Source organism: Lottia gigantea (assembly GCF_000327385.1).
Source record: "Lottia gigantea unplaced genomic scaffold LOTGIsca_25, whole genome shotgun sequence".
NCBI classification, from domain to species: Eukaryota; Metazoa; Mollusca; class Gastropoda; family Lottiidae; genus Lottia; species Lottia gigantea.
In genome coordinates, this window is record NW_008708752.1 from 1,326,104 (window position 1) to 1,398,192 (window position 72,089).

The 72,089-nt window shown below is 31.6% G+C and overlaps 4 protein-coding genes across 4 annotated transcripts; 2 read left to right on the forward strand and 2 right to left on the reverse strand.

Annotated features, from left to right (window-relative positions):
- Positions 1–14,143: 14,143 nt before the first annotated feature.
- On the forward strand, positions 14,144–23,961 carry LOTGIDRAFT_215051 (hypothetical protein; the record flags this gene model as incomplete). Its single annotated transcript, XM_009055653.1, has 8 exons — positions 14,144–14,980; positions 17,758–17,934; positions 19,218–19,342; positions 19,723–19,958; positions 20,742–20,838; positions 21,671–21,860; positions 22,374–22,495; positions 22,943–23,961. The coding sequence occupies 8 exons, from the start codon at positions 14,144–14,146 to the stop codon at positions 23,079–23,081; spliced, it is 1,923 nt and encodes a 640-aa protein (XP_009053901.1). The 3' UTR covers positions 23,082–23,961.
- A 1,751-nt stretch (positions 23,962–25,712) lies between these two features.
- Positions 25,713–26,824, reverse strand: LOTGIDRAFT_178346 (hypothetical protein; the record flags this gene model as incomplete). The annotated part of the gene is made up of 3 exons (XM_009055654.1): positions 25,713–26,390; positions 26,429–26,570; positions 26,601–26,824. The coding sequence occupies 3 exons, from the start codon at positions 26,822–26,824 to the stop codon at positions 25,713–25,715; spliced, it is 1,044 nt and encodes a 347-aa protein (XP_009053902.1).
- Positions 26,825–26,994: 170 nt separating this feature from the next.
- Positions 26,995–38,425, forward strand: LOTGIDRAFT_232075 (hypothetical protein). Its single transcript, XM_009055655.1, has 18 exons — positions 26,995–27,433; positions 27,822–27,905; positions 28,194–28,403; positions 28,782–28,875; positions 29,316–29,532; positions 29,894–30,053; positions 30,183–30,254; positions 31,030–31,101; positions 33,476–33,621; positions 34,238–34,328; positions 34,630–34,754; positions 34,898–35,021; positions 35,514–35,553; positions 35,838–36,010; positions 36,318–36,533; positions 36,922–37,056; positions 37,418–37,546; positions 37,876–38,425. Exons 1-18 carry the CDS (start codon positions 27,395–27,397, stop codon positions 38,200–38,202), a joined length of 2,454 nt encoding a protein of 817 aa, XP_009053903.1. The 5' UTR covers positions 26,995–27,394; the 3' UTR covers positions 38,203–38,425.
- An 11,305-nt stretch (positions 38,426–49,730) lies between these two features.
- Positions 49,731–53,561, reverse strand: LOTGIDRAFT_117004 (hypothetical protein; the record flags this gene model as incomplete). Its single annotated transcript, XM_009055656.1, has 6 exons — positions 49,731–49,878; positions 50,239–50,399; positions 51,250–51,323; positions 51,708–51,830; positions 53,264–53,314; positions 53,525–53,561. Coding segments are annotated over 6 exons (594 nt in total), but the record flags the coding sequence as incomplete, so codon positions are not given.
- Between the last annotated feature and the right edge of the window lie 18,528 nt (positions 53,562–72,089).

Genomic DNA, 72,089 nt, shown 5'->3' on the forward strand with positions numbered 1-72,089 from the left:
ATACAGGGACAGCCGGACAGGTTCACTCTCTGTTTGACAAACGTACCTTAGCCTCAGTAAATAAAGTTAACTACCAACTGATCCTTAGTCTAACATCTTGGCATTAATCTTTCCTGCATTACCAATTTACTGGTCAATTGGAATGGAGAAGAATGATGACTTAGTCAAGGTCACCAGATTTCCATACACTGACCAAAATTAGAACCAACAACCACTATAGGTTTAACATTACCATAGTACCTTTCGGGATGGTAACCCCCTTTCAGTGATGCTGATTGGAAGGGCTGAAAAAGTGTCATGTCATTTGCATGAGTCAAAACATGAAACCTCTTGACAGTTGGAAATAGAATAAAGAAGATATGCAAATGCTGGTCATCTCAAGGTCACATGATAGAATGCCAGTCTTGTTAAAGTCATTACAGTCACAAACAACCCATAGTATTTGGCTCGATAGAAAAACCATGTTGTGAAATTTCATTCTGTATGAAATTTGATCTTCTGTTTCTTTTTCCACAACTTTGTGCCTTCTCTTTTTATGATCATTGTTAATTCCTGTTTTTGTTCCATCAATCAAATAAGCTCTAGCATACATTAAAGTATATGGTATTAAAGATGGGTTCCCTTATTTTCATAAATGAAAATGCTGATACTGATATGAATTGAAAGTAGACTTGGGAAAATATCAGTTTGTCTCACATGTCCATTATTAATTCATAATTAGCTAAATTAGAAGAGAATTACCAGCAGAATTCCAATGGATGACCGATCAAGAAAGGTCAAAAAGTGTTTTTTTGTTTATCCAGACTGTACATACATGGATATTTATGATTAGTTAAAACTCTTAATTATATGCAATAAGAACATAATGATATGATTAAGAATACATGATAATTCATTAGAAACACCAATTAATCAAATAGATTGCTTAATTTGACACTAAAGAAAATAAGGAAACCCATCTTTAACTGTAAGTTTCTGAATCTTTAAGACTGATAACCAAAAGATGGTATTTTGATAAGAACTAAGTACAGTTTATGTAATAGTATAGGTACAAAATATTGTAATGTGGCAAAATACCAAGAATCAAACCACTATTGGCGCTATCAAACATTGATATCTTGTTTACACTCTCTTCTAACATGGTGCCTGGAATAGTAACAACAAACAAGCTTCAGTTAGTAACCATTAGGAATACAAAGATTAGATGCAATTTCCTTGGCTGACACAATAATTCTTTCATTCTTTTGTTTCGTCTACATTATTACTTAATTGTCAGAATGAAGAAATTTAAATGATTTTTACTACTAGTTTTATGGCCAAGGAGTTGTTGTCAATAAGTTTGTGAGGTGATACTCTGATTCAGTTAGCTCAAAATTGAAAATCCAGTTTGCTTATACCCTTTTCATTCTCTAATTTAGTTAGCTCATTCTCTAATTCAGTTAGCTCATTTCTAATTCTGTTAGCTCATTCTAAATTCGTTAGCTCATTCTCAAATTCTGTTAGCTCATTCTCTTATTTAGTTAGATCATTCTCATTTTCTAATTCAGTTAACTCATTCTCAAATTTAGTTGGCTCATTCTCTAATTTAGTTGGCTCATTCTCAAGTTTAGTTAGCTTATTCCCCATTCTAGTGAGCTCATTCTCAAATCCATTTAGCTCATTCCCCAATCCAGTTAACTAATTCTCAAATTCAGTTGGCTAATTCTCAAATCCAGTCAGCTCATTCTCAAATTTAGTTAGCATATTCTCAATTCCAGTAAGCTCATTCTTCAATCCAGTTAGGTAGGTTTTTTTGTCATGACATGGATGATGTGAATCGATTAGAATTTATTTGAATCCACACTGAAATATGACATCAATGTATGACATCAAATATGAACACTATTTTAACAGTGAAATTATTTTATTATTGCAAGTAAATATTTAAATATAAATTCACGTACCATCAGGTTTTACATAGAAATTACTCAAAATAACGGTAATCCATTTGAAATTTGTTAACGTGTTGCAGTTGTTCAAAGTTTTTTGTCAGTCTTGCAATGATTTATTGCCATTGATTCCTGAAAATCATTATTAGAGAAAATAAATACTATTGACCTTAATAGTCAAGTATGTTGATTAAATTATTGATCAGAAGGAATTCCATAAATAGCCTACCTTTAAGTCATCTGGTATAACTCATTATATAATTCTAGAGAGTGTTTCTATTGCTAAATGTCAGGTGTGATGAAATTACAAAACAAATGAAATATCTTTACAAAATGTTTCTATTTCATGTACCTGTTTCACTTATTAAAATGTAAAACTTATGTTTCAAACAAAAACAGTTTTAGCTAGTCTAGAAAATGAAAATTGAATTAAACATTCTATTAAATGCACCTGTAAATGTAAGTTAAATTTGAAAACAGCACTGTTTGATGTGAGTGATTTAATGACTGAATGCATCTCATGTAATTGTATAGAACAGAACATTATCCTTTCAAAACAGATGTTTATCTTTCTGTGTAAAGGTATATACTAAATTTTCACTCTATTTATTTAGCTCTTCTGTTTGTACTTTTAATCATGTGTTTGATCATTTCATTCATTCAATTGAATAATTGAATTTTTATATATATCCTTGTTTCATTTTCAGATATAACTTAAGCATTTTCCTATTTTGTTGATTTTATAGTTTGCTCATTCATCCATTGATTGTGTTGTTCATTCACCCCTTGTTTGTTCTAAACTTTGATCATTTTATTCATAATCATTTGATTGTACACATATTCAATCCTTATTTGATTTATTCATTATTATTTTCCTGATTTTTTTATTGAATAATTTCCTGAATGTCTATTTATTTTCCTTATTGATTGTTTATTGACTTGATGGTACACAAAAAATTCCTTTTCTCTGCTTCTTTTCATTCATTCCTTGACTGTTTCATTCATTTTCTTCATTGATTACTAATTGAAACACCCCATTGTTAATTCATCTTTTTCCCCTGATTCTATTCATTCATCCCTTGATTGTTTCATTCATTCATTTCCCTTTAAGTATGTTCAACTTTTCAACCTCCTTTTATCTTGATGAAGATCAGATCAGATGGACACAAATGTAGTGTAGTATAGTTTATCAAGTTATCACTGAAATTTACCCTGTATTCAAAGCAGATCTGTTTGTAATCATACTGCCAGTTGGGATCTGGTTTACTGAACCAGACCAAGTTACAACCATAATTTTAAGAAATTGGCCAAAAACGTAATCTTTACAGCCAATAGTTTACAAAAAATGATAAAATTTTTAATCTTTGTCTTGATGTTGCACAATTATTTGTTATTTTTGGCGCTTTTTTGGACTTAAACTTGTGACAACTGTGACCACACTGAAATTCCTAGAGGCAACAATTTAGATTGGTATGATATCTAGGAATAGTTTCCTGAACTAAAATTAATGTCAAAAGTCAACTTCCAAAAAGTGCTTTTCAACCTCAGCAGTTAGCTGGAAAAAAAAACAGTGGTCTGCAGGGGTCAATGCTGACTTGTGGCTTACAGGTCAATTTAGACTGGTGTTGCTAATCTGATGGAATACAGTTCAACCTAAATTCATAAATAATGAATTATCTAGATTGTCATCCTTTTGAACCACTGTACATTTATTAAAATCATCAATGACCCCATTTCCTGACTTATTCTCACACACTTTGACCTTTAGCTACTAAATGTGCCATTAATTTAAAGTCAACAATTTTGACAGTTTTGTCACTGACTGAAATGAGTCTGTTTCACTAGGTCTTCCCATTTTCACGGTGTCAGTCATGACCACCACAATTTTGGGGTTTCATTAGTTGAAATTAGAATTTGGAGTTTGTTAGCAGACGGATTTGATGGTTAGACAGATGTAAATATTGTTTTTATTTCTTTGTTTATTGTGGAATGAAGTTTGTAGGGTGGTCTGCTGAAATCAATTTGTTTGTGGTCTGTGTCCACTCAATAAACATTCTGGTTTGAATTTAAATTTGTTTGCATGCTGAATAATAGCTTAGAAGATGGGATACATAGAGGTACATTATATTAAGTTGTAGAAAATGGTTAATTGAGTTATTACCTTCTACAATCAAAATACTGTAACCACGAAAATTGCATCAATTTTGTCAATCTAAACTTTCCGCATCCAAAAAATATCAAACTCACCCCAAACAAGTTAGGTTTTACATCTTAATTGTATGAAATGATTATCTTTTTGATTGAATAGGTAAGTTGATAGAGTTGAAGTGATTGGTAAAACTATAGTAAAAGTGGAACATTAACAAAGTAGAGATTGAAAAAGATTCATGAAATAATTCATTTTTTGTCTCATCTTGTGTTTTTGATCGAAAAAGAATTTTCCAAAAGATCTTTTCATTGATTACTGTACCATGTTGCTGTTTCATTAAAAAAAGAGATTTTATTAAAATTTGTAGAACACGACACTTTTAATTTATAACCAATATTTGTTTCTTCCACAGATAGGTATCCTCTTCATTAGCCCACATGCTGCAGAAAAGTAGGATGTAAAACTCTATTCATTTTATTTCAATTCCACAGATAGGTTAATAATACCCAATTGATATAGATTCTATTTAAGTAAATTGATTATGATTAGTATCAACTTGTATACCTACTAGACCTACTGAGTCATTATAAAGCAATCAAAGTAACAGGTTTTCTAACATTATTCTGTCTTGTATCCTCCTATTAGGCCAATCAATTATTCACTTTTATATTCTTATAGTTTTTTATCTCCTTTCCCTTGATCTATTCCTCAAAGTATTATTGTTGAATTGTCTGGAAACATTACCAGTTCAAGTTAACATACACATACCTAGTTTCATGCTATGTGTGTATATCTGACGGAATTGTAAACAATGTATTCTGTAAAAACCATTTACATTATTGGTGATGTGGATTTAAAGGGATAGAGGTGCCATTTTTACCAATCGTAGCCTACCATAGTCTCAGAAATGGGAATTTTTCAGCTAAGCCAATGGTCGAAATTTGAACATTCAAATCCATGTGTGTCCAAAATTATCTACAATTGAAATTTAATTAGTTGATTCGTCTTTTCTTGAGACACTGTTTAGAAGAAGAAAAAGAAATTCCTAGTTTGAGATACTTTTGAAAAAGGTGCATCTGTCCCTTTAAGCCCTTTATTTCAAAATTCCCCCCCAACCCCCCCCCCCCCCCTACTGAGAATAGATTAGAAAAAATGTGATAGTGTCCCCCTCCAATCCACAGGCCTGCAGCTGCCACTGGTCAAAATGATAATTATATCTTGTAAATGTTGGCTAGATAAGCACAGGCTTCTTTTTGTTATTAAGCCATTTCACATCAAGCTAATTTGTATTGGCCTAATGACCAGATTTAATGGTCAGATCAGAGAATTGGTGTGCTGGAGTCAAGGAGACTAATATCTGACTAATCAATATTATTAACTGACAGACTGACCATTGTCCAGGTACTTGATGTTACATTTACTATCATCAGTCTTAATTTCCACAAGTGCTTAGTTTATAGATTTCTCGGTTATTATGATTAATTCATTTTCTCTAGTGAGTTGGGAGTGATAGTACTTTGTTTCATTGAATTATAGAAGTAAGTAGTTCATTGTTACAGTAACAATTTTGTCTCTCCTATTGTATTTAAATGGCTCCATCATTTCTTTAGTGGTAATTCATTCTCATAGGGGGAGTTAATTTCTGAAGTGTTTGGAACCAACGCTTAAAAACACAAAAAAAGTGGAAAAGTTGAAATCATACCAAATATGCAGAACCATTACAACTGAAATTCAAAATAGCTTGCTTGAATTGTGCAAAATGAATATGTCTGTGTCATGCTAATGGCTTCCAATAACTTATCTTTGTTTTCCCCTTATATGTCAGTTGATTTTCCCTCTTATATTTTCGCTGAAATTCCCTTTATATCTCATTTTATGCCTGCAGTTGATTTTCCCCTTATATCTAAGTAGGACGTAAAACTCATTTCATTTCATTTTCCCCTTATATTTCAGTTATATTTCAGATTATTCCCCCTTATATCTTACATCATAGGTTCATAAATTTACTTCAGTTGATATTTCCTTTTTCATCCCAGTTGATTTTCCCCCTAAATCTAAATTTAAGTTGATTTCCTCTTTATATCTCTCCTATGATTTGCTTTTCCCCTTATATTTAATGTGTTTCTCTCCCATGATTTTTTTTATGACCAATCAACTTCTTCACATAGAAGTCTGCTGTACATAATGGGAATATTCGAACATTACAATTAAAGAAAGATAAAACAAACTATCTCAGTGATATATTATATATCGAGGCCAATATAAATGACACAGGATAATGGCTTATAAAAGAAATTGAATTTGAGGCAATGAAAATTATTGCTTATCTAAATCAATAAGTATTTCTATTTCTAACTTCCAGAAGATACTTTGAACTTTAAAACACCATCTAATCTGTAGCTTACTTTGGTTATTAAAATATTCTTGTCTAGAATTGAAATAAATGGAGTAAATGGAAACCTTTGATTTTATAGCCAAAGGCCAGGATTAATTTGGCTTGGAAATTACTAGTTAAAGTTAATGTTGGTTTTAGAGGTTTTCTTACCATAATTGCTCTGGCATTTCTTACAAACTTTCCTCAAGTCATGAAAAATTTGTGTCCTTGAAAAATCACCTTTTTCCTCAATTTTGTCATCAGCATGAGATGATTTCTTGTCATTTGAGTCCAGGTTTGTGTCCATGCTGTAGAATATTCTTGTTAAGTTCTGGCTCCTATTCAATGAGTCTGCTGACTCCATTCATATGCCTAAAGATAACCTCCATTTATGCTAGAGCTGTTCTGATGAATATTGTTTATTTGACACTTGCAGCAACATGAAATGAGTTAATGATTAGAATTTTATCTCTCTGAATATTACTTTTTTTGCAAACTCTCAAGCAAGAAAGCAATATTCAGAGAGATTAAATTCCTATTTGATAAATATTAAAAATCTGTTCAACCATTCTTTTTGCAAACAACAGGTTGATATTTTATCATATATTCGACTTCAGTTGTCATTAGCAGCTGCTATCTTCCTGAAATTGTGAGATTAGTTCATTGTTTTTGACATATTAATTTGTATAAGTTCACAAGCTAACAATATCAATGAGGTAGATATGAAAAGGATTCCATAAGAATGTGTTCCTTACGAATGGGAAATATCAATCTTTATTGGTAACAGTTGTCTTATAGGATTACTACATAAAATATAACGTCTCAAACTTGGTCAACAAGTGTATGGACTTACCAGGTGTCATAACTAAAGAATATATTCTTTATATAATTGAAATAATTATTGAAAAACGCTACTAAAAAAAAAAAAAAAATTTTTGATCACCGTAAGTGGTAGTATACCTTTAATTTTAATTAATGGTGTGGAAATGTGCCATTTTATGTTTCTCATCACTCAACTATAATATGTCTGATAGTTGAAGTGGCAAAAATTTCATTTTAAGATTAGAAGTTTGCTTTTTTCATGGTTTGGATATGATTTTATTTGAACTAACATAGTTGACAGATGATGGAATAGAATGAGAATTTTTACAAAATAATTACAGTATTAACCTTGTTAACATTTAACGTTTTTTTTTTTATCTTTGTTGAAAACTTTGTCTGGATGCTGGCATTGGGCATTGGGTTACTTATTTTTCTATTTCTTGCTGTTAAAGTATTTGTGCCTTGTAGTACATAGAGTCTCAGTTTATTGTCCCATCAGGTCCTTTTTCATCATCAGCTTCTACTGAGGGTTAGAATCTGAAGGCACTTTCTCAATATCTAAGTTTATGAGTAAGCATCTCTCAATGCAAATTGCCATTTTTAGATACTAGAATTGTTTTGCTTGTTGTAGTTAGTAAGGTACAAAACTTTTTATCGTTTTAACATTTTACCATAAGCACTTGATGTCACTTTGCAAACTTTAGAGAGTCAACATAGGTTATCAATTGAGTTATATTGCTGTACTGGTTTATTAATTTCAAGTGTCCCTGTATCACTTAGAAATTTGATATTCAAACCTCCAGAGACAGAACAATAAAAGCAGATTCTTATCACATACTGACCAATTAGATATTTAGACCACTGACCAGTTAGAAAGGTTGAAGCACCTGTTTTGACTGATATGAAAGAAACACTGGTATTTATCTGTTATTAATTTACAGACCATGGCTAGCCTTTGACAAACAACTAGTTAGACACATGGGCTGAATATAGTATGTTTTGTCAATATCCAGGCCAATAAGAGTCTTGAGAGAAAATCACTATAGATATTGCTTCATATATAATGTAGTTAAATTATCGACAGGTATTATATAGCTAGTTTCATGTGACAGGTAGTTTAGGTCTTGTGATTGTATTGGAAAACTGGTGGAAATAATACACTTACGTCAGAAGACTGTATAATTGAAGTCTTCTCTGTGGATTTTCAGGATGACAAAACATAAGAAAGGTATAGTCAAGTCATTTTTAAGAAATCATTTTTGAATCCATTTATTTTCTTTTTTTGAATTCCATATGAAATTGGAAGTGATTTGAATAGATTATTCTGTTGTCAGTCTTTATGATAGTGTTTGTAGTTTGCTATGGTTGTACTTTGTTGTATGTGTAATATATTTGAAAGAATGTTATTTGGATAGAGATATAAAATTGGTTTACAAATGAGAAGTGAGACTTGCCAAAACGTGCCAGATTTTCCTGCAATCAATTTTTTTATATGCTTTAGAATGGAAATTGTTTTTTTCATTGTTTGATGTTATTGTATAATATCTTGGTATTTTATACATTATTGAAGAAATGCAAGTCATAGTGGGGCATTCCATCTTGGATATCTTTCAAACCAGATTTTCTTTCCCCTTTCCATGCTTCCTTTTTTGGCTGAAACACAGTATATACCAGTGAATGTTGTCACCAGTCCCTATCTTGCCCCATTAATGCTTTTGGTTTCAAAAACATTAGGAAATTATCTTGCAGGCCTAATCCTGAGGCTTTAATTTCACCATCTGAAAATAAGTTGAAAGATAAAGATATTGATGTGTTATAAATTTGATTAGAACCATTGTGAAGTTCAGTTTATTTCTGGCTTTATCACTTCATTGATTAAAATCACCCTATGATCAAGTGCAGGATGGATTTAGATATGGTACAAACAGTGGATTATGGTTCAGATATTTTGGTGAAAGGGATTGAGAACCCATAACAGCCAGAAAAATGAGGGAATGGAAGATCTGTTATACCTGAGGAGGTCACTGGTCAAGAATTTTACTCTGTACTGAGCTGGTTTTAATTTAGGCACCCACTTTGACTGTCAAGTATGAACATACTCTTGCTGAGTTAAAGGGATTATGAAATGTTTTGCCAGATAGAAGCATATCACAAGGGAAAAAAAACTGACACATTTAAACATCAAAGATTATTAAAACAAGAAATTAAATAAGATGAAAAACCTATATTTGGTCAAAACTATTTTAAGCTCTTCTATTAATATTAGACTAACGGACTTTTGCAAAACTAACAACACAATTTGGTCAAATTACAGGAGCTACATAGGACACCTTGGAAACCTTTATAACTCAAATGTCTGAGTTTTGCAGTCAACTAAGATGTGTCATGCATGTATTAATTTGAGAAATTCTGTTTACTGTAACTATGTTATCAATGTCATACTGGAAGTCTTGCAGACTGTAGCTTTAATATTGTCATTATAAAATTATAGCTGAAGGCAGACTACTGATGTGATATGATGTGAAAAATGTGTAATGAAATTCCTGTTAGTTTTAATTCCAATAGAATCTGTTACTAAGAGCCAAAAGCTGTTTCTGATATAGATTGTTATGATCCGACACACTTTCACTTGTTATCAAGTTATTAGAACGTATAAGGCTGTCATCAGTTTTAGATCTTTATGGCTCTGGATTTTCTAGGTCATTTTTATTCTCTATGGATTTAATATTTCAATATAGAAATTAAATTTAAATCTATATTTATATGTTTCTGAAGCAAAATTGAAGAAAAATGGTTCCAAGGCCAAACATCAAGAATTGATAATTACAACCTAAATTCAACAGTAATAAAAATCCATACAAGCAAGACAATTCTATCAATTAAATATCTTGTTTAAAAAATATTAAAATCTGGAGTAAAGTTAGTATAGAAGTGGACTCCTCATAAGAGAACACCATCAGGTGTTTCGGAAAGAGTAAGCATGGTCTGTAAAAACCCTACCTCAAGTGGAGCTGGAGACCAAAATATTTTGAAGAGAAAATAGACCTAGTATCTGCCTAAAAAAACAAAAGACAAATATCTTGCTTGAAATTGTTCTGAGATTTGTCCAAATTAACACTTTGATTGTCTTAGCTTAGCTTAGCCTCCTTTTTCCATATTTTCTCGTACATGTTGTCTCACACTTAATGCAGAATTTGAAGACTCAACTTAAGATTAAATTAATACAGTAAAATTACCTGCTTGCCAAATAGATTATGCTTTTGATACTAATCTTAAGAGCTCTGAATAAAATATGAAGATGAAGACATATGATAAGTTAGGGTACTTGAAATTGGGAGGGTGACACTTTTTGTCAAAAATCTCCATTATCTTATGACATTTTCTATTTGCTTAGTTTGCAGATTTTTTTCTATAGCCTGATACATAAAATTGTCTGAAAATTTGTAGGTACCACATTGATTATTCTCCATCTTGAATGTCATAATTGTAGCTCAGCCTGCAATTATGTTTGTGAAGGACAGTGAGGGGTGGTGGGGGGGTGTCGAGAAGGGATGTGACAGAGAATATAGGAGAACTAAAAACTTATATAATTAGTACCTGAAAAACATGTAAACTGATTACACCCGTACATAAAATAGTACATAAAATAATGACGATCCTCTTTCTGTTTTTTAAGTGTGACACCAATTGCAATCCTGTGATTACAGCAGATATTGTGATAGTCACATCATGAAACACTAAGTTTTTAGCAGAAATCACAGACGTCTGATTGAAAATTGGAATGATGTAAATAGATGCTTACAGTGTCCCCCATACTACAAAGTATAGAAAACCTCTTTATAATCTCTTAAAATCTAGATTCTCCTCCTGAAGCTTATTGACTATTTCTTGTCCATTAAATCCCAACCTCTAGACAGTTAAATTACTATCTGTCATCAAATAGAAATATTTCATTGTCTTTGATATTTATTCTAAGAAAATAATTTTTCATTCAAGATTTTGACATTTAATATAATGGGTTCTATTGATTTCGAGAATGTTCAATGGGAGATTAAGGTGACATTTAAATGCGGAGGTAGACAAAACTTACACAACATTTAAGTTCTAAAAAGTGATACAGAAAGCTGTAATTGAGATCAAATTGCTGACAAAGCAAATTAATGAGACTTGGTTTATTTCATCTCTCACTACACTAAATGAATATTTTGTGTAATTCCTGTGCCCATCCTGAATAATCCAGTGATCATGGTATGTTAATACTATTTACTTGTAAGATCAGTAGATATAGAGTGAGAATAATGGTATTTAGTATTATATTAGTATAATCTATTTAAATACTTATATCTCCTATTACAAGCCCTCCCCCCCCCCCCCCACCCCCCCCTTGAAAAATTTAGATGACTTAAATGAATTGTTGAGTCGCTATAGTTGAGCACCTCTTCAAAAAATTTGGCCACCCTGAGACCCTGGGCTGCTAAGGGCCTGGCATGGACTAATACTATTGAAGCCAGGGTCTCATTAATTATAGGTCTCAATACAAATTGAAAGAACACTAGAATTATTTAGTACTAGTATATATTGAGTTTACTGAATAAAAGATTTGTACAAATATATTATTTACTAGGTAAATATTGATAATTAGAACCTATTGTCATTGTTTACTTCATTTTCATCTTGTTAGCCTTTGATGACCATTACTGATCAAAATAACTACTTTATGTCCAATTGACCATCATGACAGGTCAGTCCTTTGTAAAGGGATGTTAGTGATAGATAGATGACATTTGAAATTGAAAAGAAGGCTATTTGTTATGTGAAATGTCTAATTAGGCTTATTATATTGAAAATGAAATGATATGATATAGAGTGAGTTATACATCCTACTTTTGATTAGGCTATTAAAAATAAGCAACATTGCAGTGTGCAATGAGGGACATTCTCCCAGTATATTATGTGGTCAATTTCTGCTATTTCTATGAAATGTATAAGTAAATCGAAGCTTATTCTCACTTTTCTGATACCCGCTTTGGTATTTTGGGCTATGATACAAGAGTTGCAGATTGGGAACCATATCTACTGTAGTTTCAACAGATTGTATTAAGTTATAAATTATCTATCTAAGTTCCCTCCAGACACCAATAATCATGTTTCTCAGTGCTCTAATGAATTTAATATCAATGTAATCAAGGTCTAAACAATGAATGAAGTAAAGTGAATTGAGCTATATTTATGACTAGAGAGAGAAAATCGTCTCATTCAAGCTAAGATGACAGGAGATAGAAATCAATATCAATCAATAGGTCATGACCTTTTATCAGCAGGCGGATTGTCAGAAGATTGTAGCAGAATACAGTGGAATGCAAGGTTTTATTTGTAGATAAGACAAGCAGAAGTGAGTAGGTGGAGAATTGGGTTGACAGCAGAGTAAAATCAGGAATAATGGAATATTTCATTTGGCTGGAGGTTGCCTTACAACTATTATTGATATGAAGTGTGACAAAAATAAGAACATGTAGGTGTAAAAAAAAGACTTTGATTTAGAAGAGTAAATTTAGGATTTGGATTTTATGTGGGAAGAAGTTAACAACATTAATATGTTAAAAAGATCAGATTTTTAGATATATAAGTAAATGTTTTTTGATACGGGTAAAAGGGTATTTGTTTTGTCAAGACCAAATTCTATTTCTATATTAGTAATCAATAGACTGAACAGGCTCTATGATCAGATCAGAAACTAAGTCAACTAGATTATGTCATTGATACTTTTAGGCTTACTTGATTAATTAGTACAAGTACTGCAAGTGATGTAACATTAATGCTTTCTAGTCTCTAGTGTGTTGTACTTGTTTATGTGTTCAAGGTCCATTTGTAAATAATGAGTTTATTAGCTAGAGGAAATGGAGTAAAACAGAGGAAATAGACTACTTCTTTGTTTGTTGAATGCAATTAGTTTTTACTTGACTCTTGACATGTAAATGAAATAGAAAAAAAAGACTTGAAATTTCTGAGTTTGTTTCCTGTTGAAAAACTGGCGTCTAGAAATCGGAGTGGAAAATTTAATGTTTAACAAATGGTAGGGAGTGATGGTTGTCTATTCAAAACTCAATAAACTTATTGTCTTATTTTTACTTCTGATGGGATTTTAATTTGTTCATTTTTTTAATTCTTTCAGGGCAAACAAGGGTTCGGAAGACAACAAAAGAGAATGTTGTGTATAAAAAAGTGAATAAAGAAAATCCCGACATGGCAGAAGTTGAAGTGCAACAATGTAATGATGTGGATTGTCATGGCAACAATGATGAACTTCGTCGTATACCTTCAGAAGTGACCATCTCTGATGGGGAGAGCAAACACGATCCCTATAAAGCTCTCATGAGATCTCAGTCAGAGGCAGCCTTACCTTGGAACTTGGATGGTGATGCAACATTTGATATACCTACAAGTTTGCGTGATTTCGAAGATAACAGCAGTCATAATGTGTCTGAGTGTACCAAAGTGTATTTCGACTTATCGAAAGCAGAACCTTATGAGAAGGTTCAACATCTGGAGAGCTCCACTAGTATGAAACAAGTGTTTTCTGGTAGAACATTAGAACCTATCCCACAAGACGAGGAACTACAGACTGGGGATCTATCTCATATTTATGCTAGTCAACGTTCTATATCTAATGACAGTACAGGTGACAGTAACGGTGAAATTAATGATGTCTGTTTTAGTTACCGAGGTGTTACCACAACTTGTAGTAAGGAGATAAGTTCCACTGTCAAAGTCACAAAAACATCACAGGATGTGTCCAAAATCAAAGCAGGCGTGAAATCAAGTTTTCAGATTTATGCCCATTCTTTAAAACAAAAAATTAGACAGTTGCAGATGGGATCTGTCCCTGAACAGATTGTTGCTATACAAGAATTAAACACGCTTATTGAACAAGCTTGGTCTGTGCCTATTTACGGTCGAGAAGTAGCTTATGGTTTATGTGATATTTTACGCGATGATCATGCTTTAGATATTATTGTGAACTATTGTGCCTCTCCTAATAAGGAATTGCTTCAGGCGTCTGCAGTTCTTTTAGAACAAACATTAACAACTGGAAACCGAATCCAAGTAGCAGACACTGGATTAGAAACTGTTGTCAAAATGACAGTGGAGACAAAAAATGATAGTAACTTAGCTAAAACTACAACAGGAATCTTAGAAAATTTATTTAAAACTTCTGAAGACACTTGTTCGCGAGTGATAACTCTGGGTGGTTTGGATGTTATCGTTCATTGGTGTCGCTGTACAGATATTATGATTCTTAGACATTGTGCAATAGCTTTATCAAATCTTGCCCTTTATGGAGGACCCGACAACCAACAGGAAATGACAAAACATAAAGTACCTGAGTGGTTATTTCCCTTGGCTTTTAGTGATGACGACATTGTTAGGTACTATGCGTGTTTAGCATTAGCTGTTCTTGTTGCCAATAAAGAAATCGAAATGTCTGTTTTAAATTCTGGAACATTGGAATTAGTTCTTCCCTTCATAGAAACCCATCGTCCAGATGAATTCGCTCAAATGGATACTTTACATCGTCATGGGCGTTCAACAGGTTGGCTTAAACGTTTAGTGCCAGTTTTGTCCAGCAAACGTATTGAGGCTCAGACCATTGCTGCCTTCCATTTCGCCATGGAAGCTGGGATAAAAGCTGAACAAGAGAGAAGAGATGTAAGTTATTCTTATTTATGATTGTGTTTGGGAAAATCAAGTGAATATTGTCAGCTCATCAGATAATTTTTTACCTGTATCACTTTTCAGAATTACAAACTTAGTACAAATGGTTGTAATACAGAATTTACAACCTTCCAATCTTTATTAATTGTCATACCAAATAGATAAAGATCGTGTTGACTAATATCATGATGCTTTTAATGCTATTGGTTTCCAGTTTGACTGAACATTAATTAAACAAACATTTCATCAGATCATGAATAACAAGTAACCCGAAATATATGAAACATCTAGATCTGTATTCTAATTACCAGGACAACAACTTTCGCCAGAGGTTTTTATCTCGACTGAAAATGTCATCATATCCACCTACTGACTTCCATTATTCTTTATGTTTCTCTCTTAAGTTCAGACATATTGTGAAATACCGGTACTTGATTTAATTAAGGCTTAGCTTCCACATTTGTTACCCGAAGGATAATTTGTTATAACACTTTCTACTGTTTTGACATTTCACACTGTTATATTTTTCTGTCTGTTTCCTGGCGAGAAGGAAGAATAGTATAAACCCCAAAAAGTGTTTGATGCCTAGGGAGCAGTATTGTGCAAGAAAAGTCTGTATATAGTTGACTTGTATACAGACTGGATTTTGGTTCTTTGTACTGACACTACTCTCTTCTTCAATATTGTCTTACTCTAGGTATAAGATATTTTTTTTTATCAGACCAAATTTTTATGATAGCTATCTATCCCCATCAACTTTTCAAAATCTACAATCAAATCAACATCAATCAAAAATATAATATTTAGGCATGTAAGTAGACTCATGAACTGTTGGTGATATACTTTGTAGCTGTTTGACCACTTACCACTGGCTGTTGCCTGCCATCTGATTGTTTGAAGTCACCACATTTTCACACTAAAATCTCAAGAAAATTTGAAGTAGGCCTATTTTGATATGAGATCGCAATGTTTAGAAACAGTATATTTTTTTGAATGATGAACATGATTCAATTCTGAAATCTGCTTGGTTACTTAGAACAAATGGTGGTTAGTCTCTTTCGGCTTGATAGTCAGATGACCTTAAGTAAGTTACCATCACACGTAATCAATTTGACTCATGCTCTAAATGGGTATGGATAATCCTGGATAGTTTGTTTCTTTCTTTTGTTCATTGTGCATACTATCTTATTTTGGATACTTGAGAAATAATAAAATTGAAAGTTGGAAACTATAGTGGCCAATGTATATATATATACAACCATAGAATCAAACCTTTAATGATAATTCAGATTTTAGATTATATTTCAATACCTGTGAAATGACAAAATTGAAAGTTCTAAACCACAGTTATTGATAGCAGATGGCAATATTTTTGTTTGGTTTTGTCAGAAACTACAGTGGCCAATGTGCATAAAGTCAAACCTTTGATGATAATTCAGATTCAATTGAAACACTTTTGAAATAACAAAATGGAAAGTCAGAAACGACAGTTATTAGAGAGCAGACACAGTTATTAGAGAGCAGACGGCAATGTTTGATGTATAATTGTCATGTTTACCCGGTGGTAATTGATTAAAGACAAGGTCAGACTGGTAAAGGGTTAAAATGAACTTAATCAAGATGTCAAGTATGACAAGATAATTATTAAATCTCTTGACAATCAATGACATGTTGATGTGATCCTATAATCATGTTGGTAGGACCTATTGTTTTTATCTGTCCATGTCCGTCAAACTGACTTGTTAATTCTATATAGACTGGCCTGTTGTTTCTATCTGTCCACACTTCAAACTGACCTGTAGTTTCTATCTGGCCATGGTTCTAACTGACCTGTTGTTTCTATCTATCCATGCTTCAAACTAAAATGTTGTTTCTATCTGTCCATGCTTCAAACTGATCTGTTGTTTCTATCTGTCCATGCTTCAAACTGACCTGTTGTTTCTATCTGGCCATGGTTCTAACTGACCTGTTGTTTCTATCTATCCATGCTTCAAACTAAAATGTTGTTTCTATCTGTCCATGCTTCAAACTGATCTGTTGTTTCTACCGTCCATGCTTCAAACTGATCTGTTGTTTCTATCTGTCCATGCTTCAAACTGACCTGTTGTTTCTATCTGGCCATGGTTCTAACTGACCTGTTGTTTCTATCTATCCATGCTTCAAACTAAAATGTAGTTTCTATCTGGCCATGGTTCTAACTGACCTGTTGTTTCTATCTATCCATGCTTCAAACTAAAATGTTGTTTCTATCTGTCCATGCTTCAAACTGATCTGTTGTTTCTATCTGTCCATGCTTCAAACTGACCTGTTGTTTCTATCTGGCCATGGTTCTAACTGACCTGTTGTTTCTATCTATCCATGCTTCAAACTAAAATGTAGTTTCTATCTGTCCATGCTTCAAACTGACCTGTTGTTTCTATCTGTCCATGCTTCAGATTTACTTATCTGTTAGTTAAAATTTTTTGACAACAAAATTTGATTGAAAGAATCTTTTGTACATTAGCCTCATTTGTGGGCTTGTAGATTCATCAGGAATACTTCTTTTGTATCATTTTGGTTACCTTTTTAAAATATCTGTAGTTTGTGTAGGCTAGAGTGAAGACAGAGTGAAATTAGACCATGACCATAACCATTCCTTGTTCCAAGTAACCTTGCAAATCAGATCAAACTTTTACACTCGTGATCACCATTTTTTTCTAATGAACTATTTATTCTGATGTCCAAGTTGTTCTATTTCATGCCTTTTCTTATTATTCCTGTCTATATTTCAGATACTATATGATATTGGTGTAATAGATCCTTTAAAACTATTAGCAAGTTCCCCAAACAGCACTGCTTCCAGATTAGCTGCTAAAGCTCTTAAAATCCTTGGAGAAGAAGTTCCCAAGAAACTTTCTAAACAAGTTCCATTATGGTCTGTTGAAGATGTCTCCCATTGGGTAGCTCAGGTTTGTACAATTTTTACATTGGTGACAGTTACGAAATAATTATTCAAGATGGTCAGATCCCAACATAATATGGTTTTGAGGTTAGGCAATAGGATTGGATTTGTAAATTGTGTTTGCTGATCTAAATAATGGAATGGCTATATCCATCTTGTAATAATACCATTTTATAATTTTTTTGTTGGCAACTGTTTTTATATTTTTATCAAGTCAGTTACATTTTTAAACTGCTTCATAATAACACTTCCTGTTTAAACATGTGATGTTGAATTAATAAATTCAGAAAAAGTATTTCTATATTAAAGTTGCATAAGACCGTTTGATAAAAGACATCTCTGCTAGAATAAACCTAGCATGCTTTTGGGGGTTGGAAATAGGATTGAATTTGTAATTTGTGTTTGAAAATGATCTAAATTATATAATGGCTATATCCAACTGGTTATGGTTTTTTTGTTGGCAACTGCTTGCATACTTTTATCAATTACATTTAACAAAATACTCCTGATAGTTCTGGTTTTAATACAGAAAATGTTGAATTGATAAAATCAGAAATAGTATGTCCATACAATTAATGCTCTCACTATTCAATTTTGATACAGATAAAAAATTGTTATTACCTAATGGTGAACTAATTTAAACTAGTTACTATAGTTATAATATTGTATTATTTAATTGTTATGTATTATGGTACAGTGACATGTACCTACTAACAGTAATTAGATAATAACTATGTCTAGTGCAATCAATATACAAGTACTACATAGTACTTTAAAGGTACTCTACCCCTAAGAATGCCCAAAAATTGAAATTTTTAAACTTAGACAATAAATCCATAAAACAAAGTAATAATCCATAAATAATCCATAAAACTAAGTAATAATCCATAAAACTAAGTAATAATCCACTCTTTGAAGGCTTTTCAATAATTTCGTTGTTAAATAGATATATCGTGTTATTTGAGATTCTATTCTTTAGTAATGGCACCTGATAAGTCCAACTGATAAATATATGCTCTTATTGACCAAGTTTGAGACTTTATGTCCATTCTAAGAGGCAGTATTCCTTTAAAGATACTCCGGTAGATTTTAAATAAATTGGTTAATATATAGGTGCTGTGCATCATTGCATACATGTGCTAATTTAAGATATGTATATTCAGAAAAATCATCATATTAAAAATTTATGTTTCAAAACAATTTTGTTAAAATTAAAATGAAGTGTAAATGAATAAACATCATCATTTTAGAACCAAATTAGAAATTTACCATATTGTGATGTATTTGAAGGTTGGGTTTGGTGAATTTTGTGAAAGATTTGAATATTGCCGTGTTGATGGTGACCTATTATTACAAATAACAGATTTAGAGTTAGCTGATAGTTTAGATATGACGTGTAGAATATCACAAAAACGGTAAGGCAACACTTTTCAACATAACTAATTTCCCTTTAACGGGGAAGTATGCAACAGCCTCAAAATAACAAGATTGTTAAAAAGGAATGTCTGCATTTGGTACACAAATGTATTATCAATTTGTCAAAATTGTAAAATTAAGCTTGATCTTTTCATTAAAGACAAAATTGTTCTATAAAAGTTATTAGCTTTTTAAAAAACTAGTATGATCTTCGTTGTTAGGCAAATTTCTCGTACCCATGACCTATTTGCGAGACAGTAAAATTATCTTCCTGCCAAAAAATGTCCCATGGAAAACAGCCTTTATACTGAGATTCATATGATCAGTCCTGAATTAGAAGAAGTAATAACAATGACATGTTTTTGTTCTGTTCTTTCAGATTTTTACGGGAATTAAAAGAGTTGAAGATAACTGCTGACTATACGTCATGTGATCCAAGCAAACTTTCTGATTGGTTAGATGAAATTTCACCATTGTTTTTACAATATGCCTATAATATGTTAACTTGTGGTGTAGATAGACAATCTTTACCTTATTTAACTGAAGATCATTTGATGTCTGATTGCAGCATCGGTAATGGTGTACATAGAATGAGGTTATTAGACAGAATCAAAAGTAAGTGCATATTTGAGCCTATAATTTTTTTTAATGAAAATGGTGTCGGAATGTTGGGATAAATAATTATTAGAAAAATACATGTGTGTCAGTTATGGAGGATCAACTTGTACGGTACTGTGTACAATAGGGTAAAATAATCTTCACCATTTGATCAATAATGGATTCCCAATCATTTAAAGATGGGTTTCCTTATTTTTTTAGTGTCAAATTAAGCAAACTATTTGATTAATTGGTGTTTCTAATGAATTATCGTGTATTCTTAATCAATCATATCATTATGTTCTTATTGCATATAATTAAAAGTTTTAACAAATCATAAATGTCCATGTATTTACAGTCTGGATAAACAAAACAAAAAGACTTTTTGACCTTTTCTTGATCAGTCACTCATTGGAATTCTGCTGATAATTCTCTTCTAATTTAGCTAATTATGAATTAATTTTGGACTTGTGAGACAAACTGGTATTTTTCCAAGTCATTAGAACACCTCTACTTTCTATTTATATAATTTTTAGCTTTTTTATTTTCATAAATGAAAATAAGGGAACCCATCTTTAAATCTAAAAGGCGTATAATAGAATCTACAAACATTAGAAAATCAATCATATATTCAATTTGAAAAGTAATGCAGGTAGCTAATCATTATTAAGGCCAATCAGTAAATAAATTCAAGACTATACATTTTATATAACTTTAATGTTATCAGTATCTAAATTTAAAAAAAAAATTATTTCATGTTTTGTATTTTAGAATATAGAAATAAACCTGAAGATATTCGAGAAATAAATGGTGATTTAACTAATGGTTTGGAATGTATGATGAAAAATATAGATTGTTTTATTAGTTATAGACGATCTAATGGTTCACAATTAGCAAGGTAAGAGATAAAAATCTTCCATATTAATCAGCAGTTACAAAATATCAGAATAATCACATCTCTTAGATATCCAGATGGTAGATTTATTGGAAAATACTTAGGTCACTTCAATTAGATTTATAAGTTCAGAGTAAACATACAACAAAGTAAATGATAGGTTTTTTTGACAACACTCCGGTACAAAGCAGTATTTGAAAAAAAGGCATTTATTGTATTTCCATATATGTATGTGTTATAAAAACAGAAATATTTTCACTGTTAAAATAGTGCTCAATACTACAATTGTAGAGCAATATAGAAATAGAAATTTTTATTAATTAAATTTTTAAGAATTTGTCACATTGTAAAGCCATGATTCCACTAAACAAATACATAGTCATCTTGCCAAAATCTGGGCAAAATCTGGACAAAGTAGCAAAATTCACCTAATTTTCAAGCTGTTAATTATGCTGAAATTGCCTTCGCTTTGATTCACTAGTACTTCTCTTTCAATTTGATTGAAAGCACCTCTTTCATGATGGTTATCAGCATTATTTGTTATCATTTGTTTGGTTATGTAAAGTTGATGACTGGTGACCCAGAATAAGTCCTCAATTCTCACTGTTCCAGTCAACCCAGCTGTAAATGGGTATGGATAATCTTGGCAAGATCAATTCCACAAGGTTTGGCCAAGGACCATCTGGTCGACAAGATCTTCTTGAACCTAGTTGTTGTTCTCGTAAAGAAGGTTCTTTGATGTTAAGATATATTGAATGATAATTAACTAATTAATCTTAATTATGTTAATATTATTATGCATGTACTTAATGCCAATCCTATTTTATCTTTTCAGTTTATTAAAAGTTCATCTTCAACTGCGAGGATTTTCAGTATTTATTGATATAGAAAGACTTACTGCAGGAAAATTTGATGAAAACCTATTAAAGAGTATTAAATTGGCTAAACACTTCATCTTAGTTTTAACACCTAATGCATTAGATAGGTGTATAGGTGATAATGACCAGAAAGATTGGGTTCATAAGGTATGCTATTGTGTTACTGTTCTTGGGAAATGGTCGGTTCTTTATTGGGAAATGGTCTGTTCTTCATTGGGAAATGGTCTGTTCTTCATTGGGAAATGGTCTGTTCTTCATTGGGAAATGGTCTAATTCCAGTGAAGTCCTTTGCCTTGTAATTCCAATTTTCTTCATGTAAATTTTCACTCTTACAATAGATTTTGACCTTTAGAAAGTTTGGGGTCCTGATGTTTTAAAGTTACATAAAGAGTCAGCAACACATGCATGCTCTTAAACTTGAAGTAAATGTGTTCAAGGAAAATCTTGAAATATCCCATACTTTGTATGAGGTCCACAGAACTTACAAGCTAAAGGATTCTATACTATAGTATACTCAAATATCATCTCTGTTCAGCTTTGGTTGTGAGGCAGATTTTTAATGATTCTGTATTGAAGTTTTTGGTGCTCAGTATAAGACTAATGGATTCAGAAAATTTGTATATTTCAATGTAATTAAAAAACTGTAATTTATATTTGTAGGAAATAACAACAGCAATGGCTGGTGGTTGTAATATTATACCTCTAATGGATAATTTTGATTGGCCAGCAGCAGATAAACTTCCAACAGATATGAAAAGTATTGTTTATTTTAATGGCATTAGGTATGTTATTAATTATATTCAGTAGTATAACTTAAAGCATATGACGTAACCATTATGTGATTTCACAAGGTGACAGTCGCTTCATTTGTCACTTGGGTGTATATCACATAAGTAGGCTAATGTGGCGAGTAGGTCAGGTGCAAATAATGAAAAGGTTAAAAACTATTATGAGAAGACTCAGGCCCAGCACTAAATAATAATGAACAGATGGTATTTCAAACTAGAAACAGGAACATTGTGTACCTCATCAATTAATGGCAGTGCCATATCATTTTGAAAAACTCTACCATAATATCAAAATATTGTCATGGCAGCAAATGAAATGTCTTCAAATATGTTCAATTGTATTGTGATAATATTCTTTTTCCTTGTGTAACATGACTTTCAGGCAAATAAATTCTACTCTTCTCAACCCAAATGATTTATATCTATGTCTTTATTTTGTAGATGGATCCATGATTATCAAGATGCTTGTGTAGATAAATTAGAACAATTTTTACGTGGACAAATAAACGTTAAAACCCGAGGGAAACTTCAGAAAATGGGCAGTCAGGGTTCGTTTGATAAAGTAGAATCTGACACGTGATTGGTTTTAACTTCTATTAAAGTGTGCTCTATATATAGTGTGTGCTCCTGATAACACCCTCTGTTTTAACTGTTCTGTTAATGATAGAGGTTTCTGTTCTTGAACAGAGAGTGAAAAGGCAGAAAAGCTTTTCAAAATGAGTTGGATTTCTTGGATGATCGTGGATTCTGTACCAAATAGAAAGTTTGGAAAAACAGATTTATTGATGTATTTTCCATTAGGTATTACTTACTTCTTTTCTGTGTGGCCATAAATTTACCACAACAATTCCTAGGTGATGGGGTTGTCCTCATAGAATCTTCAGGAATTTTTGGTTTGAAATTGATGAAACACTTTGATCAAAATATCTTGTAGGGCATGAGAAGAAATGAACAGTTGTTGAGCTATAATTGTGTTATGTAATCAGGATACATTTTATGATGGAGAGACATGCATTTTAAGACTTGTTTTCAGGATACATGATCTGAATCAAGAGACATATTAGATCTGTTCAATCAGGATACATGATCTGAATCAAGAGACATATTAGATCTGTTCAATCAGGATATCTGATCTATAAAAATATCCATAAAATGAACTGAACAGGATGGGTGATCTATAGAAATATCCGTAAAATGAACTGATCAGGATGGGTGATCTATAGAAATATCCATAAAATGAACTGATCAGGATGTGTGATCTGTTCAATCAGGATATCTGATCAAGAGACATTTAGTATGATCTGATAACAAAAGATTTAGCCTTGTTAAATGGCAAAACAACTATTTTCATATATCGTTTTAATCACTTTGTTAGTTATTCTTTGTACCTAGCTGTCATTTTATTTATTTTGAATGTAATTTCTACATATTTGTTAATATTCATAACCAGTATAATAATGAAAACTACTTTGTGAAACAGTTGCCAATAGAATATAAAGATGGCAGAAAATGAATTGACTTAGTGTTATCTCTGTATGTAAACCCACCAATATATTTATGTTAATGCCTACTGTTTGATTACTCTGATTGATAACTGATCTATCTCTGATTATATTTCATGACAGTGAAAATATGCAAATTCCAATTCCATTTTAACCAGTCAAGTCAGATTTATCATCAAAAGTAATCAAACAGGGGTATATGTGTAGCATTTTTATTTTATTATCAGTATTATTTTATGTTCATGCACTATTTTTTTTCCTATATAAAATGTTGCTAATAGGACCTATAGCATAATAGAAAAACAAATTTAATCTCCCCATGAAAATTTACAACTTACTGTACCTACATTGAATGTTTTCATAGTCAATGATATGGTATTGTTGCACTTTCAGATAACTTTATTAACAAATTTTTTTATAGATTTAGATGAGCAAAGTTATTAGTAGACATTTGTGGCTGACTCAAAGTCCATAAGCTATTACCATAGATTTTGGGTTTTATTTTGCAGTTAAGATCGTTAGTACTATAATTATTTTAAGAAGTAATAATCATAATAGTTTGACTTACTTTTTTTTAGCAGTGTCACTACTATTTATTAATCTTATAACAAATTAAACCGCTTTTGTTTATGTTTCGAATTATAACTAAATATTTCTGATCCCATATTTTTTTTAATCTACCCTTCTATATATGTCTTCTATTTTTTCATGTTTTCAGACGATCCAATGAAAGAAGATGGTTGGCATTAATACTAAGAGACTATCCATAGAGATAATAAACTTCTAGTGGGTAGCTATAAGACTATTTTATTAGTAAAACAGTAGTTCTCAGTCTGCAGTATGTTTCCAGAATCAAAATCAATACCAACCTATGGATTGTAATGTTATATGATGTTTGTTGTTAATGTAGATTTATTTAGAAAATAAATATTACATTTTGTTTATTTGACTTGTTCAATATCCCAATAATTCATTAATATTAAATGTCCATGATATTGAAATGAAATGATTGAACCTAAGAATATGGTCTATTGTTGGTTAACAAAGACTTGCAATGCTAGGATGTCTGGAAATTTGGCAAGGGCAGTTGCATTAACCCAGTTTCATGCCAGACTTGAAGATAAGAACATGGCAGGATAGAAAGAAAGGCACCAAGATACGATATGTATAGACAGACAGGTAGGTATCTAAACATCCAACTTTTTTTTAGCTCAATTCAAAATATATAACTTTCATCACAGGGCTGTTGGGTTAACAAATACTATGATCACATATACCGGTACATGAAAATATTTGGGTTTTTGTTTTATCAAAATTAATTCTTGATGTTAAGATTAAATTGCAAAACAGTAACATTTTCATTCAGCTATAACATATAAGGGTGGAAAGAAATAAAGGGATTATTGTGATATCTTACTATGATATGAATTGTTTCAATAAATTTCACTGCTAGTAAATCCGGTACATCTAAATTTAAGGGAAAAGGCCAAAAACGCAAAATGGGGAAAATCAGTTTTCTGTATGATCAATTTTCTCCAATGACGTTTTCACAGGTGTCATATTTTGACAACTTTGCATGGATATTGCATGAAAGTCTTTAACAAAACAATCACTTTCCAATATTTTCAGGGGCACTCATACACATCATTGTTAAAACAGCTAAATGCCAGGATATATCACAGGGTTTCTACACTCTCACAGTTCCAGTATTAAATAGGCAGAAACTCCTGTGTATCAATGTCCAACACTATATCCATATCAGGTGTACACTTTGCTTTTCGCGGATAAAATTCCGGAAACATCTGATATTGAACATTTGACTTTTTGTCTTTTAACAGTTTCTGAACTTCTTCTTGTAATTTTGCAGACTTTTCTTCTAATTCCTCTTGTTCTTGTTTGTGAAATTCCATTTCCTTCAACATGACCATATTTTGAAGAGCCATATCTTTCAGACTAGGGTGCATCATTTTCACAGCTTTCTCTGTTACATTTCTAGTGACCTCATTAGTTACCTTCGTTTGATTTTTCTCATATTTCCCCAGCTCGGTGTTGACGATATGTTCCAATTCGGCACAATCTTCATCATTAGTCAATTTCAAATTCTCAATTTCTGTATTTAATCCTGCAATTTTCATAGCTTTTACAGGATATTCTTTATCCTTGTAACTTACTAACACTGAAAGTTCATTTTGTTTTTCTGTTAATTGTTCATTTAAGATTTTGCCTTCCTTTTCTAAAGCACTTAGATGGCTGTCCACTTTTAACTTAGCAATTTGCAGATCCTCCAGTGCTTCATCTAACTCTTTAGCAAAATTGGAATTTATGGTTGCCATGCCAACTCTGTATTTTTCATACCTTCTTAATACACTTTCACCCCATCGTGAACGCTAGATTCATCTTTGGCGATTAGTTCACACAAATTGACATTTTCATCTAAATATTTCTTGCTTCTCTTCTGATAATCTGAACAGCTTTTTTCCCTTGATTTGATTCGAACTTTCAATATGTCTATCCTTTGAGCCAATTCTTTTTCTTTATTTTCTTGTTCTGTTGCTTGTTTCTTTAATCTGGAGGAATTTCTATTGGGGCCAGGAGACTTGAGACGTTTAACTGTAAAACTAGTCGAGTCATCCTCAGTTGGTGGGGATGGTTTAGCACATTGCGACTTGTCATGAGCGTTTGATTTAGATGTTCTAGACCATTGATCATAATTGTTGAAATCAACATTAAATTGAGAACCAAGAGATTTCAGTAATTCGTCATTGTTAAACTGAGTCCTGTCAATTCGAGTAGCCGCTTTTCTTCCCCATCCAGCTGACATCTTTAAATCTTACATGTACTAATATATGAAAGCATAAATTAATCAACGATCATATGAATCAGCAAAAGAATTACAATCGGAGCAAAAATGTTAATAATTGTCAGCCATGACAGTTTACGTTACTATGGAAATCGTAGCCTTGATCGTCAAGCTAAATTCCCTATAATATAGTATATCGTACCTTTTACTAGGTGCAGGTTTGGTTCGGTTGATTGGTGGTAAAAAAAATCAAGTTGCTTTAAAAATCATGCAATGCTTCTACTGTAGACCCACTCTACTCCTAAGATGTTTGATTTGGGCCTATTTGACTCTTTGCATGTCCATTTTGGACAAGGGCGATTTTGACACTTCCGGCGAATAAAATCGCGGACTTTATAAAGTTTATGAATATCAAAAATATTATTTCATATGGTTTAATTTGAAGTTTGAATTATATATTCAGAGAATAAGAACATGTGAATACAAAACATTGTTTTCTTCTTCGGTCGATTGATAAATGGTGTATTTTGTTTAATACCAGAAGAAGTGACTCCACGTTTCATTTCCAGTCCGTTATTTACATTTTTCAACATGTCTCTTTATGGCGGCTCGAATTTCTCAACTGTTCAGGTTATTCTTGGTTTGCCTTTTAATTTCTTTTCGAAACATTATATGAATGTGTGTGACTCCCGATGCACTTACAAAAAAGCATTGCACATTTTTGGGGGGCTTATAAATGGAAGGACTCAAAGTCGATAAAGTAGTTCACGCAATTCGGGTCATCTTCTCCATCTCAAATTTGATGTAAAAAACAGTTCCAGTCTCACAGTAATGTAATGATAAACATTATGAAACTATCCAAAGGGTCTACATATAATGTGATATATGATAAGCCTTAACATTCTCTTTAAAAATTTTGGACTGAGATATTGTATTTAAATCTAAGATGAAAGATAAAACCCTGGCCTGGCTATGACATGAATGTTAATGAAATAAAAATTTTAACGTTTCTTTTCAGTTGCAGATTCAAAATGCATTGTCAAGGCCATTGTTGTATAGAATTCAAGATATTGAAGATATTATTAATACTACAAGTACAAAGGTATGTTTACAATTATTGATTTTGAATGGTTTAGTCTAAGTAAAGTAACTGTTCAAAAAATGGTGCTCTTTAACATGATCTAAACATTCGAGGATTACATAAAAACAGAGCGAGTTGACCTAGCAGATAATCTGGAATAATCAGTGCCAAGAGGTTTGTCTAAGAACCAGTTGATAGAAAGGATTTTTGAGAATCCCAAGTTATCCGTTTAATTAAATAAGGTTATATGGACTATTTTTTCATAATTTTTTTCTCTTAGAAATAAAGTCTATTTTGATCCATTTTCAGGAACTACGGAATGCTTTGCCCTTGATTGTAGAAAGTGTGTTTGGTTATGGACAAGAGAGTGGATGGGATATAGATAGAATCAGTAAAAAATATTACTCTGAATTTGAAAGCATCAGACATTTTCTATCTCCACAAGGACCATTAATGAAATTGGTATACCATTTACAGAATGAACCTTACACATATCATTTCTCTTTACAACATCTGCCTGTAAGTATTATTCATGATTAATGCTACTTGTAGGTACATAACCATTCAACCTGTATTAAACTGAAAAGCTTTCCATCATAAATGGATAGAAGACACATTTTTAAACGAAGGAACTGAAATTGTTTCAAAAAGAAAACATTGTCTAGTTGTCTAAAGATCTTGACTTGTCAAACTTCAGGAGAAACACAGGCTGAAATAGATCAGTTGCCTTCGGATCACTCAGTCAAGAAATCTCAGCAAATTATTTCAACCTTCTGTAGAGACACTTACTGAGATTACAAGGTTTTCACAATGGAGGAAACAAAGTTTCATCTATTGAACCAGAAAATATGCTTCGTTAGTTAAATGATGTTAACACATGCATACTTTATATTTTAGAATCCCAGTAGACATATGATAGAAGATGGTTTGATTCCTACATTCTATGCTAATAAAATACAGCAACAATCTCATGGTTTGATTTTAACTCTAGGTATCCTTATGAAAACTGTTCTTTCAATTCACTCTAGAACAATTTACTTTAAAATGTTATTCACAGCTGATAGCATTCTGAGGCTGTTTTGAATGAGATATTGATGAAAGCAAACAATATTTTTGTTTATGTTATATGCCATGGCAAAATTTTTAACTAGTTTTGATGAAGAAACTTGTGAAATAGTTTATTATCATTCCAGGATAAACCTATAGGAAATCAGAAAAATAGGTTTTTTTTTCATTGTGTTTGTCTTTTAACTGATATCCTAAAATCAAACTGTACACTCATCTTTTACTCTAGAACTAGAGCCACAGTTCTGTGTAAGTTGCTTTCTGCCATAGTTCAAAATCAAAACAAAGCTGCTAGTGGAGTATGTTATCTTGCTTGGCAAATTCTCTTTATTTTTTAAAGTGATGTTATCCTTAACTTATCTTTAGGTGCTTTTGAATTCTACATGTTTCACTTTGCCTATGCGCTAGTGAATCCAAAACATAAAAAGAGTACTTGGCACGATTTTTATGAATATATTTATCCTAATTTAATGAATGATTATATGGAATACTTTCTACCATTGGATAAGAAACGTCTTCCTGTGATGCCTCATACAGCATCACCTATTAGAACAACAGTTTCACACTATTCTTTATCTCCTGGGTGAGTCAATTTACTAATTGATACCCAGCCCATATTCTAGCTAATGAAGACAGGCAGTTGCCTTGGAGTGTGCAATGTTGAAATTTTGCAAGGACTGCAACATTAGCCTGTTCTCTTACGATTTTCAAATGTTGGCAAATTTTTTATGTTTGAAATAGTGTATACCGGTACTCTATTTTTGGTAATAAAACTAGGTATATTTTCCTCATTGTACACTGTATGGTATCTCTATTTCATGGATTTATGTGTAAAATAAAATACTTTAATATGGCAGTTTCCTGTTGTCTGAATTGAGATGCTTTCACCATTAGGTTATTTGGTTATATCAACAAATTAAACTAAATCTGTATCTATTTTTAAGGCATTCTCCTAATCCATCACCAAACATCTCACCATTTAAAACACCTAGAGGTTTGTTTAAAACAAGTTTTACTGTAGCTAATCAGAAACAGCATATACCATCATCACCTGTTTTAGACCAGAATGAATCAGAGACTTGGAGATCAGAGACAATGTTACAGGTATTGGTCAAATTATATTATAGTTTCTTTACGTCTAATTTTTTCCAAATGTTCACCAATTTGTTTGCTCTACAATAATATCTAATCAAGTACAGTGACAGTCATGTTTTTAAATATACAACTTTTCAGATTTGGAGTGAGTTTTGGTTAAATCAAAATGCTACTAGTAATGAACCGAGTGGTTTACCTCAAGCATCAGTTGTAAGTAGAAGTTATTTTGATTTAGTATCTTCTAAGGTTTTTTCTGTTTGATAGATTAGCATTCTTGCCTTGCAAATTGTTTGAATTAAGAACAAAAACTAGATAGCTTTGCATAGCATTTTAGTTTCTCATGAAATATCTTATTTTGGAGATGCTTGTTGTGTCTTAGGTATTGAAGTACCGATGCTAAAAGAGCACTTTGACGTGGAAAAGGCTTCTTGTTGATGGATGGGACAGTTAACTGAGGTCCAATGTGCCACAGGCTGTGAACATGAGTTCCATTGACAATTATTATTTTGGCTTATGCCATTTCGCTTGCAAAAATTCCCTTCACTGCAGACATTTTTCATTAGCCCACATCTTTTCGGAAAATTAAGACTTATTACTTCAATTTATATTAGTATTTACTGATACTTTCTTATATATTGTTAAAATATTTCTATTGAAATAACACCAAAACCACTGAAAATGGCTTGATTGCTATAAACGTGTGACTCAAACCCATAGACTCTATAGAATTGAAAGTAATGCTGTATCACTCTTATGTTATTGTATAATAAAAGAAGTAAGAAAACAGTTTTCAAGATTGACTAAAGTATTTTATTCTACGAGCTTTCCAAATCATTTCACTTAATGAGGATGAAAGCTCTAAGAATAAAGCATTTAGTCTTTCTTAATAGATGTTTTCTTACTTCCTTTATTATACCATAGACTCTGTATTATCATTAAAAGAGATATTAGGCTAATAGTAGTATATATATATATTTTGTGTTAGATATCATCCTATGCTCCACATACTAGTCATAATACCAGCTATGACTCCAGAGATCCTTTTCATATATTATACGTAAGTAATGCACTTGGTGGATGTTATTATATCTTCTTGATGTCAAGCTATTACAAATTGAGTCTAATATCATGACTGCAATGGTCACCTTTCTAGTATCATGGAAGTTTGTAAATGCAGCAATTTGATTGGATTGTGAGCTACCGAACACAGCCAATGAGAGCCCTTGACAGAAAGATTGTATAACATAAGCCATAATGTTTACAGTCTTTATGTTAAGCTAATAATTAAACACAATCCGATTAAATTGCTGCATTCTTTGATACAAGAAAGTGGGCTATTACAGTCAAGGTATAAGATGCAGTTTGTAATAGCTTGTCATTGTGAAGATGATGTTGTCATGACTGCAAGGGTATTTCTTTCTAGCTTCTTCATTTTTATTAAGTTAACTTATTTACACTAATGCATGACTCCCAAAATCATATTGACAATTGCTATCGACAAAGTCGGCCCTGTTTTATGTGAATTCTTAAGCTTTTCTAACTTCTGTATGCATATATCCAGGGCATTAATAGCTTCTATTCATAGCCTTCCCATTTCCTAATGAAAATTTTACAGGGAATCAAAGAAATTGGAATTTAGAGCAAATAGAAGGTACATGTATATATTCTCCTAAAGACATATAAAAGCTAGAAAACCTTTTGAATCTAAAATTATTTGTTGTCTAATGAAACCATTTTGAGAGTGGCCATCTTTCTTTGATTCTCATGACTAACCTTTTTAATCTTAAATATATGTAAACAGTCTTCAGAAGTACTAGAAATGTACAAAAATCGCATAATTCCTTTAAAAATACTTCAAACTAGGAATTTTAATCACTATATCTACATGTGTCTTTTCTATATATCCCAGAGTATTTTAAATTGAGTCATCATCTTAACATTCAATCTGGACACACATGGATTTGAAGGCTCAAATTGATGGTGAGCTTGGAACACTATCACTGATAGTGAAATTCACATTTCTGAGACTAAATCATGATTGGTGAAAAAAATGGCCTATCTGTCCCTTTAAGTGTTTATTCAGTTTATTTTAATACATAATAAATAATACATATAATAAATACAGTACCTTATCTTAACTTGACACAATTCAACTCCGCACCTTATTGTTTATTACTGTTATGCACTCTTGAAGGTAACATTTATTTTTTTTAACCTGTACCACTTTTGAAAATGACAGTCTGAGTGATAAGGACTTTTTAAGATTAAGCCAGTTGAAGAGTTTGCCTGTAAAAAAAATTGAATGCTTTCTTTTAATTTTCATCACCTTCTAGAGTCTAGACATTTTATTCATGTAATTATTAACTTTTGTTATAAGTGATGTGTAGTTAAAGGCAGGTATTTTATATTTAGAATAATAACTTGTAACTTAGTCACTTATTTATTAGATGGCGTCAGATATACTTTACTTATATTTTACCAATAGTTATATTGTTGTCAGTGAAAAATTATGTAACATTTTTATGTGTACTTTCTAGAAGGCAGCGTCACACTGTCCCAAATCACATCAGATGTTCACACAATAAAGAAAATGTTCCAATTTCTGTCTGATCGTATCTTCAGCCATAGCATGACCCCAGTTTGAGTTTTTAAGGTAGCAACAGCAACTTGATCTGCAGTGGCAAAATCCTTTCTAAGGTACATTTCTGTGTTGAAGCAATGTTTCCATTTTGACATTAGTAAGGTCATTGTTAGGGTATCTTGTCAAATTGTGACATCTTCAACTGAAAAACTGTGTGATAGTCAAACGAAGTCAGTGCAACTATGTAAAGCCCTCTTAAAGCCTTAGTGGATCCATCGATCAAGATCAAATTTGAAATAAATGTGAATTGTATTGTGTGTTATGCTCCTGGAAATCTCTGCAGTAGGCAAATGCCATATACGAATGGCCATCTGGTGTTTAATTCAGGACAGTGTGAAAGCTTCAATACTGAAACAAAAAATATAATGTAAACTTTTTATACAAATTGCATGGTTCATTTTAATTTTATAGCTTTTAGAATATTGTATATATGTGCTTTTAAATCCAACTACATTTTTAGACAAATATGATATTCAACTGGAGTAACTGTTATCAATATATTTATGGCCAGTTTCTATTCACCAATTACTAAAATCAACTTGAGGAGGAAATAAGATCAAATGATCAAATGTTACATTTGTTAGTAGATAACAACATTGGTCTGTCAAATCTAATTAGTTTTTTAAATGTATAAAGTGTTTGTGGAACACGAAAGGAATTTGTTTTTTTGTATATCCAATTATAAGAAAGGATGACAATTTGAATAGACTTGAATTTTGGATGGAAAATGGCTGGGGTGCCATATCACAGAATTTAATAATGCTTCAACATTGATTCTGTGTATTTTCAGGAACACTATTTACCGTCTAGTAACCATGTTAGTGTGGTGCGTGTTTTAGTTAGATATCTACATTATTTTATAAATACAGCATCACCTGGTATTGTTACTTCAACTTATCAACCAACACAATTATCAATGTTAGATGAATTTAAAAAGTAAGTTATTATATAAATACAGCATCACCGGGTATTATTACCTCTGCTTATTAACCAACACAATTATCAATGTTAGATGAATTTAAAAAGTAAGTTATTATATAAATACAGCATCACCTGGTATTATTACCTCTCCTTATCAACCAACACAATTATCAATGTTAAATGAATTTAAAAAGTAAGTTATTATATAAATACAGCATCACCTGGTATTATTACCTCTCCTTATCAACCAACACAATTATCAATGTTAGATGAATTTAAAAAGTAAGTTATTATATAAATACAGCATCACCTGGTATTATTACCTCTCCTTATCAACCAACACAATTATCAATGTTAGATGAATTTAAAAAGTAAGTTATTATATAAATACAGCATCACCTGGTATTATTACCTCTCCTTATCAACCAACACAATTATCAATGTTGGATGAATTTAAAAAGTAAGTTATTATATAAATACAGCCTCACCTTTTACTGTGTTCAGACAATAGATATCTTTAAGATAAAGTATTTTTGTAGTCATTAACTTAATGAGCAATGGTTAAATCTATGGATCAGTAATATATTAGTATTAGAGTTGATGTTTCATGTAGAATATCTTGTATTTCTAGGTCTGTAGTTCCACAGATTATACAGAAGAAACTCTATACATTCTTAAAACATGCTTTTGATCACTGGCCTTTAGATTCATCTTTTAAAATGGTGAGCATATTCATTTCTGTTCATCTGTTCTTCTAACTTAACATTTTGAACATGAGTAATTTTTTTTTCTGAATTTAAGCAATCCAGTCATTTGGTTATAAACTTTTTTTGAGGATCAAGCACCTTTGATAGTTCATGATACCAATCTGATCCCAGAACTATCTTAAATAGATCAATAAGAGAATTATTATGGATAGATACTTCTAGAATATTTATTACTTTCAACATTTCATTGTGGTTATCCCACTGTCATCAGGAATATAATCATCTCAAATAGCTTGTAATGTTTTTTCTTGTTTAGCTGATAGAGATTTGGCTTTGTTATATTCAACCATGGAGATATTCAGACCCTAAATATTTCTACCAGAAAGAAATGGCAGCTCATGTAGGTGATAGAGATTATGACAAAAAGTTGGAGGATAAATGGTATGTATCCTGTTTTAATATTTAAACTCAACTTTTTGTTTACGCTGTTCATTAGTATCATTGATGTATATTGTTCACTAATTGATGTATACATTTTCAACAGCAGGAATATTTCTGAATTATCTTTTAATTTCTAATTGTAGGTATCAGTTTATAGAAGATAATTTACTATTCTATACAGTGCTATTTCAAGATTTTCTACCTAGAGTTTACCGATTAGATTTAACATGTCTAAATAATTCTTATATGATATACAGAGTTACTAAGGTTAGTATTAACTACTCTTTTATAATAAAAGCTATAAAAACATATAAGGAATTTTTTTGTCATGCTGGAAATTTGAGAAGCATTGTGGTTATTTATTTCCTTCAACTGTGACATCATCAATGTTCATACCTTGTGTCATCAATGTCTATATCTTGTGACATCATTGTCCATATCTTGTGACATCATTGTCCATATCTTGTGACATCATTGTCCATATCTTGTGTCATCAATGTCTATATCTTGTGTCATTGTCCATGTCTTGTGACATCATTTTCCATATCTTGCAAATTTAATGTCTGTAACTTATAAAATATTTTTATTGTCTTGTGACTTGAAGAAGCCTTCATTCTGTCTTTACCTAACAGAGATAGTTGTTAATATGTAATCTAGGAAAGGTACCAACATTTTATACAAGTTAGTCAGTGGCCCTTGCCAACATCACAAGAAATCTATGTTTTATTTGTGTTGAATGTTTGTTTATTTATTATTTAGGTGTTTAATAAGACCAATCTATGTCATCTAATTGAAAGAGGTAAATAGAAAATTTCATTATTACATATAATAGGTGCTTTACTAGTAACTAAAAGAAAATATCAAATATGAAACAAATATTTAATGCTGATTATTGTTGTTCAGTCATCGTTTCAAAAGGGAATAGCCCCTGAAACACTATAGTCTTGATTGGAATGAATTGATTTAATTAGGCAAAGCTTTTGTAATAAGTTATAATATGATTCAAATTTGGTCAAAATGTCTGCATATCCTAGCATTATGAATATTTATGAATATTATTGATAGTGTCTGTTAATATTTCAGCTGAAAGAAAGACTTGTAGTTCATCATTTATAACTAGTAGAAGTGGTAATCATATTAATGATAGTTACCATGGAATGTCTGATAGTTTCTGTTCTCTACCTCCTCAATATGCTGATCTAGAATCACCTGGTTTTACCTATACACCATTATTTGGTTCCAGAACCTTTAATTTGGTAAGTTTACTTGACTTATTTCACAGATTTCTAAAAATTGAAATGTTCCTTGTTATGACAAATGTGACGTTTTTCGCAACATGGAAAAAGTGATAAGATTTGTGTTTCTTGAAATCTGTCTAATTTTGCATCCTGATTGTCTTTGAATTTTCATTCTGTCATTGAAATTAAAATGGAATTTTCTAAATTTGGAATTGGCTTTGCAATATTGTATGTGAATGACTTAGAATTATGTTATACTGAAGAGGAAGAATACCTTTAACGAATTAGTCAAAATAATGTTGATCATGATGAATTTTTTTTCTAGGCTCAAGCTGTATTAGATCAAATGATAGATGCTAAAATAATTGGTGCTAAACCCCCTGTTAATGTTACTAAACAGAAGAAGAAAGGTTGGTTAAGATGGTTTGTTGATGGATTATTTGGTGAAGACAGTCAGTTTGGTGAAATCAGTCCTGAAGAAATGAAAAAACAACAGAACTATTTAACTTATGCCGTCAAATATTTCTCTATGATATTTAAGGTAATTTGAAAATTTTGTGAGATTCTAATGAGGATTTATAACATTTTCTTTGTATGTCTCGGGGGCATCTATAGCTTTTATTTTCACCTTCTATTTCCTATGTTTGTGATAGTGAAGTCAAGATCAGTCATCTTTCCTCATTATTCCAGGGAGTCGTTAAAAAGAATAATGCTGTTGTCCTAGCAAAATTTCGCTCATTGCACACTGCATGGTGTTGCCCATTTTCATTAGCCCAATTATGTCCAGAAGAGTAGGACGTAAAAATCCTTTCGTTTCGTTTCCTCATTATTCCTGTTGACCCAGCAGTGAATGAGTATTCATGAAAGGACTCAAGTAGTCATCCTTGTTAATATAAATATTTCTTTATAATTGTATCTTTGTATTGTAGTTTCAAATACCAGTAGAAATTGAAAATATGAGTCTTCCAGCAGATACAACATTAAATGAATCTGCTGAATCAACATTACCAGATTTTATACAAACTGAGAATGGACCACAATTAACTGATTTAGGAAGATATCAGGTATTTTAACTTATTTTTACTCTTAAATTATACCCTCAAAGTATCAGCATTTGTTTCAAGTGGTAAGTGGTTACATTGCAGAAATGTAAGCCTTAATTTTTTTAAGATTTTGGTGCCGAACATGAAGGCCTTTAAAATTGTTCCTGACATTGGTAAAAGAATGCTCCATTAATATTCCATCAGAGCTTTGTCTTCTTTTTTTTGATGCAATTCAGAAAGTTGAGATGTTTACAGACTCTGCATTTTGCAGCCAGATTGTGTGCTGGCAGCATAAATAAGAAAGGGTATTTAAATATAAAGTGTAGACCACAGTAAAACAAGCTAATATTAAAAATAACCCATTATGTCTGTGATGTTACAGGTAGCTAATGGTTTAAAGAAATTTGATGTAGTATATTATGGTGATCCTGACCTAGAGCCTATTAGAAGTTATGAGAATGCTACACTGGTTAGATATTTACATCAATTCTGTGATAAAATCAACACTAAGGTGAGAAGGTCATCTTGCTTAATAGCTTCAGCTTAATTTCAGCTATCTGTTTCACCTTTCACAATAAAACTCTCACATCTGGTCTGTGTGCAATAATATGAATAATGTATAATGATTATACATGTAATCTAGTTGATAATATTCTTCCATACAGATATATCACCTCTGAATTCATGTAAGCAATATCTGTATTGGAATGATATAAACAGGGCGTTGAATTGCCATTCTGAAAAGTGGAATAGTTGAAATTGAGCTCTTCCAGCTAGTTGAATGTTCTACTATAGGAAAAAAATGACAGCTTCTTGTGTACTTTCTATTTATATTTTCAGTATGCTAAACAGATTCTAGTTTTAAATCATCGGACAGATTTTATAGCTAAAATGATACAGACCTTTATTTCTCCTCCTATTTCACCTCATGAACAGATCATGTCACCTATGTCAAAAGTCAAAGCTGAACATTTACGTCAACCAAGGCTAAGTCTTCGTTTTTTAGCCAGTTATCAAAACTTGATCTATTTTGGACTCTTATATTTAGTGCTTAATCTATGGCTTGGATTCGGACCTGCTGGATTCTTGATTGTCTTATTCTTTGGAGCTGTGTTTTATGCTGCCTTTTCAGCTCTTGTAAGACCCACGAAACATAACTCTCTTTGATGTGTCATGTGTCTGTATCAATATCATTTTGGGTCTATATTCATACATGGTGATATTTGGAACTTTCGGTTTCCCTAAGAAGCATCTGAATATAAAATGTCGTAAAGTGCAATGAAATGTACTCAGTAGATTATGCTGCCAAATTTAATTAATAAATCATGTATTCTCATAATTAATTATACAAAATAATGTCACAGTTTGAAAATTAAATATTATTTTCTCTACGATCCTTTTTTGACCAAAATTCTGTTAGAGTAATTTTTCTGCTGCAAAAAAAGTGCTTTGGGTGCAAGCATTTGTGACAGCCATGAAAATTAAATGTTATACATCCTTTATTTGCTCCATGAAAGTGGCAAGCACACTAAGCACATGCAGTGTGCAACAAGGGGAATTTCTTTAGACAGGTGGCATTAGCCTGCTTTTTTCTTATTGGTAAAGGTATCTTCAACACTTCAACCCTTATTATGAAGGGTCTTTGTTTATTGTCCCAGTTGAAATACTGGAGGTTTTTTCCATATTTGGCCCTCTTGCCTGCATCATTGGCAGAGGAAAACAAGGTTGAAAATCCAAAGTCTGGATATTCAATATGTTGGGATAAATCCCAAATTCACAATAGAGCAAGCTTCAACAAGATATGAAACTTCGCTATGCCCCAATCAAAGGTTATAAAAATAAAACAAGTCAGTTGTGATGAAATGAACAAAAGTGAAGTTTATTAGATATAAATTATCAGCCATCTAAATATTTATATTATTATTAATTCATATAAATTATAAAGTCAATTATAATATTGCATCATGACAATTTATAATAATAAAACATTGACTTTATATAATTATAAATATCAAGGCTAGAGTTTTATAATAATAATAAATACACAGGTTTCAAACATAGTTGTTTATATTTAAGGTAGATATGTTTTCCCAACTTGGCAAAACTCTCTTCGGATTTTTAGAGTTGAAAATAGTTGAACTGCTAACATGCAGAATTTTGTTTTCATAAAAATCTGTGTAAAATCATTTCAAGAAATTTTCTCCAAATTGTTATTTTTTATATCAAATCCATTTAGATAATTTTCATTCCTTAATTTTTTTTAGAATTTTGAGCTAATCTTAAATCTGGACCATAGAATGCAGAAATTTTTCAAATTATCTTTGAATTTTTAATACTTTTATTCCTTATTCAAAATCCACTACTCATTAAATATAACAACTTCTCACAACACTTACACTGTTAATACCATAGTTACATATAAACACAATCATTCATTCTTACTCTTAATTCATCCTTCTCTCAATCTTAACTGGTAGAGATTCCATTTGTCTACCCGTTATTTTTCTGACTTATTCAAAGGTTTAATAAATATACCCTAAATTATGATTATTACTCATACTCTAATGCAATGACATTTCTACCATTGAAAAATTGTTATAAGCAGTGATCTTCTAAGCTGCCAGATTTATCAAAATAAGTCTTAAGTGGCCCTAACCCCATAGCGATCACCAGTTGCTGGAGTTGAAAATAAAACAGCAGACATAATCTTCAAACACATCTCTCTTGCATCTGAGTTTTGACTTGCATCATGGTCACTTTCATCATCGCAACTGGTTATCGTCATGGTTTCAAAGCACTTTCAATGGATACAAAACTGCAATTTCATAAATTGTCATACCATCAATGCAGGTAAACCATTTAAAAAGGTTCTTCTGCAACAACTCTAAAATTATTTCTAGTTTGTCATTAATCTTATTCTGACTACAGTTATGAAATTACAGTTCTGTATCCTTATAACTGATTAAATATTTTCCCTTTGAAATATTGAATGTCATTTCATTGTTTGGAATATTTTAAACAAAACACAATCAAATTTGATCATAAATTAGCCCATGTCATATGAACTGTAGCATAATATACAAAGCATAGAATAAATACACACAAAACTAACAAAGGTATGAGCTAAAGCCAAAAACATGGCCAACTACTAAATGCATTTTTTTTTAAATATTTCTATCACAGGCAAAAGAAAAATAATTAAAAATATGAAACAGTGCTGATTATATCACAAAATCGAATGGCCTCTTACAAAGGCAGTATTATAGATTTCATAGAACACAATTTTCTTTACTTCACGTCCAATGTGACTCTATTTCTTGCCATATTTATAGCATTCTATTTCAAGATCAGTTTAAATGTTTGTGCTAGCAAGAATTCTGGTCAAGACAAGTGTTACTAACTATAACAGTATGAAGACTGAAAGAGGTATATTCCTCACTTAGAAACCAGTGGAGTTTCTAGGAAACATAAGTTGAGAAGGCTGAGCATGGACAAAAACATTTTCCAGGTGGGGCCACATATCCTTTAACAATGCAAATTGATAAAAATTGTGCAAGAAGGGTCCAGCCTCTTTTCCATGCCTCACCATAGAAATACCACTGTAGGAAATAGTAATTCTTCTTATAACCCCTTAGTCACCATGCTTTAGTCTTCATACTTCTTAAAGTGGTTGTGAAATTTTTTTCTAAAATATTGTATCTTTATTATGGACACTATTAGCATCAAATTTGAATCAGAGGTCTGTGGATTTTGCAATTCAACTTGAACTAGGTTTATGACATCATCACAGCAAATGTTCTTGTATACCAATAGTAGCTTTTAGTGGAATTGCAGGAACCACAGACGTTGAAAAATGGAATGGTGCAAATTGATGATATTGGTGTCCCCAATGCACAGAAAAACTCTGTACAATAGCTATAAGAAATTTCTAATTATAGGCAAATGCTGACCAGTAGAAGGATAATAAGGTATTAATAACGTTGTTAAATATATGATAAGTGATTAATTATAGATATTTTTGGTTTAACTGTCATAGACGACTAAAAAGGTTACTGTTATGACAAGAATATTAATGAAAAGTGTTCAGCTAAATATAATACCAAATGATCTAATTCTAAAAGATGGAAAATGAAATGTCTAAAAACACTTTGCTTTATAAGCATGAAATCACAAAATCATTAAAAACAGCATTTTAAAAGTGAAAATCCGTGAAATTTTTTACAAATGAATAGACTATTTCTCTACTTGTGAAATAATTTTTTTTGAAAGACAAATATTATGAATTTATTTTGATGAATGCATATGACACTACTACGCACATGCATGCATACATTCAGAAGCATGTGCACTAAAAACTAAAATAACAAATCAACAACAAATATTTTTTATAAATTAATTTTTCAACCAACTTGATCCTCAATGAACACAGCAATGAGGATAACTTTTTCTTTCTTTGCATTAACCAAGTTCCCAACAACTGTTTTGAATACTCGATATAAAATGGAGCTAAAAAATCTTGATATGAGCATTCTTTTCATGAATTTATCACCAAATGCTCATGAATATTGACTTTTGGTTGATTTTCCAAGTTGAAGTCCTCTACATTGCTATATTCATTGAGATCCAAGTCTTTAAGAGATATATCACAAATATTTATATAACCTTATTTACATTATTATTTACAAGTTTTATTTACAATGATGTAGAATTATTTACATGAGACAACATTTACAATGACTATGATAATTTACAATGTAAATTTCAGAATTTTCTTTCAAATAACGAAATTATCAATTTGTTTGAAATTCTCCTAATTCAAGTCAACAAAAAACAAAATTTTGAAAATATCAATTTTAAAGGGTATACCAAGCCTTAAAATTTCAATTTGGGATGCCCTATCTGTTAAAATACTTGAATATTTGCTGAAATTGTACTTGGAATTTAGAGCAATATCCCTGGGTGCACTGTGAAAAGTAGTTAACTGCACAATCAAAATAAAACTTGGTGTGTTCTTGGACTTAAATGAAGAAAACTAGAGTGAATTAAAGAAATAAATCAAGATGGGTGTAAGACTTAATAAAACAAAAAATGGCACAAAACAAAATATTTACTTAACAAATTCACTTTTTCATTTGTGTATAACAAAACAGCACTGTAGGTAATATAGGCAAGATATATAAGAGGACATAGAAAAAGTGTAGGACATATTTCAGCTTCTTGATTATTTTTCTTATGAAGCACTTTGTAGTTGTTTAAGCCAAGCATAATAGGGCATATGTTAAAGTTTTTTAATAGTTGCTGGAAAGTGTCACAGAAAAGATATCATTTCAGCAAGTTGTTTTTTTGGTTTACCGGTATCTAGAATTTCACAATTTTTCATTAAGCTTGGCCTCACTGTCTCAAATACCATCAGCGATTTTTAGCATCACTTTACACTGCCTCTTTCGTTACTCACAAGATTTGGACAAAAACTGTCTATTTCAACTCAAAGTTTATTTCCATATGGAATCACTGTTTTTTCATTTTTACCGGTAATACCAATAATCATTCTGTTTATACTTCTCCTTGCAAATGTTTTTGCACTAAACAAGGTCTTTTCCTTCAAGCACATTTAAATGGTCATTTTGAACCTTTGCAACACTGATCAGAATATGAACTTTAAATATGAAATACATGATGTTACGGAATCTGACATCACTTGGTAACACCTGTCTGACAATGTAATGTTATATAATTATGTAGCTCCTTGTGCTGAAAGGATTAAGTGATTCATGTCATTCTCTCTGTTTTTTCACAGAATTTGAGGATTTCATTGGTTGTATTTCACTGGGTTGGTATCACAACACTGTTGGATAGATTTATATAGATTTCCACATTGTGTGAGAGGTTTCCTTATTGCATATAGATATTGAGCCAGCCATGATGTTAATATCTAGGCTTGAACATGGGCAGGGGTTTGTAAATTAGATAGTCTATGTTCCACACTTAATTTATCTGAAAAATCAAAGAAAATTATTTTTTTAGTAAAATCTAAGATTGAATTCAATTTTAAGAAAAAAAGCACTTAATTAATCCTTTCTGAACATGACATTATTTGCTTTAAATTAATTGGACTTATTCAGTGAATAAACTAGAAACCCCTCCTTTTCAGTCAGTTTTCCTAAACTTTAGTGTACTAATATGACTAAGATTGACACAAGAGGTGTGTTGGTTACACGCTTAGTGTTATTTTGATGACAAAATCTGGTGTACCAATCAGATTTGATTTTCCCTATTTTATTTTACATTGACTAAAAATACTTACATTTATTGAGTAGATCTTTATCTCTAGCATTACGTGTCTGTTGAGCTAGACTATGTAATAATATCTGAGCTACAGTGTAACGTCGGAAACATTCATGTGGATTACCTGTTAATTCATCTAGAGCAGCTACTTGACACTAAAAATAGGCAGAATAATACATATTTTAGATTGTAGAGGTAAACATGAATAGAATTCATAAAGATGCTCGAACATGGAATTGGGAAAAGACATGCCCTTAGGAACCACAGACGTCTGAATGAAAATTGGAATGGTGCAATTTGATACTATTAGTGTTCCTGATACACATACAAAATTTAGAAAACCTCTTTACAATCCTTTAACATTATGTGATGTCATTTAATAACCTACCATTTCTATAGCGTAATTATAAATCAGTTTATCAGCTGTAGAAACTACAAGTTGGGGTGTTAAAGGTGTTTTACAGATTTTAGCCAGTCTTTGATGTAATAATCGACATTCTGACACACATCTATGATATAACTTATTCATTTCACATAATACTGAAACATATCAACATGTACAAATAAATTACAAGTGAGAAAATAGAACTTAAATTGAATATTAAATACAGGCAACACCATGCAGTGTGCTTTGGGACCATTGTGTGTTGCTTGCTATGCTAAAACTCCAGGGAACAATTCAGTCATAGGTTGAGATAACACCCTCGGTTTTTCAACTAGTTTTCCCCTGTCAATGATGGAGGTCGAAGGGGCTGACATGGAAAGCTCGTCTAGTCGTTCAAATGGAACAATAGACTGAGGCCCTTTGGAAATTGAAAAAGACTAAGCTAATGCGACTATCTTGGAGAATTTTCCTAATTACTCACTGCATGGTATGCACATCTTCATTACGTGCAAAAAAAATATGTAAAACTCCACTCATTTCCATTTTATTTTTTATCTCTGCAGGAAATAAATCCATGACTTCTGGCATAGCAGACAATCACCGACTCATTAAGCCAAGAAAAGATAGACCTACCATTTCTCAAAGTATTAGAAGTCTGTAATTTATCCATCTTCAACTCCTGTCTTGATAGTTGTAAAGCTGATGATAATAAATGTAGAGATCTAACATATAACACTAACTGTTCTAAATGCCTGAAAATAGTAACAAAAAACACTAAAAATCTAACATACAACACTAACTGTCCTAAATCCTTAAAAATAATACTTGCTGATATGACAACACTATGGTAGTTTCACATGTTTCAGAAAATAGGGATTTCCACAATGTGAATCCTGTATACAACTATTAACAAAATGATAGGAGTTCTTATCTTACCTTTGAGCCTCAGTAAACCTTGGAATTTGTTCAGCAGGTAGACTCTCTCCCTGAATATTAAACAATACATTATGTATTCAATATAAACACATCATTAGTTAACTATTACATCAGAATACATAATTTCCTTCACTTTCAGGGACATAGATATCAAAATTAAATGTTGATTTCCCTGCTGTTAAAGATAAACTATACATATCTGTACCGTATGACATGGTTGGGTTAAACAAGGAGCTATTGTTGGTCACCAAAATAAGGGTACTTACCTGTTTACAAGAAACTGAGTCATTAAATGTTGCTAATGCAGCACCTCGAACTTGAGCTAAATCCATAATACATTCTACTAAATCTAATATAAATGTCAGCTTAGCCATAATCTCATTGTGTTCATCCTGTAAAGAAGACAAAAACATATCAGTCCACCATTTTGTTTTCAGCCATTTTGAATTTTGAAAATTTCTACAAACAGGCTAAAGCTGATTTAGGTACAATCAGACAATGTAGAAAAAATAGCAGCAAGCCAAAATAGAGGGTTCGAGAGAATTTTTTTAACATAATTGGCTATGCGCTCTTCCATTGAACACAACTTAAAAGGTTTTATGTTTGATAACATTTCAAATTTTCCCGATCAATAGTTTTTGATTTAATCCTGGTTTCATAAATTTATTATTAGCGTTTATTACAAATATCAAAATTCACTTACATCCATTAGAGTTTCTTCACATAATTCAGGTGCCACAAAGGTTATAGGACCCTCCATGTTGGGCGGTGATTGAGCATAGATCCCTGTAACCGGGGGAGACATATCTATTAATGAACTCCTTCTAAAATATGACGAGGACCTCTCTCTTTCTAACGAAGACATTTTATCTAGACTCTCTTTACTGTTAGATCTGACACTGGTAAATGGTACCACACTACTTCCTGTAATGGTGGGAAAAAAGAACAATTAATATTTGTACATGATGATGGTCTATCTACTGGCATATTAAAGACAAATAATATAAACAAAGCTTAATGAGTCAGACACTTGTTTGATTACATCAAAATCCATTCAGCCATTAGTCAAGATAATGCTTTCAGATTTTTGAATCTATTTTCTCCCAGTCAGTGATGCAGATCAGACGGGCTTTCTGGGAAAAACTGTCTTGTTGATCAGATTGGACAATAAACTGAGGCCCTGTGTGCTATAGGTGTGTATGTTAATGATCCCTCAACATACAAACATCAAAATAGAGTAGGCTTATGCTTCTGTCTTAACAAAGTTTGACTAATTGTACAATCGGACGCAGAGAAAGACGATGCAATTTCCTTTCAAATTAAAGGTTACCCATTTCGTATTTTGTAATTTGGTGACATAATTCAAGGTTTGAATTACTTAATCTAGAGCCTTGAGCTTTACATTGAGAGAATATTCAGATTATACCTTAAGAGTGACAACAAGAAAAGCAAAGAGCTTGAAGGGGTGATTTAAAGCAGTGTAAAAAGTCAAAAGAAAAACTGTGTGATGACGTACCTGGTGTTTGGTGAGAGAAAGCAGCTCGTAATAATTGTTGTGATAATAAACTGGTACCTTTAACTAATGAATCAGGTTCAGTATTTGATCTATGGTATTCTAATCTCATGTTATCTGTTGGTACTGAAAAAATATATTAATTGGCTTATAACATTAAATACTGCCTAACTGTCCAGTGACCCAAATATTTTTTTAGTGACTATAATTGTAAGAAATATGACCAAAAAAAACTGTGCCTATAATTAACTCCAATTGATAAAAAATTTCATCATTTATCAACAGTTTGAAATAGCAAACCAGTAGGATGATCCCTTTCACAAAATTTCCCTCATTGAGCACCGAATGATGTTGCCCATCAACTTAAAGAGAAAAGACAGACATCTACAAAGCTTCAGAAAAGATTTGCATAAATGGACAAAACTCTGTATTAAGTATTTCAGTACTGACAGTTTAAAGAGAGAAATTACCTTCATGATAAGCAATAGCAGCCATATTATCGGGAACAGTTTGTGGTCGATTAAATGCAAATGGAGCATTGACTGGTTGATTAGCTAATAGATCAGGAGTAGGATTAAAATTAAAAGCATCAGTTAATTTATTAGGAGAGCCTAAAATAGTAGGCAAGCCACTACCACCACCACTTGAACCAAAAGGTAATGGAGATACCCTTGGAGATGATCCTAATAAAAATAAAGATAGCTCCTTTAGAGAGTTGCAGGATGCAAAAAGTCCACATTCTTAAAGATTCATGCTGAGGGCATAGAATAAGAATAGAAAGAAATCATTTCATCAAATATTGATATAGCAAACATGTATATCTTAGCATATTTAAAAAAAAACCCCAAAAATAACGAAAGTTTGACTTCTGAGAGCCTATAAAGCATTTTAAATAAAGTTATTTTTCAGAATAGTATGACCATAAGATGTAATTAAGCCCCATATAAATCCCATATAAGCAGAAACTTCATAAAATAGAACACCTTGCCCAATCAAATCTGGGAATATATATTTGATGCACTAACCTGAAGATCTACGAAGTGGTGAATTAGTTACACTAGGTGGTGTACTAGAGGTTCGTAAAGGTGGTGTACCGGTACTATTTCTCTTCCACTGACCAGTAGTAGGAGGTGTACCAATAGAAAACTGAACTATAAATAGAAATTTGGACATGAGCACTGAAATTTTGTATTAAGACTTAGCCAAACAGAATTGGTATTCTGAAGTCACGCTTTGAAAATCCCACATACAATTGTGTTCCCAAAAATAGTATTTAAAGTGTTCATGCAACAATAGCCAGTCATGTCTGATTGGAAACTTAAATGTCTTCAGGACATATTGGTTTCAAGGACTTTTTCTAAATTGAGTCAGTCTTAATGGAATTTTTTCATATTTTCATTGTGAATAATATGGGACAAAATTTAAATGAACTAAAATCTATGAAAATATTAAAGTAACCACAGCCATACGAACCTGAAGGTGGAGAAAGAGAACCTATATCAGGTCCAGATAATAAATCACTATTTCTTTTATTAGATGTACCTTTCTCTACATGCTAAAATATACAATACATACAGTTGACAAATTTACTGTTAAAATTCAATATTCTATGTAGCTGTATTATACAAATGAAGCGAGACCTTTTCCAAATTCTTTAAATGGACATTCATATGAAATGATTTTAAGATATCAGCCTATAGTCTTTAAGACAAACAGTACCATTATGCATTGTACAAGGAAACCAATTTTCAGCAATGCTGCTCCAACTCAAAGGGATCTTAAATGTACACAGCCTTTGGCACACAGAATATTTTTTTTTTTTATCCTAAGACTAGATGCTTTTTTCAGGACTTTTCTTTTTGTTTAATATTTGTGCTCGATTTAGGCATGATTATAACAATACTTACCAGTGGATAATCTGGTGAAGACATAATACGTTTGATACTAGGACTAGTAGGGGAGATAGCTGGTATTTTACGGTGTTGACGTATCTGTGACGGTACAGGAATAGGATCTGAAGGTGTTGTTGAGGTAGTAGGACTAGATACACCCAAGGTTATAGGTCGACTAATTGGACTAGTCTGAGCATCACGACGAAACGTGACTGTGCCTGCTGATGGACTAGCTCTGACTACACTTAATGATTGAGGTGGTCCATCACTGAAACAGACGAAAAAGAATTGTTTTACATTCTGCAATGCACCTTATCTTGCTTTCTAAGACATGCAAGACCATCCCTATTACAAGGTGCATTGGAATCAAATCAGATTCAAGAATGATTGTCCTCATTATAATATACCACTTGGCCAGACAAGCAGACGTCAATTTATCAAGGGAAAATATCCAGCTTAATTCTAGTTCAACATTCACAATCAGCCAGCATTTTACATTCAAAAGCTGAAAGTTCAAATTATCTGATTATCAGACTCTGATAATGTAAGTATACACATACCTAATAATGTCCATTTCTTCTTCAGCTAAAGGAGCTGTGCCCATATTATGATCACTAGGTAAAGCTGGGGGAACTAAGACAAAATCCTGAAAATAGATCAATGAAATAAGTTTGAAACAGGAACGCAGAGATCACAAACACAGAAGCAAAGTGGCATCAGGTGTTCAGAAAGGGTGGAGATGCAGTGAAGCTCATGATTGTTAGAACCTATATTTAGAAAAATGATTTTCAGCCTGAGATACGTACATCAGGACTCCTACATCTTGGTCGTCTGTTTGTTTCCTTTTCTACTTTTAAGAACTCATCTTCATGTGAAAATACATCATCTTTCTAGAAATGAAGATAAAAGTACATGTAGTGCTAATTTATCCAGTTGGCATTTTCCAAATTCAGAAAAAGTAGTTCATATAACTTTTTGAAAACAGCATACATGAACTCTTTTCCATTTGATGCAACAATGCAATATGCGCTTAACAATACCAAGTAAACAATGTTTTATCCATGTGGACTCTCAGAAAGAGATACATAGTTGACAAACACAGTCATGGAGTGACATGAGGTGTTAGCTTTGCAAGAAACAACCAACAATGGTATTTAGTATATGTTGTTGAGTATGATATCCATAAGTATTGAGATGTACCTGAGATGGTGAAGCAGTAAATTCCATATGACCAGAAGATGGTGATGATATAGTATGTTTACCAGGTGTAGAACTATCAGAAGAATAGGTTGGACTTCTAGTAGGTACTGGTACTGGAGATGCTAAATAAAACAGAGATAACAATTATAATCCACTCGTATAAATTTACATAATATAGTAATATTATGCTTCTCAAATACCTCTTGTTACTTTTTGACCTTCCATGCTAATTTTAAAATATTAATCTAAGGATTCAAAAATTATTTTCTTTGAATATGTCAGGGAATCTTATAGCTAAATTTCAATAATTCAGAGTTTCCATACAATGTCTGCAGTTCCTGTAATTCAAACAAAAATTGACCAGATTGTTGATGCTACCCAAGCGAAATGGTATGTCGATAATGGCGCCATAATGTTATTAAGTTCTTCTGTACTTTTTAATCTTATAGCTACTGAACGAAAGAGAAGCTAGTAAAGTGTTGCATTACTTACATGTAACTTTGTTAACAACTACAGGAGGTTTTAAGAATGGATGAATAAAAAAATCATCAAATTCTATTCTATCTTTAGCATTCCTTTTTAATAATTTTAATAGTAAATCTTTTAATTCAGCTGATGTAGATTGTGGTATACTGAAATGAGATGATGGTAAATAAATCTCAATAAAGAAAGGGTCAAAACAGGCAGAAATGAAACATGGAGCAAGTTATCTATATTGCCATTACAAGGAAATATAAATTAGAAAAATCTATTGGAAAAAACAAAGAAGTTTTATAAAACAATAAAGAAATTCATTAGAATTATTGGAAGAAATCATTTAAATGAAATAACCAATCTTAGCCCAAAGTTGATATGCAAAACAGAAGATGAGCTCGAGTCAATTAGCCATTCACACGGGTCTTCACAGTCTAGAATATTCCCATAGCTCGCTTCTCACTCAATAGGTTGCTTTTTTTACTTGTAATAGTCATACTAGTTGAAATGATACATACTTTGGTTTGAGTTCACTGTGTTTTTCATAAAACTGTTTTAACTGTTGTGGGGTCTGAGCTTGAAAAGGGGCTTTCCCTGTTAAACATTGGAAGACTATAGTACCTATACTCCATAAATCTGCTTTAGCATCATATTGTAATGACATTATTACTTCTGGTGCCTACAAAATACAAATTAGTTAAAATCAAATCATTGGTTACGAAATACAAATTACAAAATAGTCAAAATCAAGTCAATGGTTACAAACAAGTCAAAATCAAGTCAAACTAGTCAAAATCAAGCCAAAATCAAGTCAATGGTTACAAACTAGTCAAAATCAAGTCAATGGTTACAAACATGTCAAAATCAAGTCAATGGTTACAAACTAGTCAAAATCAAGTCAATGGTTACAAACTAGTCAAAATTAAGTCAGTGGTTACGAAATACAAATTACAAACCATGTTCACTCACATTCCATAATTATTATTTTTTAACAACAAAGGGCAAATTTTTCAAAACTAATAATCCCAGTGGAATATTTAGTTGTTAAATGATATCAAAACATAGAAATGTCAAACTTAAAATATGTGAGTATTGCAAAATATTTTAGATTCTTAACATTCCAATTAAATTTGTCAGATCATTTGTTTATCTATATAGAAATATGAATGACTGAACTTCTTACAAATCAATATGATTCACAATCAACAATACCACACATAAATCAATACAATCAAGGTAGATAACTGATGACAAGTTCAAAATTATTTCCCTTTGACTAATACTTGATTTATAGGGGGTCGTTTGATTGGTGAGTTCTGCACGTTCAGGATTCATAGAATCAACTGGACATTCAATAAACTGGTTGGAACAGACGGAATTCAAAATAGTGGAGAAAAGAAAAGAAGGGAAAATTTTGTATGTGACATAATCCGATTCTATACCTTGATTGAGGGCAGAATTGAAACTGATGGAACCCATGCAGAACTTCCCAATCAAGCCCCACCTAGAATTATGGAGTATATACATACCATATACATAGGAGAGCCACATAAAGTAGCTGCCATAACTCCATCTTGTAAGAAACGAGCAAACCCAAAATCAGCTGAAATTGAAACAAAATATTTTTATTTGCTAAAAAAATTAGAACTATTAACTAACAATTTCTACTTTTAGCAGTTAGAATGGGTAATTAACAGTTGAAAATTGAAAAAGAGTAGGCTCATGCTGCTGTCCTGGCGAGTTTTTCCTCATTGCTCACTGCATGATATTGTTCATTTTCATCAGCCCAAACAGGTACAAAAGTAGGAATTTTTTTTATCATAAACTATCTATAAAGAAGGCTCAAAAATCAAAACTATTACTTAGGGCTTTTGACTCATCAACTGATAATCCAGAAGTGAATGAACCAATCATAATTCAAGAATTTGCTCAGTTAGAATGTTTTCTAACCAGCCTCAGATCTAAGAAAAGGTTTATCAAATCTCACCTATTTTCAGTTTAATATCATTAGCTTGAGGATTCTTCTTCCCAACATGACACAGTAGTATATTTTGAGGTTTTAGATCTCGATGTACAATACCTTTACCATTCAGTGCTTTCATAGCAGCAGCTAAAATACACCAAGAATATAATTGTGGGATTTATCTTTTAAATTGAGAGTATATCAATTTTTTTAATCCTTAAAATGCAGAATTTTTAAATATGGCAGAAATATTGAAGAAATGGGTATAAAGCTCATGGTTAAGTTCATAAAACAAGGAATAGTCCTCTACTAATAGTAATGGAAAAACAAAGTGATTTAATATCAAGTCTGGCAGAAAGAATTTAGAAACAATTTAATGGTATTGATGCACTCCAAATGGATATTTGTTCATCTTTTTTTGGCTGTTTTTAATTACTTAAAATCAACCTATAAAACCATAAAATTTGAAAATCTGTTAAAATTCAGTTCTTATTTTTTAATTTTAAGATCTTTATCAACATCAAATTATATTGATAGAATACCACTAATGATCTATTCATAAAAATATCAACTCATCAGTATATACAGTTTTAACCCCTAGGCTTTAATAATTTTATATCAAGTTCTGTTCACACTGTCATAAATCCGAAAAAAATATAACTGTACTCATATTTTCTTTATGATTAGATACTATTTCAGCTTATCTTAGCACTTTTCAGATCTAAAATATTACATCTGTTCACTAACAATTCAACATATTGGAAGTTAAGACAAAGCATCTACAGAACATTTTTGCTGAATTGTAGAAGATGCAGATGTTGGATTTTAATTCTGAAAAGTTCATTCTCGGTATATTTAAAATAGACAAGAGCAATCTGTATTGCTTGAAGCAATTTTCAGATTTCTTCAATTGTGTCACTAAATTGTTACTTATTACTAATCATACTAATTATAATAAATATCAATGACTTTCCTTCATTCCTTACAACATAGTTCAATAATGAGTTTTTAATTAAAATATAGCTGATTAAAATATATTTCAAATTTAGAGATTTTGAATTTAAATATTACTGATTAAATATTTTTTTTTCAATTTTAGAGATTTTCAACTAAATACAAACTATGTAACAGCCTTTATGACCATTCAATAATTTTTCAAGCCTTGAAGTTGAAATGAACATGAAAGCTATCAGTCACTGTGGTCAGTCAAATCAAGTCATGGTCAGTTTGCTGTGGGGCAATTAATTTTTGACCAATAAATTTTCTTTTCTGTCAATATTAACATTATCTGATGTCCTTAATTAACTGCAGAATTTAAGTAAGATCCAAAGCCAGTGGGAAGTACAAATGTTTTCAGTTTTAAAGTTGTTAATTCCTTTAAGGAGGCATTCATATATAAAGTACAGGCAAAAGATTGATGATTTTTCAACCTTAAATTCGATATGAACACAGAGCACCTTGTCACCCAGACAATACAGTATATAGGGATAAAAAGATGCATTGTGCCATTTATATCTCACAACAGATGCTCGTACACACTTGGATGTGAACAATTTTATAACATTCATAAAGAAAATTACCTATTTGCCTTAATAACACAACTATTGTATCTTCACTCAATGTTCCTTTAGCTAGAAAATAACAAAATATGAAAATATAAGTCATCATAGAGCTTATCAGGAAAGCTCTAGGTAAAATAAAAGGTAACTGAACTTAGAGCCACAATTTATGTTCATTACCAGTAAAACATTGGTCTATTTGTGGCCATGTTTTGATATGTTCAAGAATAAACTTATCTCTGCCAATAAAATACTTCTAAAAAACCTAAAATATATACTTACCATGTAAATAATCTGCTAAGTCACCCCCATTACAATACTAAAATTAACAACAAACATCAATATTTTCATTACAATTCACATAAACATAATAACACTACAATGTTAGGTCATTGTCAACATTACATAATAGTGATAACATAACAATGTTATGATGACCAAATTTAGACATGTTTTGTAAACTTACATCCATATGTTATCAAAACTCAATCTATTTCTAAATGTTGAGATACAAAAACAGAATTGAAATAATCATAAATAAGAGCAATCACGTAGGTCATAGGGATGGGGAGGGTGATGTGTGAAATGGTCCCTATCGTCACCTACCTACAAAAGGCATCAATGCAACTGACCTTGTTGATTTAAATTTATAATTCAACATAAAAAAGTAAGCTTAAATAAAAATTGTAGCTAACTTACCTCCATGACAAGATAAACATGATTGGATGTTTCCTGTAAGAAAAAAAGAGAAAATTAAATCAAAAATCAATTAATAATGTAATTAAAAAATTACCAACTGGAAGGATAAGCATTTGTGAGGCTTATATTTGAATTTCAAATCTATTATGGTTAAAACATTTTTTGTCTTTACCAGGAATAGTCAAATGTAACATTTAAGATGGTACTATCAATAAATGATTATGAAATTGGCTTATTATGTAACATAATATATTAAAGGTCATATACTTTATGTAACATAATATTAAATATCATTTCAGTACACTTAATGGCACATCAAAACCGTTAGATTAATGTAATTCTCCATTTTTTATTCTAATTTCATGACATTTACATGAATTTTCTCAATTCACATTTATTGCCGTTGAATTCTTTTCTTAAAGGTTATGTAAGCTTACATCACAAAATTGTTTGTTAAAGTGTCCATATAATTTGAACATATATGGAACCAAAATCAATATGTCCTAGCCTCACTCAACACTGCTTATTTCTACTACTAGTCTAAGTAAGCATCTAACTTAGGTTATTCAGATTCAAAAGCTATTTTCAAGACATTCAAGTATCTGTATCTAGGACACTTAAAACTTTTATTTGCACATTGAGCCATTTGTAATCTGAATGATAGTCAAAATGTTCTTCAGATTCCTTGAATCGCAACACATAATCAGATATAATCTATATACAATGTCTCTGATGCATAAGCTTATACTAAGACTAAAAAACCTCTTTTGTTTCCCTTTAATGAGGGTATTATATGTGCTTATCATTTTGAACTTTGGTCTTATAAAAACCATTACATGTATGTATTCTGAATAAATTAGTTCTGTTTGATTGCTGATCAATCTGTTCATTCAACAGAGACTTGTTGACAAACAAAAAAACATAAACAAAGAAAGGTAAACAAACTGATAAGACAAATAAAAACTTAAAAGTAAGAGTTTAGTCCATGTGGATATGTAAATACAGACCGAGGTTTAGATAAGGTCAAGGTTGGTTCACTTGTGGTTTAAGTGCCTCAAGTCACTAATAGAATACCAAGTTCACCTGTTCTCAGCTCTATTCATCCAAATTTCACTGAAATTTCATTTTTTCTGCTAAGATATGTTACAGGCCTAAAAATAACACCTGTGCATATGTTTTGTACTACATCTTCACAATGGTCAAGGTATAATATCTTCATCTTATACCTTGACTGCAACTGCCCACATTCTGGTTTTTGATGATTTGATTGTACGCCCGCGAATACAACCAATCAGAGCCCTTGATTTCATGCATATTTTTTTTTACAGTCTTTCCGTTGAGGGCTTAGATTACCTGTATTCGCTAGTGTACAATCCAATCAAATTGCTGCATTCACAAACTTACATGAAACAAGAAAGTAGGCCATTAAAGTCAAGGCATAAGATGAGATGTAATACCTTGACCATTGTGAAGATGATGGTACTGGTTAAACTTAGATCTATCATTTTGATCTCACTTGTCTGAGATTATCTTGAAAGATCTTGGCATTATTAACTTGATTGGGACACCTTATAATCTTGATAAATGATAACATTTTTCATCGTAACACCTAACCCTTAACAAAGCAAAAGTGGGAGCAGAGTCCATCTTCAAGTTTAAATAATGCATGTTACTTTTTGCATTAAACACATGTGATTCACATGTTGAGTTGACACTAAATATAACAGATAAGAGTTTTATTTTCTGAATAAGTGAGAACGGTTTGTTGACCCTTCATCCTTTTTCTTAGAACTTTATCACAGGTTTTTTTTAAACAGAAACTCTTGTGTTTGATCATTTCTGGAAGTTATTTTTGCTGTGTGGGTCATTCATAATACATTTTAGGATCTCAATCTCTGTATTTCTACCATTCAAAATTTAATTGCTTCTGAAAATGATCTTTGCTAGAATGCAAATTTTCTATGTGGTATTATAGGAGTTTAAATTTCAAACACATAGAAAGAGCGTTTGTGCATTCATAAAATATTGAGGTGGTTGAATAAAAGGCTAAAATGAATATAGGTTTTGAAGGTTTTTTTAAATTTCAAATGCTAAAAAAAACTATATTTTTAAAGATCTATCTTATCTATCGTTTGAAAAACAGTTGATGACATTCAAATTTGAAAATGTCATGAGTCAGACATGAACAAGGCCACATCATTATATAAATCATGGTCAGCTAGCTTACTGGTGGTTTATTTTTAGAACTTACATAAAGAGTATGTAAAATGTAAACAAGAGTCAGCTGATAAACTAAGCTGTTTCCTCTATATCTAGATATTTATAGATCATAATAACTACTGAATAATATACCAATAATATAGGTTTCGTTTGTTATCGATGTGGACTTTGTATGTCTGTTGATGCAATGACGAGTTAAAATGCTTATTTTTCCAGGGCATCAGGTGTTCCAAAAAGTTGAGCATGCCCTGATTCAGTAATAGAGTTATGGTTATGGATCAATGTCAATATCATGCTTTTAAGAGAACTCAAAATGTCAATTAAAATATGCTTTTGAACACTATTGCTAAACTTATAGCATTTAATCTAAGACTAACAAAGAATTTCTGATGGAGGTTATATATAACCGTTGAGGTTTTGAGGTCAAGGTCAAGTGTTAGGAGCGGGGCTTTTAATACACCAAATCTGTACTCAGAGTTCAATCATGCAATAAACGTCCACCAGTCACCCATATCAAGCTTGTGGATCCTTTGAACTGATAGCATCAATTTGCCGCATTCCAAATGTCAATCAGAAGACTGTGGTTCCTGCAATTCCACTAAAACTAAGTGTTTGATGACGGCACTAATCGCACAGGGCCTTATGTGATACTGTATATATTGCAGGACCTACAGACGTCAGACTGAAAATTGGAATGGTGCAAATTTAGGTTTTGGAAAACCTCTTTACAATCCCTTTCAGAAACTGGTAGGTATCAGCAAGTATAAAGTATGAATATGTACCCTTGATTTTTATCTCAAAAATAAATTTAACTCTGATGCTCCTTGAGATATAACACCCACAAACATATGTAAGCCTACCAGCCTACCAGCCACAGGGCAATAATCTCTCAGTGAGTACACTGTGTGAAAAACAAGCTGATTAAAAGGTGATAAAGAGAAGTGTGGACAGTTTACGAGTTGAATAAACCCTGCTAAAACCTTCCAATTAGTTCAGCTTTATCCATTGTGATCTTATTTCACATTTCATCATATGTCATCACACTTGTGTTCAAATTCAAAACCTACTGTGGGACTGTCATATGGTTCAAGGTGGGGTATGGAAACTCATCAATGTATGAACAATATCTGTCACATTCAGTGCTTTCAAAAGTAAAGCTTGCAACGTTCTAATTCCAGCCATAGGAAAAATCAAACTGAGGGCTAGATTTCTCAATGAATGAGACCAAACTTTATTTTCAACAGAAGCTCTATAAGTTATAACATTACTTTATAATGTACAACATGATAAAGATTACCAAATCCATCATACATCGCTCTGGGCTGAACAAAATATGACTTAGAGTTTGTACATTTTTGGATTTTGTTGTTTGGGTTTTTTTAAATTTCTTCTCTTTCATGTCATAAACACAATAACAATATAGCTTAATGGAAGCTAAAGATAAACCATGGCTTGTATAAATAATTATAACCAACACCATAACAGCTGAAAATTTTCCATAGCAGACGCAGTTCTAAATAGCCATCTGCTTATATAAGATTTATCCTGTTGACAATTTGAACTGAGGAAATTCATAATCTATTCAAAGTCAATGCAGCAAACCAGACAAATTTTTATCTTGGTAAACAGCTGGTGTTTAATTTGGCAGGTCAAAGGTTGCTGGGTTAATTAAAATATTGATTTAATGGGCTATGCAGTGTCAAATTGTTGAGGTGACAAAATGGCTAGTGTTGATTTTAAGGGTGGTTTGATAGTGTTATAAATACTGCATTTTATATAGAGTTGACAAGACAAATAAATGGTGATTGTATTGTTTAATACTGGGAGGAAATCTTAGGAGTTCCAACACCTTTCTGTGCACATTAGTTACCTGGTTAATGCTTAGTAGCAAAGTGATGTCCTTAATGCATCAAACATTGACATTTCATAAATGTTCAGACTGAGGGAGATCTTGTATGTAGTCCTCCAGAAATTTAAAATAAAAAGATGGCAAATTTTCACACAACTGATTTTGCTTGCAACTGGTGTTTAATCGATCTGATGACATAGTTGCTGATCAGTTACCATCAAATGTTTGGATCTGACCTACAATCTAAGCATTCACAATCTGCAATCATCCAGTTGATGACAGTTGTTGCTTTGTTAACATCAGCATGAAACTTCATGGATCTATTTAGATTCTGTGAATTGACAAGTAACTTGAGCCTTGATACCAGCATCCTTAAGGTTTTGAAAAGAACTAAGTATTTGTTCAGCTGTCCAATAAGTACAAAAAAGATACTAAAATAGATTTCAAATGTGCCTAACCTAAAATTTATTGTATACTTAAACTCTTGAAGTACAGTGCATTTTTAATTAATGAATTAACATACGTAGGTTGTAGAGTAAATAAGTTCACATTCATCACAATGAATCATTTCTTTCTTTGTTGTGGTCACTTGTGGTCAAAAAGTACAGGAAAGGTAAAGAAAATTTCCTATGAAATTTACACAGTTCATGCTGTTTCAGAAATTTGTCATTTTTACAAATAATTCATATTCTTTATACTCAATTAGGAAGAGCAATTACATACAATTGTATATTGAAAGAAAAACAGAAAGAAAGAACTATATGTTACAAGAAAAACAACAAAGGATCCTTTCTATCAGCGGTCCTCTTGGCATTGATCTTTCCCAGATTATCTATACCCATTTACAGCTGGGTAGACATGAAACATGAGTGAGGTCACCGAGATTAGAACCCACAACCGCCATTTGCATTTGTTCGACACAACCAAGCAAATGATGTCATGTTAAGAACCTACACTCTTACAACTGTACTACAGAACCCCAGTGTTTTGTACTTGAATTAGGACCCATCAATTTAAAAGAGAAAATGATCAATTAGACTGTTTAAATATTAAATATACCGGTACATTTTTCATGTCAGCTAATTAACCTTTTAAACCTAGTATAATTCTCATAGGGTTATAAAAAATAGAGCTGGATTGAAATGGGGTTAATTTGCAAGTGAGCCATCAAAGGGATATAAAGAGATGAAGATGTTATATTTCCAACAGGTAATTTCTTGTGTCAGTGATGCAGTGAAGAGGGGTTGACATGTAAAGATTGCCTTTATTCATTCTGATGGGCCAATAATTCCAAGCCTCCATGTATCCATGATGTGCAAAATCCCTCATATTTGGAAATCCAACAGTCAATATTGATCAAACCGAAATTTCACTCACTGCACACTGTAAGGCATTGACTGTCAGCCATGAACATTTTAATCTCAGTTTATTTTCATAATGAAAGCAATAATTCATTGAAGAACACCTCTTCATAATCATAATTTTTCCTAAACCCATATTTCTCCAGTTCTTTTTTCAGACTATGCAAATTTTAATAGGGCATTCATAGACTTCACAGACATAGAATTGTTCTCATTAACATTAGATCTACCAGCTGTAGAAATGTGGAATAAAGTTCAGTATATAGCTTGGAATATTGATTAATGAACAATCTAGTTGGTAATAAAAGACAATTATTACAACATATGTTACATGCATAGAAATACTTTGAAATATTTTATAAATGTAGAAGCCAAGTTTGCATCAAGCAGAATATCTCATACAATAGCATAAATGTACTTTTTCTTAACTTGAAATGAAGTCTTGAGTCTTGTATTTTTTCTATCTGATGACAGCATATGATATGGATCATTTTAAAAAAATCGTCAAAATGTCTTAGTAAATTTTACCAATTTTATAGGAAATTTTATGGCCTTTTTCTCTCGTAAAATGGTTAAAATGATTTTGCAATTACATCTAAGTGTTTCAACAATCTTTAAATTCATTGAAGAAATTTGTCAGAATGCACGATAACTCACTCAATAACTATAAGTGGTTCTTTATTGCTTATAAAAAATTTAGCAAACATCAGTAGTTACTAATTTGAGTTAAAACAGGAGTAGTTATGAAATGAATTAGCCACTCTAAGCCATTAAGTGTTTAAGGAAAAATTGACTTAACACTTGAGAAGGTTCACAGGGTTCACTATTACAAGCCTCTCTATTACTTTATATAATACATAATCTATATAAACCCACTGAACAAGTATAGAGGTAACAGGGTTAAAGTTGTATCATTTAATCATTCTTCTGTAGCATGATCACTAACTGGCCTGTGAAATTTAATAACTACTATGACAGGTGTTGCTATCCATATAGAATCTATATGTGTGTCCTTCTTGTACACTCTAAGCTATAAGAGCCCCATATTTTTATATTGACTTATAATATTTGCCATTACATGCTTCTTTTATGTAACAGCTTCTAGCGTTTTCCTTCAAATAAATCAAACAAATTCTTACAATTAATGCCCACAGTGAAGATATCAAATATTTGCAAACTTCTTCCAATTGCTGTAACTAGTAATACAGAGTATACAATCAAAGGTGTAGCGAAAACTTTTCAGCATCCTTTTGTTCATTTTAGAGGGCACTAGCCATGGTGGAGGGTCAGGCTGGCCTCTCCCTGGAAAATTTTTTAAGCTGACGAATACATCTAAATACAACTTTGGTAGGTATTTTTGCATTTTTAATGATATGAGGTGGTGGAGGATGCCTATATATACAATGATATATGTGTAAAAGGCAATATAATTATTTTCTAGTTTTCACCCAAAATTCTATTAAATACATTGAAGATAGATATGACACTATAAAATCTACCTTATGATATAAGCTTATTAGTTTGTTGACCTTGTCAAGTGTGGTCTGATTTTATCTCACAGGTAAGACAGGCTTAGAATATTAGGCTGTACCTTAGTTAGTTTTCAACTCTTCCTTAACCCCATCTAGACAAAATTTCCCTCATTGCACAGTGCATGGCATTGCTCATGCTCAATAGCACAAAAGGTAGACAGAAAAAGTAGGATGTTAAAATTTCATTCATTCATTATTTTAGCTAGCACAGTCCTGATGAGCTACTGACCCAATTTGCTATTTATAAATGAAATACTTTGTTTATATTGAGAATCAAGGTCAAGCTAGAAAAACTGGGTTAACATTTTTCTTCTTTTTCTTCAATTGTTATCTTGGCACACATTGGGGCAATATTATGAGACGTAATTCACCATATAAAATCAAAACCTAATTGTACTTGAAACATATAGCATCAAAAAAATCTCATTTATTATTCTATAAATTGAAAAGTTGGTCCAAAACTTATGTATTGCAGATGCCTGTGCCACTGCTTCTGAGAGTCATCCTGGTGTTCTTCTACTAAACCAGTTGGCCACACTCTGACATCCTAGTCCCACACCCTCAAGGGGCGAAAACACCCCAGACTGGCAACCAGGGATTTAATTACATAAAAATATTTCAGAAAATTTAAATTATATAAGTGGAACTATGTTATTCAGTAAAAACAAAGTTATCTATAAGTAGCTCAGCTGATTAGAATGCGGTGAAGACCAAGAATTGATATTAAAGGTTAACAATATGACGTACAGACATACACTGATAAGGGTGACAGGGTGTACTTCAGATTACAGATATAGGTTAATTATTCATAATATGTATGTTTACAACTTGATCATGTGACCAAAATAATGTATTTTTCAGGACATTTCATTTATTTACGTTGGATCCCCCAAACCCAATAAATTTGGAAAGATTGATATTTTTGTAGATCAGTAATAACATCTATATACCTCTAGACTATTTATGTCACGTCAATGGCGGTAACAAAGTGTTTGCAATGATACTGATTTTTCATCAGCCACTAAAGACAGTGAACCAACGATGCAAATGTGCAAGGGTCACATGGTCATGTGATACTAACAAAATGAAAATGTTGATGTTCAACATGTCTGGGTTTGGTGGATCTGAGGTAACAAATAGGTTTAAACCACCACATTTTCACTGTCAACCTGTTCTGATCCTACTCCTGCCAACACAATTGTCAAAATAATAGGAATAGAGGCAGATGTTTCAGACTACCTTTCAACAAGTCTTATGAACTTGAAAATATTTTCACCCGTTTTTATCTCCAAGATCTAATTTGTTTTCAGTATACCAGTATTCTACATGGAAGAATTGTCAACAATGGTAATATTGGAATTTGTGTAGGAAGCTGGATAATAGGTGCTATTTATGTGACTTATTAAAGATCAATAAAAACTAGGAAGACTGGAGGTGGAAGACTTAACATCTGGGATGGCAATGAATCATTTTATCATATATTAATATTGATTAGTTGATGAGTTTGACCATGACTGAGGGTTCCTGAATGTTTTTGTAAGCATGATGACTTTTATAACAACACACTGATGGTCAAGTTAATATTGGACCTTGGATTCTCTTGGTAATTTTACATAACTCATTATATAACTGTCACATTTTTAACATTTTACACTACTTTTTAAGCATCACTTTTTCAGTTTACTAACCCTTACCTCTCTTTCTTGCTTAGATTTAAGTCTTTGGACCTGTTCTACGAAATTTAAATCAAGAACTACAGTCATCTATTTGGTTTATAACACTAAATATACTTTTTACTTAAATCAATAGAAAACTAAAATCATCTAAAATACATACATTGAGCACAATTTACATCTAAAATTTGTATCAACAGTATAAAATGTTAATGATAGCAAATTTACACCTTATCAGAACAATGGAGGACCATGGTATACTAATTATTGACTGGAAAATTTCACATATTAGCACTTCATTAGTTATTAATTATAGGAAAAGGAGTGAGGTATCTGTTGGTCAGTATTTCCAAGATGGTTGCTTCAGCAAAGCAGATGACCTGACTGAACTTCTTGGGATGGGCAGGCTCTACCCTACAAAGTGGTCCTTCAATTTTGTTGGAAAGAGGATATCCACAAGAAATTCAGTTTTTATTTCTTTAATCAAAGATTTTTTTATTGCAAGTAAATGAGATCCATTTTTCTTTTACAACTTAAAATCATCATAAAGGTCAACTATGAGACAAATTTTTCATTACAAGTAGTTGATATAGTTGAACTTTTGATAATCAGATTTAAGAACTATTCATATATCTTGATAAAATCTATTACAACAGCACACGAAAGTTGACGTCAAATCATAATCTGAAGGCAAGTCAGCCGTAAGCCTTATTCATAATGATGACACAATGGTCTTGTCTTTTGTTTACAGTATCTTATTCACATACCATTAACATAAACACATATAATATTTACATTCAATTTGAATTTTCACCTTTTTGTTTTTGTTCAGACCTGAACTAAATTATATTTTAATCAGAAAGAGTAATTTGTAAGCTTAACAATTACTTAGTATAAAATTGTGGTCAATACAAAGGCATTATTGATATTCTCGCTGAAATTGTTACCAATCTTATTTTGATAATGCAATAATGCCAACATCACCTCAGAAGCTCAGTCTTAAGAAGTGCAGTACTTTTTGAATTGTAACGATCAAACATATACAGTAATAATTTTTCTAAAAAGGCTAGGACATTGATCTTATCTTTAAACACTAAGAATCAGAATTCAGAAATTCAAGATTTAGAATTATTCTTACCTTACAGTCCAATAAACCCACCACATTTTCATGATGTAAGTCTGATAATTCCTGCAAATAAAGAATGGCAATTTTAAGCATGGAACAATGTAAATGTTCACTGATCATTGAGTTAGCATCAACCTCCTTTCCAAAAATAGCTGTCCAGATGAGGATTTTGTATCCTTTACATGTATTGGTTTGTACTGTGGGCTCAGCTTTATAGCTTATGGGAATGTTTTAGAATGTATCTAACCATACTATAAGTTTTTAAATCAATCTTAGCCTCCCTTGCACCTTGATATTGCCATTGATTAACCTTATGTGATACAGATTGCTATGATTTATTGCATACAATCAGTTTCTGGTCAGTAGACCAACGACTTATCCTTTATAACCTCATTTATTAGAGAGCTCCAAAGAAAAAAAATAAACAGACGTCAACAATACCTTAAGAATTTTAATTTCTTTGCTCAATAACTGTTGAGACTTGGCAATATTTTTCTTAGTGATACTCTTTATTGCTACAGCTACATCAGGTTTCTGTAAATATAAAGAAATGGTTCATTAATCAATAATTCAAGACAGTTAAAAATCAATTAAAACATAGATACAGAATACACAAGTTATACAATAATATAATAAAACCAGTAGCTAATAAGAAAACTCAATACTACGTCTGATCAAGTTTAAAGGAAAGGTCTCAGATGAATTTTCATTCAAGAAATAGATTGATTTGGTACTTAGACATATTTGGAAGAAAGTCATCAGGGACTTCCTCATGAAATCCATTATCAACAGTTTAGGTGTTAAATGAAGAAATGAACATATTGACATATAAGATTCCTGAATTTACTATCATAGTTATAAGCTTACTCATGTTCCTTTAGCAATTGTGAATAGATATGGATTATATTTAACATTGCTATTAAAGGAACATGAAGCTTACTAAGCTTTCATTTAAAGGTATAGTAAAGAGGTTTACTGAAATTTTCATGTGTATCATTTGCGTCATTCCAATTTTCAGTCAGGTGTCAGTGATTCCTGCAATCAGTGGCGGAGCCAGGTCTATGTCCGAGAGGGGGCGAGATATCTGAGTTTACCCGAATCTTTAACCTAGCTATGAGATTTTTGCACGAAAAACTTGCTTTCAAGGCTGTGAGGGGGGATGCTGCCCCATCTGCCCCCCTCCTTTGGCTCTGCCACTGCATGCGATTCCACAAAATATAGGTGTTAGATCACATATGCCTATATCACATTAGACCTTTGCGATTAGTAACATCATCAAACACTTATTTTTTGTGGAATTGCAGGAACCACAGACGTCTGATTGCAAATTTATGATAGACATAAAAAAAAATTAGAAAACCACTTCACAATCCTTTTAGACATCAAGATAAATCTTGGAAACAAAGACCTAGATATAAGCTTAGTAATTTATTCTACTATTTGAAATTTGACTTAGCCTTCCTAGTAACAAATAGTTAGTATTTAATCAATAGACTTAGTTTGGTATTTTAGTAATCTCATGTGTTAGATATTAATTGTCTGTATTCAGGTCACAGTATAATAGAACTTTATCCTTGGAGGTTATATAATGTGATGACAGTCTGCCAAGAAAATATTATCACAGCTAGCTAGACACAGACAACAGTATTGTATTTTATATTAAATAATATTTGAATTTTACAAAAGTTTGGCATACATCGACTTAATGTTTTGCATCTTACACTGGGCATGCCTTTATTACAACCTTACAATTTCATACAAGTAAGTTTGATATTATGAGTAATTTCTTAAAATGCACTACTGTACCATGCAATTTGACTGTGACTATGTCAAAATGCCTTTGAAATCAAAAAGTCATGACCTTGTAGACTGCATGTTAGAATTTATTTTGACTTTAAATGGTTCTAATAGAAGTTAGAAGTCTCATGAAAACAAATAAAAGGCTAATGAGGAAATATTTTAGCTGGCTAAATGAGTGATGGAAAAGTACAAAATCCCAAGGTTTAAGATGACTTAATGAATTATAATACTGATGACCTTATTGTTAAATTTGCCGTTAACTGATAGAAGTATTCATGCGGAAATATAGGTGACCATAGGATTAAGTTCATGGTCAAAACAAACAACTAGTTCATAACAGAGGTAGTTGATACTACAAAAACAAAAAAAATTCCCACCCTATTAAAGGATTCAAAAGAGGACTTATTTTTGGGCACCAGAAAAACTTACAGCTACTACTTGTACCATTCCAATTTCTTGTGGTTTATGTAATTCCACAGAAACTTGACCAGATTATGACATTTCTACTGTTCAGTAATCTTCGAATTGGGCAGGAAAATGGTTCAAATAGGGGCTTTAAATACACTAGAGATCGGAAAGAACCATGAGATATCTTTTGAATGTTTATGATACATCATCAAATAAGGCTTATTTTCAACTTTTCACAGCAGTCAATAGAATATTAGATTGAATCTATAGAAATTTAATCAACCCATCATTAAAAACTTGTGATATTTAAATTTTCCACATATCTGTCAAACTTAAATACTTATAGGTAGCTTTCATATCTATTTTCAAACAAAAACAAACAAAAATCATACAAATAACCTATAGATGCATAACATCAAATATTTTCCAAAATATTTATCATGCACAAAGAATCTCAATTTAAAACAGAACATAATTCGAATTAGTTTTAGATCATTTAACGCTTAAGTCTCCTACATAATAGAAGTATATTTTTTGGATGTAAGCTGAATGTCTCATGTTTTTTTTTTTACGAAAGGGACATAGAAAGCTGAAAGTCAGTAACACAAATATGACTAAGCATATTTCTTCACAGTTTGACTCATAGCACAAAAGGAAAACAGGTAAGCTTACATAATGGATTTCAGGATAGTCGAAAAATGTTGATTTCATTTCTGTATGACTTTTTAGTAATAATATAGTAAAATTTGGCTTAGTCTCAACTTTCTTAGCATGTTGAAATCATTTTTAGTGTATCAAAAACAAAAATATTGTCATTCTCAACCTATAACACTTTTTTACATTTTGGAGGGTAGAAATAGGTATTATCAATCATTTCAAAAGATGTAACGTCAGAACATTCAACAAATAAAGAAAACAACACTATAAATACCATCAAATTTAAAAACTATGGCTATACCGGTAACAAAAAGATTGACATAAGCCTTAGTGACAGAAGGAAAATAACAGTAAAAAAAGATGTGACTAAGCATACATTGACAAAAATAGAGAAAAAAAGTTAAAAAGGCTACACCTATTATTCAAATCTTAAAATACAGTATAGCTTACACATACAATCAAAATGTAGGTGTATGCAAAACGAAAAAACATATGCATACAAGAACACATGCATACTAATGCACATTGGTGCTTGGATAGGTGCAAAGAGTATAGGGAATTTCATACAAGTCATACCAAAATCATAAAAATTCATACAATTCAACAAGGTCATACAAATTACATTTACTGATGCAATAAGCTTGGCCTAAACCAGTTTTCATTCATACACAATAACAAAAGACACAACAACAGAAAAACATATTAATAAGCTTGTATCTAAGCGTTTATATTCAAAGCTGATTCACAAAATAGGTTTATGAAAAAAAGCACAAAAGCTTTCAAAGGAGATCAACATTAAACCGCCAATTCAGTCAGATTTAACTTATTTTCAAATATGTATTTATTTACATTTTGACAATCTCTGATCTAAAAATAGACATGACTGTCTCCACAGCTGAGCTTACAACATGGCACACCCTACGTCACCAATAATCACCAAAACAATAAACCTTTGATATCATAATAATATAACGCACATTTCTTCCTAATCTGGGAAATACATTTAAATTTTTATGCTTGATCTTATTCAATTAACTGACAAGATTCCCAAATTGGCCCAAATCATTAAGTTTTATAATGCTGATTTCTCTTGGTGATGAAAATAGAGATAAATTTAACTTTACATCAATATTAATATCGGTAATCCCAATTTAATCACCAAATTTTTGAGCGAAGTTCATTTTTCATTATCTATTTCATCAGTTCTTAAACACAGACTAATTTACTTTTCTTCCTACAGATTCCTGCATTTTCCTATTAAGTTCTAAGAATCTGAGAGGCAGAGCTACTTAACTGGAACACCTTATACCACTCTGTGACTTAGCTTGTCAGTGTTTCTTATTTGTATACTTACTTTCAATACAAAAATTCTTTGGATGAATTAAAAGATAGGGAAACTCTACTAAGTGAAAAATAAAAAACCTACCCCAGAACCAACCTACAGTCTTTAATCACAAAAGACTGCCAATATTTTTAATAAAAAAAAGTGCTAACACGAAGTCCAAAAAACGGTGATGATAAAAATTCTGAATAATGTTTCCGACTAAATGGTTTTGAATTAGAAAATATATAAGAAATTTGTGCGTGATAAAAGTATGGTACAGGTAGCAGAAATATGTAAAGTTGTAAACAAAGAGAGAATCAGCCCAAACCTTGTTTGTTGATTTCAACCTCTGCAATATGATAAACAATGATTATGTTTTACGTCAGTTTTATACCACAATATCATGTCAATTATTCAATAAATAAATACTGAATATCTGTCGTTTATCGTGAACAAAGGAAAGGGTTCTTCTGAAACAAAGAATCTCTCTGAATCCTGGGTGAAATTCAGGGGATTCAATTGATTAGCAATCAAATAACTGCACATAATAGTTAATATATAATACTTTTAATACCATAGATTTGTAAAAAGCGTTATTAAAAAAACACATGTCCTGAAGAGAACACATGCTGCCTTCAAATCACTTATCAAAAGTTGACTTATCATTATGATATTGCGTCCATTTATTTGAAAATGTCCAAGTTACGTTGTAGGCCTTTTTTTTCATACATGATTGATACAAGGACTATTAGTATTAGGCCCATTCATTAAATGCATGATATCCAAATGACCATTAATGATGTAATGTCATGAAATTCCTACCCTATTCCTATTATTAGGCTACAAATAATTCAATGAATCTCAATTTTTTTCATAGTTTAGTCAGATGAAAGTATTCATTAAAATCAAGATTAAATTTCGATGTATCCAATTTACTGAATACTCTTGTCTGATATGAAATAATTTGAAAGTAATCATGATATCATTATGTGATGATTTTATTGATAGGCTAGTCTGAAAATATGACAACATGCCAAAAATTACCTTTCTGTATCTGCCTTTGAATACAACTGCAAAGGCACCATGTCCAATCAAATCCTTCTTGTTATATTCGTAGTCTCCTATGATCTCCATTAGTACATATAATTATCTATTTTATGGATGTAAAACGTTAGGTTGCTTTGACAGGAATGGCAAGTTCTGACAGCTAGCAGCCATTATTTAATGGAATCAACCTAAAAGACTAAGTCCGAAGTAGGAAAGGCTTCCAATACAAAAAAGTCGTGTTTCAACTCATTATTTCTAATTCCCACTAATAACAACAAAATAATACACTCATTAACCATAGATTAATCTTTCAATAACATTTAAGGCTCCTATCTTTCAATTATTTTTCGTCTTTATGTTGATTGAAAGGAAGCCACCTGATTATGTTTAGGTTTTAAGCCTGTTTACTCCAGATCATTTACCTAATGATATAGTTCTGAATTATTTTCAGAAATGCTTGTTATCTCGACAAAATATCCGAGTGACAATTGCATAAAATATCAAGTCTACTTCATTTAGTTCAACTGTTGGCAAATAATTTGTAAATAAAAGAAATTTCATTAACTTGTGATACAATGTATTATAATTTATGCAATTTATGAAAAGTGTGTCAAATTCTTACGCGATATAGTACGTCTCGGCAAATCTTGTGAAATCTCGCAACATTGAACGAGAATAGGAGATTAATGGTTTGTGTACTGCGCTTCAACCCACGTGGTGAATTTGGTCAAAATAACTACATTTTTGGAGAAAATATGTGCTGTCATTGCTTGTCAATGTAACGTGCAGTTTCTTTTATGGTTTCAGTGCACGTAATTAATTGTAAGTTGCTTTTGAGACCATGACAATGCCTCCACATGGTGATATAACCTTCCTTTTTATGAAAACTATGGCGGTGTTGTCGACCAATCAGATTATCTGAAGCAATGCCAGGCAATGACTTTGACTTCTCACATTTATTGACCACTTCGGTTATAATTTTGCTTATTAAAACAAATTTTCTTCCTAGTATGATATTGCATATTCCTCGGATATCAAATTGACTGGTACAGATGTTTGAATGATATTGAATGTAAAGGTTGTTTTTTACTGGAATGAAATGCTGACAGTGACAAGCACCTGTTTAGTGTTTTGTTAAGCAATGCATGAAATGAATCACGTATTCAAAACAAAATTCGTTTTTTTTGTTATCAAAATTGATAGGTCAAACTGGGCAATGGGTATATCTAAGGCAAGGTTTACAAAAAAAAAAATTGCCTACAGACCAATTTATATTTTGAATTTAATTGTCTGGGGTGATAAAATTCTCATTCTTTGAAAAAATGAATTCTATTTGTTTTCACACTCGAACTCAAGTCACAGTCCAAACTGTTCAATTTCACCTTGAACAATGCCTGGAAGTGGAAGGGAAGGTTGTAGGTAGTTAGCTTATTTGAAACAACTAATTGAACAGAAAATTCACAATTTAAAAGGTCATATGTATCAGCAATTGAGACCTTGAAATTATTCTTGGATTGAGACTAAAAGGTTCTACAAAATTCAATTTCCCTCTTTGAAATTATCCCTATATATGCATATTTAAAAATTTTTGAGTCAGGCAGAATAAAAGAAGAATTAGCATTAGAATCGGCATTGTCATCATCTTGTACCAATTGGTCTTTCAAATTTGTCAAATGATTCTCTTGAAGCATGGTTTCAAATTTAATGTAATATCCTTAAAAAAATAATCTACTTAAATAATTGAAATGTCAACAAATTCTGATCATTGAGACAGCTTGCAGTTTTTAACTATAAATACAAATTTATAATTGAACCCATTAAGAAGTGTTGATTAACACTGTGCAGTATCCTAATTGATATGTGTTTGAAAAGGTGGTTAGTTATTGATAACATTTAGTCTTAACATAACACCCTTTTTCAGACAGAAGTCATCTGTTAACATCTGCTTGATTTTAACAGATGACTATAATTATAGGTGCATTCATTAAAGTTTTGCACTGGATGTTAAACAATCATAAGGACTGGATTTTGATTAAGTCATGTAAATACCAGTTTGAAATAGAAAACCACATGCACAAAATTGTCTTTGTAGGAGTAGGGTGTAAGGGGAGATAAGTTGGTTGTTTAAAACTTGTTGAAGGGTTGGAAATGGAATCAAAGTGCATTACTGTCTTATGCTTAGCAAAATTTTCCTTATTGTAGCATTGCAAATCCTTCTGTAGAAGTCATTAGTGTGGGACAAAGAAATTTATGTCATATCTCAACATAGATATTTTATTGGTCTCTATTACAGACCCATGAAATAAGATTATGATTTTCTTAAACACATCTCAATTTTTAACTGTGTTTGGGGGTGGGGGTTAGCCAGGGTGGTTTGAAACGATGATTGGGATAATTGGCATGTCTTTTGAGTAGAGCTTGTTTGTAGTTCAGAAGATTGTTAGATACTACCAACCTGTATCTGTCATTTAACTGTGGACAGAGCATGTTATAATTTTGTTATTACCCAATATTTACCAGTATTATGATCAAAAGGATTAGTAGATTAACATAGGGTTTCTATGAGACCATTAGTTTATGAACATGCCCTATCTTGACGCTTGACTAAGTCTACATGATAATTGTTCTTTAGAATATTTGGGCTACTTGAGGGTAAAGATATTACAGTAATTTTGATATAGCATGGATAATGTAGTATTTTGTCAATGTACTAATGATAATCAGTGGATTGTGTAGATTGCTGACATATTTTTCACAGTTTGTAGCTATGCATTTGAATATTTTAGGAACAATTTTATGGAATAATCTGTATATTTGCAGCACAAATAAGACAAAACTGCATGACATCCATACCAACTGTGGTATTTGATTTCTTTTGTCATTTGCATCATGAAACGAAATATACAATAAAATGAATTATTTTCATTGTTAAAATAGTGCTCAAAGATCAATTGTAGAGCGAATCTGAATGGAAATATATATTTATGAGTAATTCTTGTTTATAATAAACTTATACGCTATGTACTAGGTAAACTCCTGTTGCGGCCTTGAAAATTTAAGTAATGCAGTAAAACAAAAATTTAAAAAAGTTAGGAAAAAGACTAGTATTGCAGAAGATATACTGTAACTTAAAAGCTAGAATTTGCACTGT

What these genes read in the sequence shown, in the direction of transcription:
- LOTGIDRAFT_232075 (XM_009055655.1), top strand. Translation starts at nt 27,395, where the DNA reads ATGTCTCTTTATGGCGGCTCGAATTTCTCAACTGTTCAG. An exon ending in TGGTTTGATTTTAACTCTAG is followed by an intron (nt 28,876 to 29,315) that starts GTATCCTTATGA and finishes ACTTATCTTTAG; the next exon opens with GTGCTTTTGAATTCTACATG. An exon ending in TGATATACAGAGTTACTAAG is followed by an intron (nt 35,022 to 35,513) that starts GTTAGTATTAAC and finishes TTTATTATTTAG; the next exon opens with GTGTTTAATAAGACCAATCT.